Source organism: Apium graveolens, chromosome 7 (genome assembly GCF_009905375.1).
Source record: "Apium graveolens cultivar Ventura chromosome 7, ASM990537v1, whole genome shotgun sequence".
Classification (NCBI taxonomy): domain Eukaryota; kingdom Viridiplantae; phylum Streptophyta; class Magnoliopsida; order Apiales; family Apiaceae; genus Apium; species Apium graveolens.
This window is the reverse complement of record NC_133653.1, coordinates 228,711,242-228,783,330: the sequence shown is the minus strand read 5'-3', so window position 1 is coordinate 228,783,330 and position 72,089 is coordinate 228,711,242. Positions and strand designations below refer to the sequence as shown.

The 72,089-nt window shown below is 35.0% G+C and overlaps 2 protein-coding genes and 1 non-coding gene across 5 annotated transcripts; 2 read left to right on the top strand and 1 right to left on the bottom strand.

Moving 5' to 3' along the window:
• The first annotated feature begins 9,955 nt into the window (after window positions 1-9,955).
• On the top strand, window positions 9,956-10,062 carry LOC141676313 (small nucleolar RNA R71). Its single transcript, XR_012556911.1, has one exon. It is a non-coding gene; the product is annotated as a small nucleolar RNA R71 (small nucleolar RNA).
• A 30,865-nt stretch (window positions 10,063-40,927) lies between these two features.
• Window positions 40,928-47,008, bottom strand: LOC141671979 (uncharacterized). Of its 3 annotated transcripts, none has more exons than XM_074478451.1 (9): window positions 46,871-47,008; window positions 45,774-46,072; window positions 45,429-45,683; window positions 45,223-45,278; window positions 45,007-45,078; window positions 44,779-44,878; window positions 44,615-44,686; window positions 44,420-44,530; window positions 40,928-41,759 (listed from the first exon to the last, which is right to left on the bottom strand). In XM_074478451.1, exons 2-9 carry the CDS (start codon window positions 46,026-46,028, stop codon window positions 41,268-41,270), a joined length of 1,413 nt encoding a protein of 470 aa, XP_074334552.1. In that variant the 5' UTR covers window positions 46,029-46,072; window positions 46,871-47,008; the 3' UTR covers window positions 40,928-41,267. The 3 variants fall into 3 exon arrangements, with proteins under 3 accessions (XP_074334552.1, XP_074334551.1, XP_074334553.1); XM_074478450.1 differs by having other exon boundaries at window positions 45,774-46,057; XM_074478452.1 differs by lacking the exon at window positions 46,871-47,008 and adding an exon at window positions 46,778-46,857 and having other exon boundaries at window positions 45,774-46,057.
• Window positions 47,009-49,449: 2,441 nt separating this feature from the next.
• LOC141674530 (protein FAR1-RELATED SEQUENCE 5-like) lies at window positions 49,450-50,907 on the top strand. The gene has a single exon (XM_074481236.1). It carries the CDS (start codon window positions 49,450-49,452, stop codon window positions 50,905-50,907), a length of 1,458 nt encoding a protein of 485 aa, XP_074337337.1.
• Window positions 50,908-72,089: the final 21,182 nt, after the last annotated feature.

Below are 72,089 nucleotides of genomic sequence, written 5' to 3'. Positions count from 1 at the left end.
TTGATTCATAAGTCTCAGTGACTTTCAGAAGATTGTCAGAAGAATGGATGCTGCTCAGCGTTAGTATTAATTCTCTATTAATTAATTAAGTCATATAATTTAATTAAGAAAATAAATTATATCTGCAAAGATTAATTTATTGATTAATTGAATTAAATTGATTAATTAATTTAGAATTAATATTAAGGATTTACAAGATTTTAATTGGTTTAAAATCTGCTTAAATTCAGCAAGACAATTCATTTGAACTAGTATGACAATCGGTATGACAATTGCTAGTCATACCGAAAGTCATGCCAATACATTTAATTGTCTTATTAGAATTTCTGTTTAGATTAAAATCTGTTATTAATTCAGCAAGACAATTTATTTGAACTAATATGACAATCGGTATGACAATCAATAGTCATACCGAAAGTCTTGCTAGCTCATTTTAATTGTCTTGCTAGTTGTAAATTTTGTCATACCGAAAGTCTTGCTGGCCAAAGAAGATTGTCATGCCAGTACATTTTTACATTCGGCTGTTTGATAAAAAGGAGCAGAAGTCTGTTATTTCATTATCAATAAAACAGAACAAAAACTCAAGAACAAAAGAAAAAGGAGCAGAAAAATATTTCATCTCATCTGCAACTTCAAGATCAATTTCTAGATTGTAAAGTTAAATCCAATCAACTAGAAATACTTATCTTGTTCTTGTGTATCAATCTAGCGGATTAAAATCCCTAGAACTTAATCTCAAATCGCATTTAGCATTTGATCTTTTAATTACAAAAATAGAAAAAGTTCATGTCGAATTTATTCTAGATTTGTAATAATTGATTTGAGATTAATCCCTTGTAACCGATACCGTAGTTGTAACACCTTTCAAGTTTAATAAAAGTTTTATTTAACTTGAATTTTGTTTCACAATTTTATTCCGCATTTTATTCGATTAAACGGTATTGTTTGCATTCAACCCCCCCTTCTACAAACAAATTGGGACCTAACACTCTTGAAGAAGATGAGGTGATTCTACTTATGGGAAATGGAGCAAGGGTTGCCGCCATATCTGTAGGGTCATTTAGTTTACATATGCCTATGGGCAAGACTATTATTATGAATAATTGTTATTACGTTCCCTCTATTATGAGGAATATTGTTTCTATTCCTATGTTGGATTTGGATGGTTTTTCATTTATTATTAAGAATAATGAATGTTCTATTCTTAGAGATAATGTTCTTTATGGATGTGGTACTTTAAATAATGGTTTGTATGTATGCGACTTAGGAAATGATTTACTTCAGATTGAACAAACTAATAAAAGAAAATGAGATGATGAAAATCTGACCTATTTATGGCACTGTAGGCTAGGTCATATTAGTGAGAAAAGATTACGCTCATTACACCAGGATGGGTTTCTTGAATCATTTGATTTTGAATCATATCAGGCATGTGAATCTTATCTCATGGGTAAGATGACCAAATCTCCATTTACTGGACATGGAGAGAGAGCTGCAGATGTGTTAGGCTTGGTACATACAGATGTATGTGGACCAATGTCAACATAAGCTATGGGAGGATTTTCATACTTCATTACTTTTACGGATGATAAATCCAGGTTTGGATATGTGTATTTAATGAAACACAAGTCTGAAGCTTTTGAAAAATTCAAAGAGTACATATATGAAGTAGAGAAACAAACCAAAATAAGTATTAAAGTTCTTCGATCAGATCGAGGAGGTGAATACTTAAGTGGGGAGTTTCTAAATCATCTCAAAGAAAACAGTATACTATCACAATGGACACCTCCTGCAACTCCATAGTTGAACGGAGTTTCTGAAAGGAGGAACCGGACTTTGTTGGACATGGTTCGGTCCATGATGAGATATACAGATCATTCAGTATCCCTTTGGGGTTATGCCTTAGAAACTTCAGCATATTTACTGAACAAGGTACCTTCTAAATCTGTTCCGAAGACTCCATATGAGATATGGAAAAGAAGGAAGCCAAGTCTTAAACACATTAAGGTTTGGGGATGTCCAGCTTTTGTCAAGAAAGTTGAACCTGAAAAGCTGGAATCAAGATCCGTAAAATATAGGTTTGTGGGATATCCAAAAGAGACTTTATGATATTACTCTTACACCGAACAAAGGGTGTTTATTTCCAGACACGCGACCTTCTTGGAGAAACAGTTTATCCTTGAAGGGAACAGTGGGAGCAAGGTTGAACTTAATGAAGTTCAAGAAGCATAACCTACAATGGTTCAAGAGGAAGTACCTATTCAGAAAGTACAACCTTCTGTAGAACAACCTGTACGTAGGTCAAATAGGGTGTCTCGTCAACCTGAGAGGTATTATGGCCTTGTCATTGAGAATGACAATGACTTGTCACTTATTGATGGAGAAGACCCTATGACCTATGATGAGGCTATGAGTTGTGATGACTCAGAGAAATGGTAGAGTGCCATGAAATCCAAAATGGACTCCATGTATGCCAGCCAAGTGTGGACTCTGGTTGAGGCGCCTGAAGGTGTTAAGTCTATTGGGTGCAAGTGGGTATATAAGAGAAAGATTGGAGTAGATGGCCAGGTGGAGAACTATAAGGCTAGGCTAGTGGCAAAATGATTTAAATAAAGACAAGGGATTGACATTGATGAAACCTATTCGCCGGTAGCCTTGCTTAAATCCATTCGTATTTTGCCTGCGATTGCGGCTTACTATGACTATGAGATCTAGCAAATGGACATGAAAACAGCCTTCCTCAATGGAAAACTTGAAGAGGATGGGTATATGACACAACCAGAAGGATTTGTTTCTAAAGGAAATGAACATCTAGTTTGTAAGCTGAATCGATCCATATACGGACTGAGGAAAGCTTCTCGCACATGGAACGCCCGTTTTGATGAGACAATCAAAGATTTTGATTTCATCAAAAATAAGGATGAACCATGCATCTACAAGAAGGTTAGTGGGAGCGCGGTATCATTCATAATATTGTATGTGGATGACATATTCTCGTTGGGAATGATATACCGATGCTTCAATTAGTCAAAGTGTGGCTATCTAAGAACTTCACGATGAAGGACTTGGGAGAGGCATCTTACATTCTTGGAATGAAGATCTATAGAGATAGATCAAAGAGAATGTTAGGCTTGACCCAGAGTACATACATCAAAAAAGTGCTAAAGAGATATAGCATAGAAAACTCCAAGAGAGGACTCATTCTCATGAGCCATGGAGTTTCTCTTTCCAAGAAAATGTCTCCAAAAACATCTGAGGAGAGAGATCGTATGAGTAGGATTCCTTATGCTTCTACAATAGGATCTATCATGTACGCAATATTATGTACTCGGCTTGATGTTGCTCACTCACTTAGTGTGACAAGCAGATTTCAGTCCGATCCAGGTGAAGAACACTGAAAAGCGGTGAAAAACATCCTGAAGTACTTGAGAAGGACTAAGGAATTTTTTCTTGTTTATGGTGGTTCTGAGTTGAAAATAGAGGGGTATACAGACTCTAGTTTTCAGTCAGAAATAGATGATAGTAAATCCATATCAGGTTATGTGTTTACCCTAAATGATGGGGCAGTTAGTTGGAAGAGTTCCAAACAGTCAACGACGGCTGACTCCATAGCGGAAGCAGAGTATATAGCTGCAAAAGAAGCTGTTTGGATAAAGAAATTTGTTTCTGAGTTGGGAGTTGTTCCTAGCATAGAAGAGCCAATAGTGTTGTATTGTGACAACAATGCAGCAATAGCACAAGCTAAGGAACCAAGATCTCATAAGAATTCCAAGCATGTCCTGCGGCGCTTTCATCTAATTAGGGAGATTGTTGAAAGAGGAGATGTCAACTTCAAGAGAGTTGACACATAACAACATAGCAGACCCTTTAACAAAGCCACTTACTCAAAGTCACTTTGATTGTCATAAAGATAAGATGGGTATTAGATACCAGAGTGATTGGCTTTAGTACAAGTGGGAGATTGAAAGAGATTTGTCCTAAGTCCAATCATGTATGATAATTTAGGAATAACTTTTATGTTATTTGTTTGATTTCCATTATATTAATAAAAGACTTTTTTTATTTTTATTACGGGCTTTATCTATTTAAGTGTTTAAATAAGATATACCATAGTTTAGAGTAAAGCTTTTTATGGATTATGATGAGATCATAATAATGAGACCTAAAAGATGGTAACTCTGAACTTAAATAGTTCCTGGTCATAGGATTACTAATTGGTAATTAGTAATCCGCAAAGATCGGTACATACTATGTTTGCTTCATTATGAAGGATGTCTGTTCTCATAGACATTTGTGTGGTGACACTATAGCTAGTATGTAGGTGCTTATTATAGAATAAGTTCACTGAACATGACTCGCATAGCTGAACAACTGATGGAGTTCACTTACGTGTCAGCAGTTGTTCACATAGTGATAGTTGTACAAGTGTCCTTAGACTTGAGGTCATTATAGTCATCTTGTGTACACCGAACTATACGTTGGTTTAGTTCTTAGTCTCCAGGGACAATAATAAGGGCTCTTCTGGGTGTAGGAATTTGTACACGAAGATAGTGAATGATCAATAAAGGATCTACCCCTTCCAGTGAAGGAAGAGAATTTTCTATGATGATCCACTTATGCTAGTTCAGGAATCTCTGGCAAGAGTGAATGGAATTAGAAAGGAGTTTCTAGTTCACATTAATTAGAACTAAGCATAGTGAATGGGAATGCATATGATTAAATTAGATAGGCTTGACACGAGTTCCATGCCTTGTATTTAATCGGGACATTGCAGGGTAGAAGGAATTGGTTGTACGGTAACTCTTCACTGAATAGGTTCTTGGTATTCTAAGCAGTGAATTTGTATTATCCGGATAATCGCGATATGCTGAGAAGTATCCCTCACGATGTAGAATAAATATGATTAATTTATTAATTAATCATATTTAATAAATTATAGAATTTATATAAATAATGATAAAAATAGTTTTATTATTATTTATTTCTACTTCCGGCTTAATATTGAACCTACAGGGTCACACCATAAAAAAGTATGATTTAATGGTGGTGGAATTAATTAATAATGGATGGTAATTATTTATTTGTGAAATAAATAATTAATTAGCGAATTTAATAATTGATTAAATGAGATTTAATTAATTATAAATTAATTAAGAAAAATTCTTAATATTATTAATTAAGAATTTAACTTTTGGAAATTAAATCAAGTGAGAGAATTGTTTTAAAGTGTTTAGAAAAAGGGATTAATGATTAAAAGGTATTTTAATTATAAGTTAATTGATTAATGAGAATAATCAATTAAAGGGTTATTAATATTAATATTTTATGGAAAATTTTCAGCTGAAATTTTTTGCCTATAAATATACTATTATAAACCCTATTTTCCTCAACTCTAAAAACATAATTTTGAAGAAGAAAAGAAAAGGAGGCAACCCTAATTCTCTCAACCTCTTCCTCCCTCCATTACTTCGATCTCGTGGTGGATACCGGTGGAGTGCTTCACACTTGAGGAGCAGCTGCTAGGGATCTCCGTTCATCATTCTTGGATCGCTTTTAAAGGTTAGTAATCGATCCCTCGATTTATTCACGATTTTTATGCGATTATATGGGTTTTATACATTTTAATTGTAATCCACGCTTCCGTGTATGCATAAATCCTAACAACACCAACTGAAACGGCGACATTCCCGATGGAGTCTTATATGCTGTTCTATACGCCCAAACAGCTTCATCAAGCTTCAAAGACCAATCCTTCCTTGATGGACATACGACTTTCTCTAAAATGTGCTTGATCTCTCTGTTTGATACCTCAGCTTGACCATTTGTCTGAGAATGATAAGCTGTAGTGATGCGATGATTCACATTATACCTTTTCATCATAGCAGTGAACTTGCGATTATAAAAATGCGACCCCTCATTACTGATTATGAATCTTAGAGTTCTAAACCTTATGAATATCTGCTTGTGCAGAAAATTAAGCACCACTTTCGCATCGTTTGTTGGCAACGCCTTAACTTCAACCCATTTCGATACATAATCAACTGCCAACAAGATATACTGATTGTTACAAGACGAGACAAATGGCCCCATGAAGTCAATTCCCCAAACATCGAAGACCTCAACCTCGAGAAGCACATTAAGAGGCATCTCATCCCTTTTAGACATATTACCCACATATTGACATCGATCACATTTTAAAACGAACTGATGAGCATCTTTAAACAATGTTGGCCAAAAGAAACCTGCTTGAAGAACACGAGTTACTGTCTTTCCTCCACCATAATGTCTTCCATAAGCCGTTGAGTGGAAATCTCGCAAGATCCCCCCTGTTTTGATGTAAGGAATACATCTCCTGATGATTTGGTCAGCTCCTTGGCGAAAAAGAAACGGCTCATCCCACATATACCACTTCACCTCATGAAGAAACTTCTTCCTTTAAGCATAAGATAAGTCGGGAGGCATGATATTACTCACAAGATAGTTCATAATGTCTACAAACCACGGTTCTTCTTCTTGCACTCCAAACAACTGCTCGTCGGGAAAAGACTCATTTATCAATGTCTTGTCCAATGTAGTAGCATTAGGATTCTCTAAACGCGAGAGATGATCAACAACTTGATTTTCAGTTCCTTTTCTGTCCATGATCTCAAGTTCAAATTCTTGGAGCAAAAGAACCCATTGAATCAATCTAGGCTTCGATTCCTTCTTTGAGACGAGATATCGAATGGCGGCGTGATCAGTGAAAACTGTCACCTTAGTCCCAAGTAGATAAGATCGAAATTTCTCAAAACCGTAGACAATAGCCAAAAGTTCTTTCTCTGTAGTAGAATAATTCAGTTGAGCACCATTTAGAGTCTTACTAGCGTAGTAGACCACATGAAATATATTGTTCTTTCTCTGCCCAAGAACTGCTCCAACTGCATAGTCACTTGCATCACACATCATCTCAAAAGGCTCATTCCAATCAGGTGTAGTTATGACAGGTGCCGTAATTAGACTCTTCTTCAATGTCTTAAAAGCTGCAAGGCACTCGTCATCGAATTTAAAAGGAACATCTTTCTCTAACAGACTGCACAAAGGCTTTGAAATTTTTAAGAAATCTTTGATGAAACGCCTGTATAAACCTGCATGACCAAGAAAACTGTGAATTACCTTAACAAAAATTAGTGGAGGAAGATTCTCAATGACCCCTACCTTGGCCTTGTCCACCTCTAGGCCTTTATTAGAAACCTTGTGCCCAAGAATAATGCCGTGACGCACCATAAAATGACATTTCTCCCAACTGAGAACCAAATTGGTCTCAACACACCTCTTGAGAACGTGTCCGAGATTCTGCAAGCATTCATCAAAAGAATCGCCAAAGACTGAGAAGTCATCCATGAACACCTCCACATTCTGGCCAATCATATCAGAAAAGATGGCCATCATACATCTCTGAAATGTGGCTAGTGCACCACACAGACCAAAAGAAACTCGTCTGAAGGCGAAAGTACCAAATGGACAAGTGAAGATAGTCTTCTCCTGATCTTCTCAAAGTGATACAAATCTGATTGTAACCTGAATAGCAATCCAGAAGACAGTAATACTCATGATCGTCCAACGTGTCAAGCATCTGATCAATGAAGGGCAATGGAAAGTGATCCTTCCTAGTGGCTTTGTTCAGCTTCCGATAGTCCATGCAGACTCTCCACCCTTTGACTGTTATGGTAGGGATAAGCTCATTCTTTTCATTTACTACTATAGTAATTCCACCTTTCTTTGGTACACATTGAACCGGGCTTACCCATGAACTGTCAGAGATAGGATAAATGATCCCTGCATCTAGCCACTTCAGAATTCCCTTCTTCACTACTTCCTTCATGATAGGATTAAGTCTTTTTGCTGCTTGACTATAAGCTTGCTACCTTCTTCTAGCAGAATTTTATGCATACAGTAAGAAGGTCTGATCCCCATGATATCTGCTATAGTCCATCCAATTTCCGACTTGAACTCTCTCATAATCCTCAAAAACTTTTCGTCATCACTACCTGAAAGGTCCGATACAATAATAACAGGCAGAGTAGATGCATCACCTAAAAATGCATACCTCAAATGCTCAGGTAAAGGATTAAGCTCAAGAGAGGGGGCTTCCTCAATAGAAGGCTTGATGCGTTTAGGAGCTTTGTTCAATTCCTCTATTCCAAGAGATTCAAAAGGCATATCAATCTTCCTCTTCCAGGGAGAAGCATTCAAATATTGCAATTGCTCTTCACCTTCGTCATCTTCACTGTCTGAATTTCCCAATAAGGCATTTTCTAAGGCATCAGACCTTAGCAATTGATCAAGTTCCGATATGACCACCGAATCGACCAACTCCACTTTTAAGCACCCCTCATTATCAGTAGGAAATTTCATAGCATTGAACACATTAAAGGTAACATCCTGATCCAGTACTCGCATTGTAAGCTAACCCTTCTGCACATCGATCAAGGTTCGGCCAGTTTCCAAGAAAGGTCTTCCCAAGATTATGGGAATCTTCTTATCCTCTTCAAAATCAAGAATAACAAAATCAGCAGGAAAGATGAGTTTATCAACCTTGACCAAGACATCCTCCACAATACCTCGTGGATATGTAATAGAACGGTCGGCCAACTGCAAAGTCATATACGTCGGTTTAGGATCAGGTAGATCCAACTGCTTGAAGATTAAAAAAGGCATCAGATTGATGCTAGCTCCCAAGTCACATAAGCATCTGTCAAAAGACACTTTTCCAATAGTACATGGAATAGTAAAGCTTCCTGGATCTTTAAGCTTTGGAGGCAACTTCCTCTGCAGCACATCACTGCATTCCTCCGTGAGAGCGACAGTCTCTAAATCATCTAGCTTCACTTTCCGAGAGAGAATACCTTTCATAAACTTTGCATAACTAGGCATCTTCTCGAGAGCCTCATCGAAAAGTATGTTGATATGAAGTTTCTTGAATACCTCCAGAAACTTCTCAAACTGCTTGTCCAGCTTTTTCTTTTGCAGCCTCTTAGGAAAAGCGGTGGAGGATAGATCTGTTTCTCCCCTGTATTACCCTCAGGAGGAGTGTACTCAACAGTAGTCTTCCTTGGTTCCACTTCTTCATCCTACTGCTTTGCTTCTTTCTCAGCCCCAGCTTCTTCAGTCAACTCTTGAGTTTATCCGGGATTCGCAACCTTCCTAGACCTCAAAGTGATTTCCTTTACCGGATCCTTAGCTTCCTTCTTTCCTGGCACTTCAGTGTCACTAGGCAATGTACCCGGTTGTTGATTTAGCAAGGCATTGGCAATTTGCCCAATCTGATTTTCCAAGGTCTTGATAGAAACAGCTTGACTCTTGCACATAAGCTTCAACTCCTTTAATTCAGATTTTTCATTAGCTTGTTACAGCTGGAGTTGTTGTCTTGGTGCATACTGCGGTTGCTGAAAACCAGGGGGTTGTACTGCTTAGATGGATACTGCTGATAAGGCTGTTGAACCGTATTCTGAGCGTTGCTCCAACTGAAATTAGAATGATTACGGTTATTAGGATGATAGATGGCTTGCACAGGTTGCTGCAATCGCTGGAAGTTGCTCACGAACTGAGCTGATTCACTAAAAATTGCTCACTAGAAATTGCACACTGATCAGTCTCATGGGCACCATCACAAAGCTCACAGACACTAGTGATTTGATTAACTTCATAATTAGCCAAAGTGTCCACCTTCATTGTCAAAGCCTTAAGTTGGGCAACGATAGCAATTGCTACGTCCAACTCCAGAATTCCTGCTACTTTTCCCTGAGTCAGTCTCTGGGAAGGATTCTGGTACTCATTTGCAGCCATCAGTTCAATAAGTTCATAAGCTTCATCGTAGCTCTTTGCCCACAAGGCCCCTCCTGATGCTGCATCAAGCATGGGTCTAGAAGTAGCACCAAATCCATTATAGAAATAATTGATAATCATCCAATCAGGCATGTCATGGTGTGGGCACTTCCTTAACATCTCCTTATATTGATCCCAAGTCTCATACAGAGATTCTCCAGTTTGTTGAGCAAACTGAGTAAGAGCATTCCTGATTGCTGCAGTCTTCGCCATAGGGAAGAATTTAGTGAGAAACTTTTGAGCAAGATATTCTCAAGTGGTGATAGACCATGCTGGTAGAGAATGTAACCAGCACTTAGCTTTATCCCTTAGAGAGAATGGGAAGAGTCGTAGCTTAATAGCATCCTCTGTCACATCGTTGAATTTGAAAGTGTCGCAGATCTCGATGAAATCCCTGATGTGCATGTTGGGGTCTTCAGTAGGAGAACCTCCAAACTGAACTGAGTTCTGTATCATCTGAATCGTGCTCAACTTAATCTCAAAAGTGTTAGCCCTGATGGCTGGTCTGATGATGCTAGACTGAATTTCATTAATCTTAGGCTTAGAATAGTCCATCAAAGCCTTCGAAATTTCTACTTGATCACCCATAGCTACTACAATTGGCTCTTCAACTTTCTCTTCTTTCTCTAACTTCTTTTCTTCCTCAGAAACTTCCCTACGAACTACCACAAGTTCTTTCTCGGCTTTATCCAGTGTTCTCTTCCGAGTACGCGAACGCGTATGCATACACCCTCGCTAGATTACCTGAAACCAGACAAGGAACAAATAAGTAACAATGTCTGAGTCAATGAACTTTAACGACCACTGATGGAAAGCACATAAACGATAAATTAACACTGCAGTCCCCGGCAGCGGTGCCAAAAACTTATTAGTCGCTAAACACGCGCTAATAATACACGCAAGTATACAAGTTCGCGAGTAGTATAGAATCTTTTCTAGTTCATTTCCACAGAGACTATATTGGTTAACTATGTAATTTATGCACCTAAACAACAATGTATGATTATTATCCAATGCTAAGACTATAAAAAAATGAGATTTTTTATAACTAAGAATTACGCTAACAATTATAACTACGAGAATAAGATTGACTGACTTGATATATATGACAAACATGGGATTCTAACTTCATTAAATACTTCATTCAATAGCTTTATTATTCTTAACCTTAACATGCAATAGTGATGACACTAATCAGATAACACGAAACTGATAAACGCCAACTTTCGTTACACGAGTACCATTCTACCAGACATCCACAAAAGAGATAGAAGCTGAATAGGCACCAATTATATTGAGACCCTATATATCTATAGAATTTGACAATATAACGGTTCAAGCATAAGTTATCTATCTTGATTACATAGGGCAAGTAAGATGGTTAAAATTACCTATGAATCATGCATGACAAATACATGAACCTATGCTAGCATGGCAAGTTTTAAATCCTTAAATTCACTTTCGCTTCATTAAGAATTAACACACTATCTTATAAGTTCGCGACGCTCATAAGACGAATACGCACAACCAATACTAGGATATCATACAATCACCACATACTAAGGCATCAAACAATTTAACTAAAGAAATCCATATATAAATCCGCTAGAACCCCACGATAACGATTAGCCCATAATCGGACTCATCATCAACGTGGGTTTCGATGAAAATATGATATAACAAACATAATCTTTATACGAATAAATAAAACCAAGTACAAACAAGAGTATATGTTCAGAAAAATAAGAAAAAAGCATCCAAATTACAACTCAAAACAAAGATTCACAAGAATAAACTAGATCGTCTTCACCTTTATTGAATTGTGATAAAGGTCTCTTGCCGTCTTCTCCTTGCACTCTTGTCCGTCTCTGACTTCATATCTATTAAAAATGACCTAATATGAATATATATAGTAGCCCTCAACAATCTGGAAGCCTTCCCTTTTAGAATTGTAGTAGAAATAGGATTCTGAAATTAGGCCTCGGCGCGGGCGCGCTGTATTTCTGGAACCCCGGCGTGGCCGCGCGCTATCACAGCGCGGGCGCGCCGTCCTTCTGGGAAAAACTAAGATTTCTTCTTAAATCTTACTTCTTCGAGCCGGCTTTCCACGAGCTTTTATTCCAACACCACCTAGACACCAAATTAGCACCAAAATAATGCTAATTCACCTGATTACCTGAATAGTGCCTGAAATGCAAAAACACTAGAAAACACATTAAAACACTTAACAACTTGAGTACAAATACACCAATTCAAAGCTTATTAGAGCATAATAAAGTGTCATAAATGCCACTCAACAGACGACCAATGATATCATTTTTTCCTATAATCCTTTCAAATCTCGGGTAAAGTGTGAACTTCTTTCATGATCAGCTCTATAAGGTGATTGTTAAACCCTTTTAAATCACCCCTCCTGCAAAATATTATTTTCTGATTGGGACAAGCAGTGTTATGGTGTGACTCTTTATCGAAATGACAAAGAGTCTAGTGGGACGTCACCTAATCATGTGTTGTGTGCCATATAGTATGAAAGACTGGCCATCTTAAGTACAAATATGGTTGTCTCATTCCTATTTAAATCATTATTCATTCTTTCTTCTTCAGTCATGATTTGTTGATTCATGAATCCTTCCAATTGTTTCCTTGTACTTTTATCCCTTACAAAAAGTTTCCAATCAGAATCATATACACAAATTCCTCCTTGTGTAAGATCTATTCTTTGAATATCTTAAAAGGAAGTGAAATGAACCTGTGTAGCAGATGGAGTTATATGATGAGTACGGATAATTGCAAGCCAATAAATGGTGGACATATACGTGCAGAGAAGAACCATTAGGCCAATAACGTGGTTATTACGAGGACATCAATTCCGAGGCGGAAATTTGTATACATGATACATTTCAAGTATGCTATTTTGGCGTGAATTGGAGTAGTTAGCGAACCGTATGAAGTAAATTAACTAGAGGAATAAGAAAGTAAAGCTGCGTATATAGGATAAGGCAAATGATTGATTGGATAACGGAAGCGAATGAAGAAATACTTAATAATACCCAGATACTCGATTAATACATTGTGAAGATGAAGCATACCTCAATCAGGTGGGAGATATTTGTCATGAAGATTTAAGATCGAATAAATGCTAGTTACGAAGAAACTTTAAGTGTGTTCATCAAGGGATGGTTGGGCTTTCCCACTCAAGTAAATGAGTTGTGGTAAAATTGATGCTTATAGTTGGGTCAATAAAGAAGGTTCAATATGGAAAGATATAAGGGGAGATATAGGTATGGTGGTTTGACTGCAACAATTTTTAAGATATGATGCTTTAATACCAAATGAATTCATTCGCAAGATTATAATAGTGTTGGTTAAGACCACGTGTGGGTTATCAGAAATTGAACAAGTTGACTAATAAGAATAATTGTATGTTTTCAAGGATGGCTAAACTGATACTTAGAAAGCTTGAATTTAAACATGAACTAGAAGAATTCTAGAATAAGTTGTAATGGTACTCATTAGCAATATTCTGTTATAATCAGAAGATATAAAAAAAGTATGGTATAATAAGAATTGTTCACTATAATCTTAAGTTGAACTAAAGAAATGAGTTATACTGATTAGTATTATGTATGGTGGTGAAATGGTAAGTTTAGAAGGTGGAAGTTTATTGGTCTACTTCTGGGTTGATTGTTGGTTGTTTGATTGATTGTTGGTATCGGCTTGAGTCCGACTGGTAGTCAATAATATAAAGGAGATGCTGCCCAAATTTTTGAAAGATACCCTACTCTTAAAGATAGATAATATACTTCTGTGTGTTATTGATATTCATGTCAATACTCCAAATGATTGTGATCTCGGTTCTTGAAAGAGGTTGTTACAGCCAATCCGACTATATATAATTAGTATTTGATTTCATTTAGCTAGTCATCACTTGGTGTAATTGATCAATTAAGTAAGATAATTGGTTAATTTTACCAATTAATGGTCAGTTAGATGGAAATCGATTCCAATTAGATTAAGTCAAAGTTTGATGTGACCTCCAAATCCGAAATCAAAGCAATGAGGAATTTGGAGAAGGTATGGACACCAGTAGAATTCAGAAGTTGCTGCAAGTGCATGAGGCTTTACTTGGATGAATATGCCTTTGTAATAGACAAAAAAAATAAAAAGTTATTTGTATGGACAAGTGAGAATTTTTTTTCAAGAACTAAATATTGAAGATAGAGCAAAGAGAAGGAAGGAAAGGAAGAAGGAAGGTGGAATAAAGAAGAGATTAACAACTACACCAATAGGATTTTATTAGACAATCAAAGAGATTTTTATCATCTGCAATAAAGTTTTATTGAAGACATCGTGTTTCTAAATTGTTTTGATAATCATACAATAAATGATTTACCAAGTATTCCTGTTTTGGATAAAAGATGAGATACAATTTTAATTCAGTTTTTGATCGATGCTGATACTTAGGTTATTGTTAAATATCGAAAGTGGTATTAATATAGATAATTGATGTTTACTTCCAAATGGGATGTTGTGAGCATCAAAGTTCGTATTGATATCTAATTTGATATGACAGCAAAATGAGTATTAATGTCAAGAGTTCGGTTTTGAATGAGCTATGAGAATGAAGAACGGAGAAGAGAAATAAAAAAAAGTGATAAATAAACTTTATAAGATGCCAGGATATAGGTAAGATGTGGGTGTTATGTGGGACTGGAGTAAAGTGAGGAGTTTGAGGAAAAATTTGTAAATTGAGATATAAAATGCATCTCAGAAATATGATTGAGTACCGAGGGCTGAAAGAAAATATCTAGTGACTAGACATAAAGAGAAAATGGGGGGGGGAACGTATATAAATGTTGTACCTACCCAAGAATTGGGACGGAGCATCAGAGGCTAGATAAAATTATTATAACCGTTGACTTTCAAAAATAAAGATAGATATATTTCGTCAGGAGATGTCATAATGAAGTCACCTAGGAACCAAAAGGAGGAAAGCGTGAATTGTATCATTATTGATAGGTTATTACAAACCTAATCATTTTCTTTAATTAATAAACATTCATCCAATAACTGGGTTAGTTGTTGCTTGAAGAAATGATGGCACGTCATCAGATCCGGAAATTTATTGTAAATGATCAATATTGTTTGATGTGATATTTGACAGGAGTATTCAGAATACGATGAATTATGTTAAACCAGAATAGTATATACCACTCCTAGATGAACGGGAATTAAGTAAGACGGAACTAAAAGATAGGAATTTGGCTACGATAGCTCAAGAGATTCAAGCTACTTCGAAAATATGATACAAGACCTAGATGGCAAATAAGACTTTCTGATAGTATGGCATAAAGAAAGAATAAACGCTATATATGACTAGATGTCAAGGGAAAGCAGTACAGTCAGTTTCGTATGAGAACTTCTGGGAACCAAAATAAATAATAATATGGGTTAGAATATACCGGTGATGCCTCCAGGCTAGTGTATTTCCTTCAAAGTAGTAAGAGCTTTTCTCTCAGCAAATATACTCGATTGTGATTCAAAGAAAATAAGATATGGTGATAAGTTTGTACGTCAATCATATCCAGTCAAGATTTTCTAGTTGATTCTTAATTCTAAAGTAATATCGAGAACGTCAGAAATCGAATACGACATGGTTTCAGTATACCATTCGCAGATTGACGAGAAGATTAAGAGAACGATAATGGAGCCTCGAATGCGATTGGAAGCGATTATAAACTAGGTTAATTGAACAAAGAAACATGTGGGAATGAAGTTCAACAACCAGTAACTATTAGAAACGCTCATGAGCACGAATTACTAGAAATAAAGAGAGAAGAGAATTAATATACGTTATGCTGGTCCTTTTCAGACAGTAAAAGAAGCAGGATAAGTGTAAGTGAATTGGCTTCACCGCCAACCGTATAGCTGGTTCATAGGATGTTTATATGTATATATTCAGGAAAAGCGATTAAGCTCCATTATATATAAAATGGAGACTTGAGTTGAGTTATTTGAGCACTAAAAGAATTTGATGTTAGCAAGAGGCTGTTAAGTTGTGAGTGATGCTGCGAGTAAACGTTTATGAAAAGTTGTAAGGTTGAGGGATCAACCTGAGGAAATGGGAGTGAGATACTTGAATATATCTTTACCTGATCCTTAGTGTGATTCTGAGGATAGAATCCTTTTAAGGGGGGAAGGATGTAATATCCGGCATATTGCGTGTAATTATTTTTATCAATAAATAATTTTTATGTGATTATTATGTGTTTTTTGGTGAATTATCGGATGATTGGTGCTTATATGTGGTAAAGTATAAGTATGTTAATTTTATTATGACCAGAATAAAATATAGATAAGTGTGGTATTTTTCTGGTGATTTTTGGAGTGTTATTTGATTTTATATCAATTTATGAATTTATTAATTATTTTCTGAATAATTACAATATTATTTTATAAAACCGGGAATCATCCAACCTCAACCGTTTTTACGTTTTACAACCCGAAACTCTTCCGAAAACTCCTTCCTAACCTAATCTGGTAATTCGGGACATTTTCCGTATTTTGACTTTTTCAATCCGGATTACGGTTTGACCCGTGCGCGGCCCGACGCAAGATTTTCGATACGATAATCATTTCGGTGAATCAACAAAACATGTATTCTCGAAAGACGGGATATTATTACATTATTTTCGTATAAAGTGTTTTATAAAAAAAGGCCCGATTTGGATAATTATCCAATGCGAGTACCAAATCGGATCGTTTTTGCAGTTACTTAGCGGCTAAGCAACTACTTTATCGATCCAAAATGATCCAACACAGTCCAATATTTCATAAATATATATAGCCCTTTTATTATTTCATTTTATTCTTATAATCATAATCATTCAGTAAAAACCCATAAAATAGAGATAAAACATCGAATTAATACCGTGTTCTGGAAAATCAATCGTACAAACGGAGACGTTATCGAACTCCGATTCGGTCGTGCAATATATCAAAACAAAGCTCTCGAAAACCTCTTTTTGAATCCACCATCTATTTTGATGCAGAAATCAAGATATTTTACTTACTGAATTATTTTATTTTGAATTTATTAAAGATTAAATTATGAAAATTTGTTCTTGATGTTGTTGATATGATTTGATGATTCCATCTTGTAGATAATATTTTTCTGGTCAATTTTGGTATATTATATGTCAAAAAATGAGTTCAATAACATATAGAAATTGATATTTGATTCTCGGATTTTAAAATTAGGGTTCTTGAAATGAATGTTCTTAATCGAAATTAGGTGTTTCTTTGTTAGGGGTTATTAGATGAAATAGATTGCATGATTGTGTAGATCGTGGAAAAACCAATCGAATGATGTATAGCTAGCTAACAGACGGTTCCTGAGTTGTCCTAATCGAGTCTTGCCGGAAAATACAGAACGACGGTGTCGGGAACTTTGACTGAATTTTCTGGATGATTTAACAACATTTTGATAGAATAACCTGTATGAATGAGTTGTTGGGAACAAGGGTAACAAAACCCTGTTGATTTGGTGTAAAACTGGGTAGAAACAGGTCGCCGGAAAAACTTCAGGTCGGCGACCATGGCGTCTCCGGCAACCGGGGAAGATAACTGTATAAATTACAGTTTAGTACCCCAGGTTTTGCAAGCCTTGCATTTTCGATACTTCTGTTTTAAAAACTATTAAAAAATTGATTTAAATTTTAAAAATATTCAAAAATCGGATTTCTGTTTTATAATTTTCAGAAAATATATTTTCTTTTTAAAATTATTTTCAGAAATTGTTTATAGTTATTTAAAATTCAAAAAAATGTATTATTTAATTTCCGAAAATTATTTTTAATTTAAAAATAAATCTGAATTATTTAATTAATTAATTTTATTTGATATTAATTATTTATTTAGTAAATTAATTTAAAAATTAATTGATTAATTAATTTAATTAGTTTTTAATTAATTTTAATTGATTTAATAATTAGATTTAATTATTTAAAATTGATTTAAAAATCCTGAAAAATAGTTCAAGCTTCAAAATATTATTTTAAATTATTTTCAAGACTCGATAATTATTATAATATTATTTTAAAGTCAGATTCGGGTGTTTGAACCCTATTATTTAATTATAAAATGATTCGGAGTCCCATTTTAATTCCGAAAAATGTTCAAAAAATCATAATAAATACCTGAAAAATCATTTTGACCCCGAATCTTCTTTGAAAAATTATTTTAATCCGTAAATCGGATTTGGGTGAAACGAAGGGTAGATAAAAGCTTCTAACGTCTATCTGACGATTAGAATAATATGGGATTGAGTATTGATAGATACTTGTGATTCCTAGCAGAGTAATCGAGGTATAGAAAAGAAAGCCAGTTATCAGTAAATAGGACTGAAGTGTAGAAAAAAAAGAAATTGATCGATGAATAGAAGCAAGACATAGAAAAAGAAGGAAAGTGATGGAAAAGTAAAACTGTTAGATGGGTACAAGTAAAGTTGGAAATCATCGGTGATAAGGCAAGTACTTCTGAACCTTCCTCAATATATATTGCAAATATTTTTGAACTTTCTCATAACATGTTGCTATTATTCAAAATAACTCATGTTTTTATATGCTTTAAACTATTCAACCTTGAACCCTGATTCTTATTGATCTTGAGCCATAAGCCTTATTCTTCAGAAACCATTGATTGTTGAATTCTCAGATATGAGCCAGACACATACGATACTACTCCAAAAATACATATCTACCACATATAGATTTCTGATATTGAATTGCTTGACATACCAACCCCTATTCCTTGTTTAACAGAAGACCAATTCCTGGAACCCTTGAACCCTTGGTCTTCTACTTTTTGATTATTTCATTGATTGAAAGCCAATCTTTTTGAATTCCTTGTTATACCTTCATGGTATTGTGAATCACCCTATGCTTCAAGATAAATGTAGTTTATGATTCAGCTTATTGATTTAACTTGGTTATCATTTTGAATTATTTTAGAATTGGATGGTTTTATAAATGTGGACCAGATTCATGGTCGGACTAGATTCGTGGTCATAGTAGGCCAATGCGTGCCTTGGATCCAGTATATAGAGCAAAGCTGGGAGCCTTGCTCGGGGTTAGTGCGTGACTGATCAGCTGCCTAACCTTGGTTTTCGAAAATGATAAGTGAATATCCAATTCTAATCATTGCTTATTTAGAAACTTGATTCTTCTGAATCATTTCAATTGATTATTGTTTAACCTCAGTTGTTTTTATTATGACTTGCTGAGCTAGTTAGTTCACTCTTGCAAACCTTTTTATGTTTTTAACAGTTGAAAAGGAGAATTGTTGGTAACGAGGATTCCCAGTCCAATGTGCGAGCTAGGATTCCCGGTTAAGTTGGATCGAGCTAGCATGAGCTTTATATTGTAGATGAGTTATGCAAGTTTGTAAGAACGATATCATTATCAATTGTAAGTTAAACTAGTTGGGATTTGGTACGATGTAATAAAAGTTAAGGTTGTATCTTGTTTTCATACTTTAACCTGTTGCGATCCGTGGTTGTGTAAAGAAGGGACAATGCATATAATATTTTATATACAGGTTTATATATTGTGGTATATGTGTTGTGAGCCCCAAACTTCTGACCTGGGTTTGGAGGGCGTCACATATTGCACACTTAAATTTCAAGGTGTATCAAATGGATGTAAAAAATGTATTTTTTAATGGTGAACTAGAAGAAGAAGTCTATGTGCAATAACCTCTTGGCTTTGAAGATCCAGAATTTCCAGATTTTGTGTATAGACTGTTTAAAGCTCTCTATGGACTGAAGCAAATACCTTGTCCGAATTTCTATTCAAAAATAGATTCACTAGAGGCATAGTTGACAAAATTCTATTCTACAAGCAACATGGTGATGACATTATCCTAGTTCAAATCTATGTGGATGATTCATCTTTCGTTCTACTAATGAGAAGCTGTGTCAAAGATTCTTTAAACTCATACAAAGTGAATATGAGATGAACATGATGGGAGAACTAAGTTACTTTCTTGATCTTCAAGTTAGTAAAAGAAGTGATGGAATTTTCATTAGTCAAACTAAGTATGTTAAAGATCTTCTAAAGAAATTTGGAATGGTGGATTATTTACCTGCATCTAATCATATATCTACAGCTACTAAATTGGATGAGGATAATAAAGGTAAAAGTGTAGACATTTCAAGCTATAGGGGAATGATTGGATCTTTACTTTATTTTGACTGCGAGTAGACCAGACATCATGTTTGCTACATGTCTGTATGCAAGATTTCAAGAAAATCCTAAATAATCACATCTAATGGCTGTCAAGAGGATTTTCAGATATTTGAAAGGAACACCAAACTTGGGACTTTGGTATCCTAAGGGAACTGGTTTTGAAGCTGTTGGATACACAGATGCAGATTTTGCTGGATGCAGGGTAGACTGAAAGAGTACTAGTAGAAGATGTCAATTTCTTGGTCAAAGACTTGTATCATGGTATAGTAATAAATAACAATTTGTGTCAACTTCTATAGCTGAGGCTGAATACATAGCTGCTAGAAATTGTTGTGCTCAAGTGCTTTGGATTAGAAACTAATTAATGGACTATGGCCTAGTGTTACAAAAGATTCCTATCATATGTGACAATACTAGTGCAATATCTAACGTAGTTAATCCAGTTAATCATTACAGAACTAAACACATTGATGTCAGGTGCCATTTTATTAGAGAACATGTTGTAAATGGTACTACTGGGCTAATTTTTATTCCAACAGAAAAATAGTCAGCTGACATTTTTACTAAACCTTTGGATGAAACAACTTTCACAAGGCTTGTAAGTGAAATTGGTATGCTAAATTCTCCATCCTGAGGCAAGAACTCAGCTAACATGTTGCAGTAGATTAATTCCTAATAAATCAAGATTAATTCAATTTAATTAAGAATTAACTGGAATATGATTTATAAATATTTTAGAATTCTTTGTATATTTATTTCTCAAAAATATATATAACTTGGAATTTTTCTAATTCCAAGAAAACTGTCCAAATATTGGTCCACATTATTGATATGTGAAATTGATTTAAGACAGACTCTAGTAAGAATAAAAGTATGTAGAGAACTGAGTTCAAGATAAGTCTAAATGACTTGTCGATAAGTCTCTAAATGACTATTCGATAGAGTTCTCGATAAGTCTTTTCATGACTTCTTGACAAGTAATGTAGAGATCTCGATATACTTATCAATATGGAGTTCTCTACAATTCAAATTTTAGACTTCTCAATAACTTAGAACTGGAATAATATAATTAAATAATTATTTTAGTAAAATACTTTTGATATAAAATCAATTTTAATTTTATGTTAAATTTTCAATATAAGTTAGAATGAATTAGTCCAAAAGAGCAAATTGAGTATTTGTACAACATATCGATATTTCACCATCTAGTTCTCGATAAGAGTTAAGATAATGATATCTCGACATGAGTTCTCTATAAGCCACGTGACTTTTCCACATATTTTTTAAACCGTTCATTACTCTTTTATCGATAAGTCATATAATATCCCGTATTTTCAAAAAGTATAATTTATAATTATTTGAGTATTTTATGTTATTTTCAATATTAAAGGAATAAAATTGTGAATATTTTATTCCAGTTTTATGAGTTTGTGTCATTAAATGGACCAATATGCTAATCGTTAGTTGTATCGATTTTTGTCAATACTGTCAAAGTAGTTGTTTACTTTTGCTATTCTCAAAATTTATTTAAAAAGTCGATCGTTTAATCAAAATCGGTAAATTTAGTTTGGTTTACAAATTTACGGATTGAGTGGATATGTTATCCGTGTTAAATATTTTGTTTGGGTTTTACTCGGAAACACCCAAATAGCGGGTGAGTTGCAAAAATATTCAAAAGTAGTATTTTACAGCTATTTTGTTACATGTTAAATGAATTATTATATTTTTATTATTACTTAAAAAATTGTCGACCATGATCTAATATGCGGTAGATTTTTGTGTGGTCCCGTAAGGACCAGAGTATTTTTCGAATATTTGTTATGTGTTTAAAAATGCATTTAGATGAAATTATACGCAATTTGGACGTGTGTCAGAGTGCGTTTATTACGTTATATGTGTTATATCTCATTTTCCGTGCATTTGTGTATTTTATATGTGTTTTCAGGGTTTACCGTCAATTTAGAAAATAGTTTGATTTCTTAATAATGATCAGACTGGGACCCTACAAGGACATCAACGCCGACAAAATTCATTTTTTCATTTTTATAAAATCATGCGTATATCAAAGATCGATTATTTTTGCATTTTTGAAACATACATAATGTTTGGGGAATTTTGACATTAATATTGTATTTATTTGAAAATATTGTTTTTAAAATTGTTCCCGTTAGATATAATTGATGATATCTAGACAGAAACTATTAGAAGTTCTTATCAGGATTTATATCAGTATTTACTGAAGAGTGACGTCATCAGTACTTATATCAGTACTTGATGATCAATAAATGATGTCATCGGGATTTGTCACCTCAGTAGATATTCAAGGAGGAAAAGGAAAGTAGGAATGCAAGGCAGTGAAGGACCTTATCTCAGAAGCAATCATACATGGATAGGTTTCCTTATTGTAATAGAATAGTATTCCTTATTTGATTGTGTAGCTATGCTCTATATAAAGCACATATTAGGTTCATGATATAAGCATTGCGAACATTGTTATATCATTCGCATAACCTAGCAGCTCTCAAGGATATTTGTTCATCCTTTTGAGATAGTACTTTTGTAATCAGTTTTTATCTATTAATATAAAAACTGTTGATTGTTTAAACTATCAGAAGTTCTTATCAGTACTTATATCAGTACTTGATGATCAGCAAATGATATCATCAGAATTTGTCACCTCAGTAGATATTCAAGGAAGAAAAGGAAAGCAGAAATTCAAGGCAGTGAAGGACTTTATCTCAGAAGCAATCATACATGGATAGATTTCCTTATCGTAATAGAATAGGATTCCTTTTTTGATTGTGTAGTTGTGCTCTATATAAAGCACTGATTAGGTTCATGCTATAAGTATTTTGAACATTGTTATATCATTCGCATAACCTAGCAGCTCTCAAGGATATTGTTTATCCTTCTGAGAGGGTATGTTTATAATCAGTTTTTATCTGTTAATATAAAAATTATTGATTTTATTGAAGCTTTGTTGAATTGATTGCATAAACTATATTCACGCCCCCTCTACAGTTAATTACGGACCTAACAATTGGTATCAGAGCTTGTTGTTTACATACAAACAACTTAAGATCTAAAAATCAATATTTAATGGTAGACAAAGAAGTACCACAGAATCCACAACCGCCGCCCCCAACCACATCACAGATTAGTAGCAACATGAGTAGGTATGAAGCCATCAAGGTGCCAATCCTGAAGATACATGAATATCCAATCTGGAAAGTCAGGATGGCCATGTGCTTGGAAGCCACAAATCCTGAATATCTAAGCAGGATTTATGATGGTCGTCATAAACCAATGAAGGTAGTTGTTTTTGTTGCAGGAGAACCAGAAAAGATGGTTGACAAAGAAAGGAAGGACTACTCTCCTGAAGATATTTCATCTATTATGAAGGATACAAATGTCAGACACATCTTACACAACAGTCTTGATAGTGTTATGTCCAATAGGGTTATTGGATGTAAGACAGCAAAAAAGGTACGGGATGCTTTAGAAGTAAAGTTCAAGGCACAATTGCTATCAAGAAGAACAGGAGGACAGTACTTACTCAAGAATATGAGCACTTTGACTCAAGAGATAATGAGTCCTTAACTGTGATCTATGACAGATTTCAGACTTGTCTCTTGTCGACAAGGAGCATGATTTAGAGGACTCAAACTTGAAGTTCCTACTTGCTCTCCCTGAAAAGTGGGACTTTAAGGTCATATCAACAAGGGATAAATATCAACTTAATGACATACCTCTAGATGAGATCTATGGAATACTAAAGACTCATGAACTAGAGATGGAGCAAAGAAGCAAGAGGAAAGGATCCAAGTCTAGACCAGTAGTACTCAAAGTTGAAGAGAATCCAAAGGAGAAAGCTAGGAGAAAAGGTTACTCCAAAGGAAAAGCTATGATTGTGAAGTCGGATACTGAATCATCAAACTCTGATGATGACTCAAATACTGATATTAAATCAGATACTGATAGTGATCATGACAACAATGAAGACATGAAGCAAATGGTTGCTCTATTGGTAAAAGGCTTCAAGAAGATGGTCTACAAGAACTTCAAGAAAGGAAGAAGATTTTCCAGAAAAGGTTCCAGTTCCTCAAACTCTGATAAGAGGAATAACAGAAGAAGTACTGATTGTAAGTAATTAAAATCTGGAAAACTTGATAAGTCAAAGGAAAGATGCTACAACTGTGATGGAATTGGACACTTTGCAGCTGAATACAGAAAACCCAAAACTGAGAAGAAACAAGCCTTGATCTCAAAGAAGAGAAACTGGGATGATTCATCATATTCAGATGATGGGATCAATCTGCTCTCATGAAAAATTCTAATATTGAGGCTGACAGTGCTGAATTAAAGGTACCTCAGACTACTCTTACTTTTGATACTGATGATATATGTGAATTAAGATTGTTTCTTAAATCTCTGCATGTTAGTTATAGGGATCAAACTTTAGAGAATAATAGAATCAGTAGTCAAAACTCTGAGTTAAAGAAAAGGAATGATCACCTAGAAATTGAGTTGCTTTCCATGCTAGAATTTTAAAAAGAAAGAGATAATGTTGTTTATGTTAAAGAAAAATTATTTGAAAAGCATGCGTATCTGGAAAAGGAGTTAGTTAAAGAACGAGAGTTCATTAAACTTTGGACTAACTCAGGAAAAATAACTCAGGAAATTTTAGAGAATGGTTGTTGGGGATCAGGATTAGGATATGCTATTAGATCTAATCCTGATAAGAAAACTGAAAAAGAAACTGAGAAAAATAAACCAGTACATACTGATACCAAGGTCAAACTGAACAAGGTTCAGTTAAAGACCAATAATTTTAATCCAAGTGTTGATGTTAAATCAGTTAATGAGGTAGGTTCAACCTCAGCACCTAGATCAAACTTAATTACTGAAAAGAGTGAACAAGTTCACACAAAATCAGTAAATGTTGGATTAATGACTCAGAATCAGTTTAAGCAAAAGTTGAAGGATTTATACATGAAAGAAAAGGAGAAAAGGCCTAGGAAAAATAGAAATGGCTAGGTAGGTGTTAATAAGAATGACAATTATGTAACTCCTCCTAATGCACCCAGAATGGCATGTTTGAACTGTGGTAGTACTAATCATCTTGCTAATTCTTGCAGGAAGAATAACGAAAAAAATATTGTTCCTTTTAAATCAGAGTTTAGGAATAGAATATTTAGATATAAACCACAGAGTCCTTGTTTTCATTATGGTAGTTTTTGGCACTCTATTTATACATGTAAAGAGTATCACAGTTTGTATTATGATTATTGTGACCTAAAACCCTCGTTAAATAAAGCAAAATTTGTGTATGCATGTGTAAATACTAATAGTAAGGATGTTAACATTAACACTGATAAAAAATCTTCTGCTTCATATATTAACAAACTTAAAAAGGTCAAGGGATCCAAGCAAGTCTGGGTCCTTAAAAATACTAACTGATTTCAAATACTGGTTGCAGGGTAACAGGAGGAATACTTAAGTCTTGGATAGTGGATGCTCAGGACACATGACTGGTTATAAATCCCTGCTATCAGAATTTGAGGAGAAAGCTGGCCCAAGTGTTTCTTATGGAGATGGAAACTTAAAAAAATCTTGGGATATGGCAAAATCAAAATTGGAAATGTCATCATTAAAAATGTAGCTTTGGTTGCAGGACTCAAGCATAATCTGATCAGTGTGATTCAAATCTGTGATAGAGGTTTCCATGTGAACTTCTATGAGGAGCATTGTGAAATTGTCAGTAAGACTGATGGAAAGATTGAAATGATTGGTGTAAGACATGGTAGTTTATATGAAGCCAGGGTCTCCACAAGCATATTGATGAATCAGAAGTTTGTCTACTTAGTAGAGCATCTGTGGAAGACAGATAGAACTAGCATAAAAGACTTTCTCATCTTAATTTCAACAATATCAATGAACTTGTGAGAAAAGATCTTGTGAGAGGATTGCCCAATGCAGTGTTTACTCCTGGTGGCTTATGTGACTCATGCCAGAAAGTCAAGCAAAGAAAAACATCTCTCAAGAGTAAAACTGAATCCTTCATTCTTGAACCATATCATCTACTATATATTGATCTCTTTGGTCTAGTAAATATTAAGTCAATTTCCAAGAAGATGTATGCACTCGTAATTGTTGACGAATATACAAGATATACATGGGTGTATTTTCTGCACACCACGGATGAATCTCCATCCATTCCTCTTGATCGTATAAGAGAGCTGGAAAAATGATCAACATACAAACTGAAGTTCATCAGAATTGATAATGGGACTGAATTCAAGAATAATTCTATGGAAGAGCTTTGCAAACTCAAGGGGATAAAACAAGAGTTTTTTGCTCCTGGAACTCCACAACAAAATGGAGTTATTGAAAGAAAGAATAGAACTCTGATAGAAGCTACAAGATCCATGCTAGAGGAAGCAAGATTGCCTACCTACTTCTGGGCTAAGGCTGTGCAAACTACTTGTTTTACACAAAATGCAACTTTAATTAACATGCATGGAAAAATTCCATTTGAGATGGTGAAGGGAAAGAAGCCAAATTTGAAGTACTTTTACATTTTTGGTTGTAAGTGTTTTGTTCTCAGAACTCATCCGGAGCAGCTGACCAAATTTGATTTAAAAGTTGATGAAGGAATTTTTATGGGATATCCATTGTGTACAAAAGCCTTCAGAGTCTACAACCTGAGAACAAGGACAATCATGGAATCTAACATGTGTCTTTTAATGACAAGAAGATTACAGGTCTAGAAGAGGCAAATGACCATAACAAATTAAGATTTGAAAATAAAGTACCATATGCTGAACTCTTAAATCCTTATCCTGATACATTAAATCCTGATATCACACAAAGCTCTGATAATCCATATGACAGTGGAAATACTTCTAACACTGAAGCACATGTTGAGGGGGAGCAACATCATTCAAATCCAGAGACTTCTGCAAGTGATTTAACTCGAGGAACATCAGTAGACAAGTCATCAGACTCTCATTCCTCAAATTTTGATGAGTCAAATACTGATAACAATGGGAACACCAATTCAAGGGGAGCATCAGGACATGATAGTGGTACTAGTCAAAAAACTAATAGAGAGTTCATGGATCAAGGGGGGTTCTTCTTCAAGGAGTCAACTTCCATCTGCAAGAAAATGGTCCAAGTCACACACACCTGACTTAATCATTGGAAACCCTAATAGTGGTGTAAGAATGAGAAAAGCCACTCAAAATGAATGTCTCTACCATTCTTTTCTATCTCAAACTGAACCCAATAAGGTGAAAGAAGCTCTTCAAGATGCTGACTGGGTTACAACAATGCAAGAAGAGCTCAATGAATTCGAAAGGAACAAAGTCTAGACTCTTGTGCCAAGACCAAAGAACATATCAGTAGTTGGTACAAAGTGGGTGTTTAGAAACAAAACTGACAGTGAGGGCATTGTTACAAGAAACAAAACAAGACTAGTTGCAAAAGCTATTCACAGCAAGAAGGCATTGATTATGATGAGACTTTTACTTCAGTTGCAAGGCTTGAGGTGATATGAATTTTTCTAGCCTATGTTTCTCACAAGAAGTTTAAGATGTTCCAAATGGATATGAAGAGTGCATTTCTAAATGGAGAACTTGAAGAGGAAGTTTATGTTGAACAGCCTCCAGGGTTCATTGATTTAAAGTATCCAGATCATGTTTACTTACTGGATAAAGCACTTTATAGACTGAAGCAAGCTCCAAGGGCCTGGTATGAAACACTAGCTCTATTTCTATTAGACAGCGGCTTCACAAGAGGTACAATTGATAAAACTCTCTGTTATAAATACCATGGCAAGGACTTGTTATAGTACATATATATATTGATGATATCATTTTTGGATCTACTAGGTTTCAAATGAGTATGATGGGAGAATTTAGTTATTTTCTGGGGTTACAAGTAAAATAGACCGATGAAGGAATCTTCATAAATCAATCCAAATACACCAGGAATTTGCTCAAAAGATTTGGAATGCAAGACTGCTCAACTGCATCAACTCTCATGGCCGCTGTAACCAAGTTAGATTTAAATACTGGTTCTTCAGTAAATATAACTAACTATAGAGGTATGATTGGCTCACTCCTATATTTGACTGCTAGTAGACCTGTTATCATGTATGCTACTTGTCTCTGTGCAAGGTTCCAAGCTGATCCAAGGGAATCTCATATGTTAGCTGTGAAAAGAATTTTTAAATATCTCAAAGGCACAATGAATCTAGGATTAGGGTATCCTAGAGATTCAGACTTTAAGCTAACTGGATATTCGGATGTTGATTTTGGAGGACACAAAATAGATAGAAAAAGCACTTCTGAAAGCTACCAATTTCTTGGTGGCAGATTGGTTTCTTGGTATAGAAAGAAACAAAAGTCAATTTCCACATCAACTACAGAAGCTGAATATGTTGCTGCAGAAAGTTGTTGTGCTCAGATTCTATGGATGAAGAATCAGACACTAGATTATGGGTTAGACAATTATGATAACCTATATATTATGATAATCAAAGTGCTATTACAATGACAGGAAATTCAGTGCAGCATTCAATGACTAAACACATCAGCATCAGGTACCATTTCATAAGGGAACATATGGAAGAAGGTACAGTGGAATTGGTCTTTGTTCCAACTGATCAGCAATTAGCAGATATATTCACCAAACCTCTATGTGAAGCTACTTTCACAAGATTGGTGAATGAATTGGGAATGGTATTAGGACATTTCTCAAACTCTGATTATTAAATAACTACTGATAGTTGAAGCATGGTATCTTATTATGTGTCAGTTTTTGTTAGATACCGATTATTGTGTTAAATTCTGATACCATGATAACATGCGATTAACTTTTATGAATTCTAGCTGAAAGCTACATGTTAAACTACTGATTATGTGTATATGCTCTGATATTAGTTAAACTTTCTTTGACTAATAGATCCTGACAGTAGTTGTTAAATTCTGATATTGGTCAAACTAGTATTGACTGATAAATCCTGATAGGAGTGATTAAATAGTGATAATGGTCAAACTTTGATTGGCTATTTAAGATATTCAAATATTGCTTTATTCAGTATTGTAATTACAGGGTTGAAGTTAGCCACAAGTGGGTAATTTTTCATGGTTATAGATGTTTACACGTTGAAGTGAGGATATGAAACACGTTCGTTTAATACAAAACTTTATTCATGGGAACTGTGCATGCAGTAACACACGTTTACATGATTACTTTTACAGTCAATCGTATATTGCCACGTGCCCCATAAAACTGAATTGCGTCTTAACTAGTAGAGTGATGTGTTATATAAAATCAATTTTTGATTTCAGATAATACTTTACTTATCTCTATTATTTTCTCTCTGCTACTTTACCATTCTCAAGCCGTAAACTCTGAAACCCTAAATTCTGTTTGGAAACTTTTTCTTGAAAATTAACCATAACTTCACCTGCTGCTTCTGAGTCATTTGATTATGGTGGTACAAAGTTTGTGACTAACAAATATTATGTTATCTTGAATAACAACAGTGTGAATGTTGATTTTCATATTTTTCAGGACTTTCTTAGATCCAGTGAGATTGAGTATGCTCTCACAGCTCCACCCATAATCTCTGGTGACCAGGTGCTTGCTATCTGGAGGACTGGAATCTATGATGATGGAGGAGCTAATGGATCTCCAAACCTTGTATTTGAATTTGATAATAAGACAAGGACTGTAACTCCTCAAACTGTAAGGGACGTATTACAGTTGCCTACTCATACCTCCTATAGTAGATGAATTTAGCAAGGTTACCATTAGTTACTAGGAACTTGCTTTTAGCAAGGCCCCCTGAGATTTATGGTTTACTTAATAGCCAAAGTGTTAAGCTGCAGGAAATTACCATTGGAAACCCCCTGTAGCTCAACCCAGCACAACAACCCATACACAAACCCAAACAAAAACTCAACCATCACAAAAATCTCAAATAGAAGCCACCTCAGGTGTCTCTCAACAGACACTTGTTGTAAAAAGAAAGAAAGAATTGGCTAAGAGGGCTACAAATCATGTTGTAGCTAAGTCAAAAGATGAAGCAGCTCAAGTTCCTCTTTTTTTCTAAACCTTCAGAATTTGTCGAAAGGAAACTTGTACTTGCTGGATTAGAATCAGATTCAGATGAGGAAAATGCTACCTTATCTTCCAGATTTCCAAACCTTTCATCCGGTTCTTCTCCAAGACCAATTGTACTACCAATTGAAGAAGCACGGATGTTAATGCTGGCACAAACCCCAGGCCAAAGAAAAGATGATTGGTCAAATCTTATTACAATCAGCACCTGCTCAAGATTAAACAGGAAATTGGTGAGGAGACATGGAGTGCATCTAATCCAAATCCTGAGTTCCAGAAAATTGCTGAGGCACCTGTAGAACTGTCTGATTCTCCAATAAAGCAATATAACAAGAGAGCAAGAGAAGTCTATCATGAGCAAGTTTAAGCTAGTGTCAAGAGGCTGTAAGGGAAAGGTCTTTTACCTGGATCAAGCACATAAGAACCTGTATCTCAAAGGGGTACAGCAGCTGCAACTCCTGATCCAATCCCACAAGAACCCGCACCTCAAAGTGGTGCAGCTGATATTGAAGAATAAGAGCCTCTGACTGAAAAGCCCATTCAACAATGGAATGATAAAGAGCCTTCTCATAAGTCTATTAATGTGACTATAGAGAAGAGTACACAAGAACTTGGTTGTCAAAGTCATCTAGAAACTCCTGATTCTACAGCTACACAAGAACCATTTCATCAAAGTTACAATGAAGGCTTTACTCTTGCTGCAGTTACTCTAATTATAGATGTTGCAGGCAAAATTCATCCATCTCTACTGTCTACTGATGTTTTATCAGTACACCACTGAATGTCTGCAATGAAGCTGCATCTTCAGATTCACAAGGTATAAATTCTTTTTTTTTACTTTATCAGCATTTATATTAAATCTGATTTGGTAATTTCGGCATTTATTATGCATGTTATAAATCCTGTTGGTATGATTATTTCTAGACCTTATTTAAGAACTACCTCTAGTTGTATGTGAAGGGTTTTAGCACATAAACGCAACGAAAAACGTAAATTTAAATCTTCAAAAATCGAAACCCTCCGCAGGATCCATGCAAAAAACAATATTTAATTTGTAGTTCAGTATGTTTACCTTAAGAAGCTTTACGTTAATGGAAAGATGGAGGTCTTGAATGATCACCACGTAGCCCGTCGCTGGAACGATCTACGCCTTGAAGGTATCCACATGAATGATCGCCCGGAGGATGGGTGTGTAGTAGCACGTTCTTGAGGCCGCCTTCTTGCTCTCTCTATCTCTCTTCAAGCTGCTAGGGTTTATGTTTTATCAAATAAAACGTGTAACCCTAATTCTATTAGGAAAAGATATTATATAGGCAAGAGCTAATGGGCCTCCAACCCTAAACTGAATTTTTGAGTTATTATTATTATTAAATTCGAAATTTTAATTATTGTATTATTAAGTCTCACTTAATCATCCAATAACTTAATTTCGGATTTAATATTTAATTCGAATTTTCTATTTATTTAATTAATTAAGTCACACTTAATTAATAACAAATAATTTGAATTACTTACATTTAATTTAAATCTGAATTTAAATTAAATAATCCTCCAATCATTCTTGTGCGACCCTTTAGGTTATTATTATGTTGGCAACAATTTTAAATCTAATTTAAAATCATAAACAATGAGCGGCATCTAGTAATACATCATCGTAACCCAAGTAATAATAATTAAATCGGTGATCAGTTAAACCTTTCGTGAATAATGTACAATATAATATAATCTCTTTAGCCTTATATTATAGATCAAACTCGAGGCATGCATTGTGTCATCCTCTGTTAACGTTCAATCCTTCTTTCCTTGATCAATGAGTAAATTATTAAACAAATCAGTATTTGAGCATGGTCATGCATTTATAGTCTTACTCAATCAAGAGGCCGATAATATCACTCCTTTAATAAAGGAGGGCTAAATCCCATCTAGATCATTCATATTTCTCATACGATTCATAATGTACCCAATGTCTACTTTTATTATTACCCGGTCAAGGATAACTTTTAATAGTATCAAAGTATATTAATTCTCGTATAAAAATATAATGATTTCAGGTCAAAGGACCAATACATCATTATCACTGTGAGATTAACTTATGACACTATAAATATGTAGTATCTCACAACGGGTCAATCCAGTACCATGTATTTAATACATGTACATGTGTTTTGACTTTAGTATCACTATACATATGATCAATGAGATATGATCGTCAGCCAACAAATACACTAGTCTCAATGTATTTATTATCGTCCCTTAACAATAATACTTGACTAGGGAACTTTAGGAATATCAATACTATTCTCATAATCTCATTTCTAAGTCACGTACTTAGAGATATAGATTTACATATCATATTCCAAGGACATTTATTAATCTAACATCTTATCACTGAAAATAAAGATATAATAAATTACTAAAGAATAATCCATATAATCATAATTAATAATCCAAATGTTTCATAATATAAACATAATAGTGTTGTCTCTAGGGCACAAACACTAACAGTATGACCACAGATCACCCTTCTTTAGCCACCTCTTATTTTTGTAGAACAAATTATCTGAGCTTTTTTGTGAGTTGTGTGAAAAGATTTAGAAAAAAACAGAATTAAAGAGAGACAGGATCCTTCCTGGAAAAAGAAGAGGTAGATGAGAGATAAGATTTAGTAATCCTTGTGAGGAAACTCTGACTATTAAAAGTCCTGAGCTGTGTGGTGTGAGGAGTAGTGAGACTACTTTAAAAGAATAGAGAGATTAAGTGTTACTTGTTATATTTTGTAGGTGCACAGAGTACACATGAAACAGTTGTTGAACAACAGTCTGTTGACACTTTGATAAACTCTGGTGTACCAAGTGAAACTAATCTCCCTGCAGGTCTAAGTACTGATACTTTCTTGCAGTCAATTCAATCCACTATTCCACCACATGTAGTAATCCCTGTTTTTACTGAAAAACAGTCATTCACTCTACTATTCCACCACCTGAAATAATCCCTGTTGTTGTTGAAGATGTAGTAGAACAACAGTCCATTCATAAAGTTTCATCCATTACAGGGTCACCACAGCATTCTACAGAAACTGAGGTTCTGGAATCTAATGATGGTGAAGAAGTTTATATTTCTAATGTTCTTATAGATAATGAGGATGATCTTTTCTTTCCTGAAGATATGCCTACTCATGTGAGGCGACAGAAGCTGAATGAGTCAGATAACAAGAAGAAGCAGGATTATTTTGATGACATCTGGAATGCTAAATGGAAAGATGATACATATCCTATTTCCAGAACAAATGTTGTTGCATATTTAGAAACAACTAAAAAAAGAATTTAAAATCCTGATATGCTGACTCATTTGAAAGCATCTACTCTGGTTATCAGATCCTTACATACAGCTCAAGAAGCAACTACTTCTCAAATCAATCAGATCAAAGAATCATTGGTTGCTTCAAGGCTGACTACTCATCAAGAAATCCAGAAACAAATTGCACCAATTGTTGCCAGACAAACTATAATTGAATCCAATTAAACTAGATTGGAAGCTAAACAAGTTCAAATGTCTGATCAACTTACAGAGGTACAAAATTCAATGAAGCTGATTCTTTCTCTACTTCTTGGTGATGATGCCAAAAAAGGGGGAGAAAATTGTTAAATCTAAATGCAAACAGATGACATTGACAAATACTGATGATGAAAATCTTGATGGAGGTAATAAGGGGGGACGGAAGGATAGTGCAAGGAAAAGAGGTGAAGAGCTAGTTGGAATTAATGGTTCATCAAAAGCAATCACTAGATCTCAATCTAGACAAGGTGGAGAAAGTGAAAAAAGAGAAAGAAGAGTTAGAGAATTGACTGTGACTACAACATCTCAACAAACTTTACAAGTCACAACTGTTGATGAAGACCAAGGTATTCTGGAGACAGAAGCGGGTGCACAAGCAAGTCAATATCTTCAAACTCTGAAAGTAAAAGGAAGAAAGACAACTCTATTATACAAGGATCCAAATATTCAAGTATTTGACTCTGAGGTGAGTAGAAGAATCTTTGAAAGAGAAAAACCTGGATTTGATCTAAAACAACCAAGGCAAATGGAGGAAGACTTCAAGAAATCCATGAAGACGGTAAATACTGGTACTACTGTTATCTCTCAAGCTCTTTATGAAGATGATCTTTCTAACAGACCAACCAAAGGTATAGTCATAAGGGAGGTAAGTCAAGCAGAGGGTGAAAGATATTTCAGATCTCAAGCTATTTTAACTGATTACAGGAAGCATAAAGGAAAATAGAAGATATGAAATAAGTCAAAGCTTTCAAAGCCTAAAGCCAAAGCTGTTGAAAATAAGAAAACCGTATCTAAGGCAACTAAATCATAAATACTGATAGATCCAATCTATACAGTTGCTAAATCTTTTGATACTGATAAAATTACTGAAGAAGAAGAAATCAGCCAAGCTCACAAAAGAAGGAAGATTCATGGAGCTGACCGGGCTGAAAAACTGAAATTAACCTCGGACATTGCTCAAGTTAATAAAGAAGAAGCTGTTATTTAACCAGTCACAACCTCTGACATTGCTCAAGTTAATAAAGAAGAAGTTGTTATTCAACCAGTCACAACCCCTGACATTGCTCAAGTTAATAAAGAAGTGGTTGTTATTCAACCAATCACTACCTCTGATTCTACTCATGTTGTTGATTTCCAATTCAAGATAATTTATCAGATCCTGATTCTGAAGACATAGTCTCTGATAAGCCAAAACTTACTTTTGAAGAAAAGAAGAAGCTACTCTGGAAAAGCAAGAAACCAGCACCTAGAAGAGATTCTTCTGAAACATTAAAGAAGATTGACAGTGGAAGTTCTCATTCTAAAAGACCTGGAATCACAAGTTGTCTTGGAAGATTAAATGTTAATCCTTTTGTAGAAGATGTTTTGATTTTATGGAAGCATGCTAATTTTACATAAATTGGAGACAATGTGATGCTTAAAGACTTACAGAAGATCATATCAGTGCAAATTGTTATTGATCTTGTTGAAGAGAAAATGATTTATTTTCTGCAGTCTGGGAGAAATTTAAGGTTGATACAAGAACAGTTAAGAGACAAACCATGGAAGGAATTGGAAATTATTGTTACAGTTCTCAAGATAACTAATTCTGTAACTGCCATGTGGTCTGCATTCATAAAGAACCTGGCATACTTAAAGGAGAGATGAATGTCTTACAAGTCAAACTACATTCCAAAGTACATTAATCAATCTGAATATGTTGTTGATAATCCTATTGGAGGAGCCAAGGCAGAAAAGAGTCTAGGGACTCAAGTTTTAACATTTAATCCCGATGGAAAGAAAATTGGATTTCTGAAGCTGGATGATCTATCTCTTGGAAATTCAAAGTTACATAATCTCAGGGCTGCCATCTATCAGAATGATGAATCAACAGATGAACTGAAAGAACATAAACAGATGATGCAATGGTATTTGGATGTAATGGAAGAAAATTTGCTAAGAAAGTTTCTTGAAGATTTTTCAGACTGTGTTAGAGTTCAGAATAAAGCGTAAAGTCTGATATTCACTGAAGTAATAAAGAATATGCTTACTTGATTTTTGTATTTAGATAGTTTTGACATCATCAATTGGAACTTGTACATATTGCCATAATACACAAGTTAGGGGAGATTGTTAGATATAACTGATGATATCTAGACAAAAACTATCAGAAGTTCTTATCGGGACTTATTTCAGTATTTACTGAAGAGTGACGTCATCAGTACTTATATCAGTACTTGATGATCAGCAAATGATGTCATCAGGATTTGTCACCTCCGTAGATATTCAAGGAGGAAAATGAAAGCGGGAATTCAAGGCGGTGAAGGACTTTATCTCAGAAGCAATCATACATGGATAGGTTTCCTTATTGTAATAGAATAGGATTCCTTATTTAATTGTGTAGCTATGCTCTATATAAAGCACAGATTAGGTACATGTTATAAGCATTGCGAACATTGTTATCTCATTCGCATAACCTAGCGGCTCTCAAGGATATTTGTTCATCCATTTGAGAGAGTACGTTTGTGATCAGTTTTTATCTGTTAATATAAAACCTTTTGATTCCGTTGAAGTTTTGTCGAATTGATTGCATAAACTGTATTCACCCCCCTCTACAGTTAATTACGGAACTAATAATTGGTATTAGAGCTTGTTGTTGACATACAAACAGTTTAAGATCTGAAAATCAATCTTTAATGGCAGACAAAGAAGCACCACATAATTCACAACCACCACCCCCATCCACATCACATATTAGTACCAACATGAGTAGGTATGAAGCCATCAAGGTGCCAATCTTAAACTGTTTGTATGTCAACAGCAAGCTCTGAATTAATTGAATTGAATTAATTGATTTTGTGGTGCTTCATACCATAATAAATTGAATATTTCGTATTTATTCGTAATAAATAGACTATTTCTCCATTTAATGTGAAACGAACGCGTCTAGACTAAGAAAAATATTATGCTTCTATTAAAAATACTTTCGAGACATAAATTCTTTCGTTTCGAAAGGTCGCTCATTTTGTAAATGATTCTGAGTAGCGTATTGACTGAAAAGTCATATTTTGACCCGATTTCGATTTTAAAAATATTGAGTCATGTGTTATATGAATTATGTGATACGTGAATGATGTGTTTACATGCTATGTGAATTACGTGCCGATGTGGTTCAAGGATCTTGTTTTTGACTTTTTTCTTTATGTGCGGGCTATCGTATGGGTAGACGATAAATTGTGAGACACGCAGGTCGTCGAGTAATTATCGTGTAGACAATTAAAGATGTATCTTTTAATTATAGATGCGGGTCGTTCGAGACGATCAGGACTAGACGGAATGGATCAGGAGTACAGTTGGACAATAATGCATATCAGACTTGTGGCACATGCAAGAGTGACATATCAAATGATTATTGGGATAAAGGTTATGATGTCATTGAACAGAGAATGACAGAATAATTGTATTGTTGCGAGTGTGACTAACTGCTAAAAATGAAAGGCGAGTATTCCTATACTATTCTAATTCCAGAATAGTTTAATGTTTCACATATCAAACTACTTAGTTATGATTAAGCAAGTATTCATGCATTATTCTAAATTTGGGACAGTTAAATGCTTTATATATCAAAATATTTATTTTCGATTATGCAAGTACTCTTCTGTTATTCTAAGTTCAGAATAGTTTAGAATTACTCCCGACCATTTGAAATGGGGGAATTAAATTATTAAGGATGTCGTTTGATTCGGCTTCTTTCATAAATTATTTTAAGATTTGATGGTTATTGGTTACAGCGTAAGTAGCCGAGACATCGGTCCAGCGCGAGCTATTATATGAAAGTGTAATATCTTGCAAGGCAAATATATACCTTTTGGGATGCCCTATAATTACGGTATTGCTGAGGGATTCCGGTGTTGTTTCGGGACTGATCATCAGGAACATCATAGTGTATAATTGGTTTCAATCTAAATTGCTCAATTGTTTTTTATAATCATATAATAATTAATTTATCAAGTATTTCTGTTTTGTATAAAATGAAATGCAGTTTTGATTCAGTTTTTGATTGATATTGATATTTAATTTGTTATAAATATAAAAAATTGGTATTGAAATTGTTATGGGTAAGGAATTAAGGTGTATTTATTGTTAGGGTTCGTGAGTTTCGAGACTCGATTTGTTAGTCCTAAAAGTAGTAATTAAAAGCTGCTCATATGTGATTTGTGTAACAAAGCAAGTGTTGTTTGGGGTAGGGTTCTTCCTTCTGATATGAGTCATGTTGTATTAGCTGATTCACCGGTCCTTAGTAATTTTATCTTTTTGTTGGAATAGAATTGTGGGTTTTTAAAAAAAAAACTTATTTAGAGTTTATACTGTAAATCATGGTTCTAAAAATAGAAAATAAATTAAATCGTCCATCAACTATTGCAGTTTTAGTGTTTGGATCCCTGAATTAAAAATTTCGTATTTTGGATTATTTAACTTTCAATTTTTCCGGTTCAAGTCCTTCCGTTAGTTATCAGTAACGAGCGTTACTTTTTACTGACAAGACACATGTCTTTTTCTGAATTCTTGAACTGTTCTTAGAATTGAAGGCATGGTTAAATGTGTCAATGAACTCCAAATCAAAAGTTTTAATAACCAAACTGAATTTCAAATCAAGTTCTTCCTATTTCTAATCTCAGATTTTACAATTGGTCTAATTTCAAAATTTTGGTGGTCGGACTGTATTGTTCGCCAAAGTGTTGACCGGAAAATTTTAATCGAGGCCAATTTTTGATTTCGTTAATGCATATGTATAGATTTGGTAGTTGTCCGCCTAATGGTTTATAAATTTGATTTTTTAGGTGTTTCTAGTTTTCTCAGTTTTTTTCCGGTTAAAATTTTTCGGTGACCGGATTTTTCTCAGCAAGATTCGGACGGCCGTTAGAATCTTTTTAACGAGAGGATTTAATCGGGAAAAATTGAAAGTTAAATAATCTAAAATACAGAAACTTTAGTTATGGGACCCGAACAATAAAAACTAGGGTTGCACAAAGGTCAAAAACCAGAACGACCCGGACCGGGCCGGACCGGGCCGGACCGACCCGGACCAGACCGAAGACCAGATTTTTCAGAATTAAGGACCGAGGACCGGACCGGCTCTATCTGGTCTTGAGACCGGACATGACCGGAAAAACCCGGACCGGACCGGAACCGGACCGGTTTGGACCAGTTTAATTAATATTTACATAAAAAAATTATTTATATAATTTTATTTTAACTTTTATTTCAAATTTATATACATTAAAAATTTTGTTACTTGGTACGTCAATAAAAATTTAAAAATAAGTACATATTTTATTATTTAAAAGTAAATATATAATCTTAAGAGTATGAGTATCAATATGTTATTACATGAATCACGAAATCTAGTAATTTAAAGTGTAGTATCGATTTATTTTATATATGAATTTATTATCTATTAAATTGGATAAATAAAATATGATATTGGTGAATATTTAATATTTATATATGATCTTATAAGACATAAATTAAAGATAAAATAATTATATATGTGAATTCAGGTCCATTCAGGTCTGGACCGGATCTTTTCAGGTATTGGACCAGATCGGATCGGACCGAAGACCGGATTTTTTCAATTATAAGGACCGGAGACCGGACCGGATATGTCTGGTTCAGGTCTTGGACCGGTAGACCCGGTCCGGTCCGGTCCGGGTTTCAGGTCCAGACCGGAATACTGTGCCGCCCTAATAAAAACAACAATAGTCCAGGAACTATCCAATTTATTTTACCTTCTACAAATCACTAATTGTCAGGTGATCAACCGATTCGATTTTAAAATCCAATTAATTAGTGCCTATTTTTTAAATGAATATATAAAGCTTAAGAAATTATATATTTTTAAATATATTTGATTAGTTATCCGATTTATAATTCGGATTATTACCAATTATTAGATTAATTATCATAAATTATCTTTACCGAGTAATGCCGATTCCATATTCTAGAAAAGCGCTGTAAAGCCTCCTGCTACAGCATTCATCCGACAACATTATTTCGCATAGATTTAAATATTTTGGTAAGGAGACATTAACATGTGAATCAACTGTCATTCGGTAATAACACTGAATAATTGATAGCTGATGCTCAACTCTGCGTGTAACCTTCAACATGAAACCACAAATATATTTATGAAATGTTAAATATTCTGTACTAAAGTCTATTTTGTAAAAACCACAAATGAACACACAACAGAAACATGCATTTAAAATTTTTTGTTCCCAATCTTGAAGCCGAACTTGTTCGTTGGAGGTTTTCCAGAAGCCGAAAGAGAATTTGTAGGCGAAGATGGTTTAGTTGTTACTGGTGTCGAATAACTTCGTGAATAAACACAAGGTGCAATACCATCCTCGCCTTCGATATTATTATTCACTATCATCCCGGTGCCTCCTATACTATAACAATGCCTTAGTTCTGGGTTACCTGATCCCGCATTTCCTCCATCTCTTCCAAGAAGTTGATCGATTTCTTCGGGTAATAACTTGTCATCCCACACGACACCTGAGGATCCTTGCCTTCTGAACGACTTTGTAGACCTTTGTAAACCAGCCATGTTAGTTATGAAACAACACAATGTATGTAAAAGTATAGATTTATTATTCTCACCGGTGCTGGTTTGTTGAGAATTCGCTTGTTGCATGTTTTATATATAGAAATTGAGCAAGGAAAAAAGGACAGAAGATGGCATTTTAAGTGTATAGTTGTGAAATATGAAACAAAGTTCCAAGTGAAGACATGAGGCAGAAAGAATATGCCCTATGCAAGCAATCATAGTCAAGGGAACAGCACTCTCTTAAAATAAAATCTTAAGGACTCCAGTTTTGTCCCAGCAACCCATTTTTCTTTATCAATTTTCATTTGTTTTTTTTTTTATAAAAGAGGTATTACAATAAAGTTACGCTCCTCTGGATACTTTAATGTATTCTATATCTAATATCTCTATCTATCTATCTATCTATCTATCTATCTATCTATATTGACATGTTTTATACAAACTGTAGCCCTGTTTGTCATCCGTGACACTGATAAATGAGCGAGCAAAGAGGTTGGTCTAGAACGTATCAATTAAACACGAAAAAAACTGTAGAATTAAATTTGTAAAGCAGATGATTGACTATACTAGAACTAGAAAGCATATCAATACCAAAACTGTTGCAGACCAACAAACTTAGAGAGATTTTGTTTTCATAGTAGCCACAAGAGCATTAAAGCTGTCTTAGCAGCCAAAACAAAAATCCCAGACAGCACTAGCAATCTTTTAAAGCACCACATTAAACAACAATCTTGCTGCTAAATATTAAAGAGACATCATATGAATCATAAACTACAAAATTCATGTGGTCTTATGAATTCAGGTCTTTCCCATGCTCCTCTTCCCACAAGATTATTGTAATGCAAGCTCTTAAAATGCAAATATCACCTGTGCTTGGAAAATTAGTCCTTGGTTGCAACAGATTCCTCTACAGAGATTATCTGTGTCTGGTCTTCAACTTCAGGTGCATATTCGGGTAATTGTTGACTTCGACTTGGCTCGGTATTTGCAACTACCTCATGATTGGCACAAGATGCATTCTCATCACAATTATTTGATAAGACTATTTCTGGAGAGATTGACTTGTCCTTCTCACTGGTTAAGGGAGAGACCGACTTGTCCTTTTCACTGGTGGAGGCAGCTTTACGAGATCCAACCTTGGTTCTTTCACTTGATATGATGGTCCTTTCTGAAGGCAGTTTTGGAAGAGACTTGCGTGTTGGCTTTTTTACAGGGACAGGAGAATGTCCTTTAACAGAATTACTATGGGAAACTTTCGCATCTATACTTTGCCGACTAGATGGCAAACTGCGTCTAATGTTTTTCTCAGAATCTTTGCTAGGAAAATCCTTCTTCCGAGCAAATTTTGGAGATTTTGCTCTTGTTGTTGGTATCTACATTATTCAATGCAAAAAAACATCAAGTCAGCCATTTTTTCAACATCAATGATTTAATACGTGTATGATTTTACTGAAGATAACATTTCATGCAATACCTGGTGTAATCACCTAACTATAGATTATCATCATCAAATAATCTCTGGACTATTTATCTATCTACAAAATTTCACTCTATTTTATCCTTTACTTACCCCAAGGACTAAACCTCAGTCAGTTTTAACTTCATTTCCATGGGATTAATAATACCGATAGAGGGTGGGATTCAATAGTCCCTAAAATGAACAAAAAAAGTGACAACTAGTTCAGAAGATTGATTTAGAGGATTCGTATGTTCACAAAATGAGTAGGAACTACAAATTCTCCGAAGATTATAGTCCTTGCAAAGAAACATAGCCTAAATGTCTAATATTAATTCAATTTTATTCTTTTTAAACTTGACCAATATCCATGCCAGAGCTCCATCGCATGGGCAAATTGTGTAGTGGCAAAATGCTACCAAAGTAACAAACTGGAGGATTATACTTTGTTGCACAGAGGGCCTATAAAAAGGTCCAACAATGCCGGTATTGAACACATAGTCTATGCTCCTAGAATTGGCACCTTACTTTATCCAGAGCTCCTAGGTGCTCACACAGTCACACCATTTACGGCTTCATAAAAAGCACATACATGTTAGTTACAAACTTCTAAATTTATTTAACCTAGGCATTCCTTTCAAAAATTGCACATTTTTAGCATCAAATATTTAATACACGTAAATAATTAAAAATTATAATATTTTATGTACTTAGTTCCTTAATATATACATGCCATGTAATTTTGATTATTACACTCCAAACTGATGCTTGGTAACTGTAATATTAAAATTGTGTCTCTATATAAAACTTGAGTTCTAGACAAAATATAATTTCTATTACCTAAACCTGATATCCAATACAACAGCCTCAACCTTCTTGACCATTTATATAACAGGTCTCTGGTCCCTTTGACCCCATCTTAACTAGTGTCACTCACATTTTTTTTCATTTCATTTTATTATGGGGTTTTGGGGCACATTTCTAAGCAAGTGACACGAAAGAAGTCTTATTTTCAAACAAAACCTCATTTGACTTTACGAGAGTGACAGAGTACTGCTAACTCGATTTCCTTCTAAAGAACTGAAGGGTCAAAAGTGCCTACATTAAGTAAAGGCTCTTCTTTTTATCGACGGGGAATCTTGATTGACCAACACTAAAAACCAATTCAAATAGATGACATTGTTCTATGAATATTAAGTTAAAGGTATCCGGGTTGACTAAGTTAGTTTTATCACCGGTTAGTAGGATTCCCATCAAGCACAAAAGCAGAGTTCTGAAAAGCACCCTCCCCTTGTTGGAAAGCATACATAAAACTTTACAAAGAGTACACAATTAATTTGCAGTAACATGGACTAACTAATTGTACAGTTGGAGACTTGCAGTGGGTTTTACAAAAAAAAAGGGGGCACTAATTACGCCATTGTGGTTTTACGGTCTGTAATGCACCCCACTAAGGGGACCAGTCCAACTAAGCTTTCTTACATTTGCCAGGCACAGGAGGGTGCACAAAGAAAGGAAGTTCATTAGCCAGTGGAATGAAAGTATGGCTATTATATTATATTATGAGGGGAAAGGGTAGAAAAGAAATTAAAATTAAATTATTAAATAAAGAGTAAAAGAAAGGTTAGGCATGGATATACTCTGTCGAGAATTTTCTTTAGTAAGAATAGGGAGAGTCTGGCCTCCCGAAGGACCAGTTAGTCTGTAATTTGTTTGGCTTTAACAGTACCTGCACTCTGTAATTTCAATTTGTCATTGTCCTTCGTTTAATCCATCGAGATCCATAACAGGCTGCAATGATGCAAGATTGGTAACTCAAAATATGACGGGTATGTTTAGACAGGGGGTAGGAAGGAAAGGGTTGAAATATCAAAATCTTTGTTTGAGAAGAAAAAGATTTTGGAAAGTTAATGAAGGCTAAGAAAAAAGTAGGCTCTTAACTAATATTTGTGGATTTTCAAACACCCTGGTCTGGAGTTTTTGAAAGGGTTCCTCCTTCCTATTATAAGACCTACTGACAATGATTCACGTTGCGCAGTCTGGGACCCAAATGATAAGTAAAAAAGGTTGAATTAATGATTAAAAACAAGCATGAATTAATTATCAATACATATACATCGATAATAGTGTGATCCACTTTTTGATTAATGGATTATATAACTTACAAACTATTTAATTATTTGAATCCTCCCTTATCTAATCGTTTCATTCAACCATTGCATCCAAACAACAAAAGGGTAACCCTTTTCATCCCTTCTCTCTCCAACCCTTTCCAAAACCCAGTACACCCGACAAGTTTCTATGTCCATTTTTAGATATGTGCACTGTTAGATGAATTACCAAAGAATATACATTCAGTTCTTAACATCAAAACAGTGTAACCTTCTTGATATTTTTTTTTTTTTTTTTGCCAGGAAAAACCTTCTTGATATTAAGTACTACAGAATCATGAAGTTGATACAATTAATCACAGTGATTTCAATTAGGATATGCAACAAAATAAAGTAATTCACATTATGCAAATGCTACTTTATATCTACTTCAGAAGGTTCCTTTCGTGTAAAAACTATGAATTACCTTCTTCAACTCAGCTTTAGGAGGTGGAGGTTCTTGATAAAAGCTTGGCAAGGGCGTAGCTTTAAATTTCAAGCTCTTCCTTAGGTTCTTAATTTCAGCTTCTTGATTTTCCTGTTTAAAAAATAAAAACAAAATCAAAACTGGCACGTACTGCAGTCCAGAAACACTGAGATTTAAGAATTTGTTCAACAGTACCTTGGTTCTAGCTTGGAGGGTGTTCTCCTCTTGTTCCTTGGCCTGGATTTTCTCTTCAAGTCTGGAATAGTACTATTGACCAAAAAAAATGCAACTGTAAGTCAAATTTAATTTAAATTAACTATCCGCAATGAAATTGACTAATGTGACCAGGTAACACTAACCTCTCTTCTTTTCTCAGCTCTTTCATTACACTTAAAACTGAAACCATATGTTGGTAAACTTCCCAGTCTTTTTGTTTTACCATCTCCTGTCCCCGAGCTTCTATGTAACATTAAGGATACACTGATAACTAAATCAACATGACATCAGAATTCCATAATGGTGTGCAGAAACCAACATATTCCCAAAGGATGAAAAAATTATGTATATATATTGCAAAAATAGGATACGAAGAGGAATGAGTGCTTCCTTCTGCTTTATCTGGACCAACTGTTTTCTGTGCCTCCCGTTTAGGCTTTTCCCTGCAGGCCAAAATTAGAATCGAAAATTACAAGGCATTTGCAACTTTTGTGCCCAATTACACAAAAGCTAAATATGGTTAAAGGAAAAGACACAGTTTGTATGTAAATTAAATTCAACCACAACTACAACTGCGAGGTACATACATAAGGCCTTCTGATAAGTTTGACCTTGATGATGGTGCACTAGACTTTTCAGAGTGCTGCAGAAAAACAACCATGTGTCACAACAGTAATAGAAAATTAGACATCCTAGCCACGTTCAAAATCAGAACAGTTTTTTTACGTTAAATCCAAACAATAGCTTTTGTTTACAGCAAATAAGGGAAAATAATAATCATTGGCTTTCATACCTTGGTTACACGAGCCTTGATTTGTGTAGGTGCAGGCTTTGCCTTGCTGTCAGCAATATGCTTGTCATTAATTTGTGTATTCTTTGTCCTAAGAGCAAATGGTTGTTTTCGTTGTGAATCAACAGTATTTTCAACTTTTTTCTCGCATTTTTCTGCAGCAGTTTTTTGGTTTAAAGGCTTCCCATTCTCAACATTGCTTACATCCCTCCGCAATGCAGTATCTTCTGACCTCTTTCTTTCTTCCATTTCGAGTTCCTGGAACCATAATGGAAATTGATTTACAAAGTATCAAATTAAAGTAGGACAACATTATTAGACCAGATTGTATTCAGAAAACCTTAATACCTTAGGTTCAACGAAGGCATCAATATCTTCACGCACCATTGTTTCCTCCTTGTCGTGAGCAAATGACCTGGCATTTAACTTCAACGAACCTTCAAAACTCCTATTAATTTGTTCAGTGTCTGAGTCATCGCCCAGGATATTGTTTCCATTCTCCAAATATACATCTTCATCGAACTTAGCCAAATGTTTTTCATAGTCTTCAGTTTCACCACTTACAACATTCCTGGACACAACTATAACATTATCGGCATCCATCAGCTGCTGCAAGGTCTAAAACTTCCCACCTGAAAAATCACAAACTGCTTTTAAAATTAAAATCCATGTAGATATACAAAGCAGTTTATAAACCATTCTCCTAAAATCAACTCAAAGCTGGATTAAAACATATAACCAATATCAAATTGTTTCACATTTTCTTCAAAAAGGGATGTGAGCTCCTTTTTTTTTCTTTAATATGATTAATTGATTATTATCATTATAGCATTAACTATTACTAATAAAAGTGTAATTTCTGCGGATGCTATTTTTTAGTAATGCAGCATTTTGTCACATTGCCTCGTAACAAACAACCTTAACATATACAGGAAGTGAAAAAAATGTTAGAAATAACAAAAAAAGAAAAATAAAAGCTACTACTAAACCCACTGGCATTTTAAAAGAAACTGAAACATCCAGAAAATGTATTTTTAATCTACTCTTGATAAAACTTAAAAGTGTTTGTAGCAATTTGAGGTCCCAATTCTTACATGTGCTAGACTTTCCTTCAGAGAGGTGGGGGGGAGAGAGGGAGAGGGGGGGGCGAGAGAGAGAGAGAGGGAGGGAGAGGGAGAGGGAGAGGGAGAGAGAGAGATAGAGAGAGAGAGAGAGGGTGAGTGAGAGTGAGAGTGTACTAGATCTTCAAAAGCAGCAAAGGATCCAATATGAAAACTACCCAGATTCAACTTAAAAACAAAAAGGGATTGTTTTGCATAGTGTGAATAATCTACACCACATTACAAACCAACCTAATAGATCTGTTGAAATGCAGAGTTTACAATGCTGCAGATTATAATCAGATACATCTATATACACAATATGTATATAAAAATACAACTCACCCAAGTTGAAAGCCCTTAAAAAGATTTGAATTGTGGGCGGAGGAAAGGTGTCTGCGTCGATGCCGGTCTGAGTTAAGAAAGAGAGAGAGTACTAGAGTCTAGAAGGGTCTCACTCAATCACTACAACCTTGGACTGCGACAAAATTTGTCACTATTTTCCTTTCTATAAATAAAAATATGGGTAAAATTCCACGGCCATGGTTGGCTCACGTGTTGGGAGCCAACAGAAAAAGACTTCCGCAATGTTTCAAGGTGGAAGACTTCCGCAATAAAATAATACGGAATATTTCCGCAATGTTTCAAGGCGGAAGACTTCCGCAATGAAACAATGCGGAAGAATTTTGTTTTTTTTAATTATTTAATAATATGTGCTTTAAATGTGTTTCTGATTTAAATATATTTATAATTTAAAACAAAAATAATATTTATATTTTAAAATAATTATATTATTTTTTAAAAATAAAGTACTTAATAAAATTTAAGAAATAGATTTATATTGAATTAAACATTGAATAAAATTTAAAATAAAAAAAAAAGAACAATTTCCCTTACTTACCATCATATTAGTTCGAGGGACGTATACCTCGAACTAATATGATGGTAAGTAAGGGAAATGGTTCTTTTTTTATTTTAAATTTTATTCAATGTTTAATTCAATATAAATTTATTTCTTAAATTTTATTAAGTACTTTATTTTTAAAAAATATAAAAATCAAACATAAAACTATAAATTCAAATTTATTTATCATTAAATTTAATAATGGAGATTTAAATGTTGAAGATAACATGAAACATTCAATATTAGAAATTTCAAATGAAATGATATAACTTACTAATAGACATTGTACTCCATTAATACTTATCAAGTGCTTAATATATGTTCTCAACAAAATAATTTATTTATTCACATACCTATATATTATAAAAAATAAATTAAAATTAAGTATTATATGTTTAGACAATTTTTTTAAATATTTAATGTATTATTTTCAAAAAATAAGGCAAAATATACAATAATAATCAAAAAATAATAATTTTTGATATAAAAAATTTATGTAATATTGACAAGTAACATGAATGTTATTATGAATTTTAAAATTTTTTTACTAATTATTTTCTTCACCAAAAAAAAACAAAAAAATAAACAATTATCAAAACTGCTTCCGCAATTAATCATAGCGTAAGCTTTTGCTTCCGCAATAAATCATTGCGGAAGGAACTAATGTTTTGACAATTTCTGCGCGTTTTAGCGCGTGGGTTGGCTGAAGCATTAAATACACCTTCCGCATTGAATCATTGCGGAAGTGTGCATTAAATTTACCTTACCAGCTTCGTTTTTTGCTTTATAAACCCAATTTCACCATTTTTCTCTACCATTTTTCAATTTGGAGCCAAAAAGAGGTAAGTTTTTTTTACTATGGCATCTCATTTATTTAATTATTCAAGTTCATCTAGTGAGCATGACGATTTTGATTATTTTACACCCGTTGGGAAAAATCCGGTTTATCGTAAACTTATTGTAGATGATGTTAATGAATCGATAGATGTTGATAATTATAAATGTAAAAAAAAATTGGATATGGATGATGATGATATTGAGTATATGGAAAAAAAGAATATGGATGATGATGATATTGAGTATATGGAAAAAGAGAAATATCATAAAAAAGAAGAGGGAGATTTTAAGGGAAACGGAAAAATGAATGATGATGATTTTTGTAGAGAAGAGAAAATGAATATAAGTGATGATGATGTTGATGATGATGATGAAAATGATGATATGAGTTTTGACAAAAAAAGGATACAGTTTTTCAAAATCAAATATGAATAGTGTTGTGCCTTGCGTTGGTATGTTTTTTAACACTTTGGATGAAGCCGAAATTTTTTATAGAGATTATGGTAGAAGTGTTGGATTTGAGATTATTATTAGGAGTACTCATAGACATTCACGGGATAATGGTATCTCCTCTCGTTTGTATATTTGTCGTAAGGGTGGAAGACTAGGTTCTAGTACGAAATTGGATGTTGATGATGAAAGAAAGGAAAAAAGAAGGATTAGAGATGTAATTCCGAGAACAAATTGTAGTGCTCGAATGTGTGTCACTCATAGAGTTAAAAATGATAAATGGGAAGTAACTTTGGTTAAATTAGAGCATGATCATGATATGGTAACCTCGGATAAAGTACAATTCATGCAAAGGTCCAAAAATATAGATCCGGTTACCCGAGCATTGCTTGAGTTATTTGATAAATCGGACATTGAAACCGCTAAAGCGATGAGATTTCTTGGTGAAACATGGGGTGGTGTGGAAAAACTTGGATTTTCTAATCAAGATGTTCGTAACGTAATTCGTGATATTCGACGACGGGTGTTCGATTCCGGTGATGCGGGGAGTGGGATGGCATTGCTACGATAATTGAAAGAAAAAAGTTTTGGAAACTTTTTCTATCGAGTTGATTTGGATGAAGAAAATAGAGTTAGAGGTTTGGTTTGGGTTGATCATCGATCATTGAACGCATACACGAATTTCGGAGATGTTGTTTCATTTGACTCCACATATATGACCAATAGGTATTGTATGCCGTTTATACCAATAACCGGGGTCAATCACCATTACCAAAATATCTTGTTCGGGTTTGCACTCATGCGAGATGAGACGGAGATTTCATATAAATGGGTTTTGAAGACATGGTTGGAAGCCGTCGGAAACAAACCTCCCCTCACTATTATTACGGATCAAGATATAGCATTGGGAAATTCTATTGCCGAGATTTTGCCGGATACCAAACACATATTATGTTCGTGGCACATAAGTAATAAATTTCCCAAAAAATTGTCGGCTTTGTACACACAATATCCGGAATTTAAAGGGGATTTTAATGATTGTTTGTACAAGTCGTTGTCACCCACGGAGTTTGTTGGTAAGTGGAAGGTTTTGGTTGATAAGTATGGACTCGAGGATCATGTTTGGCTAAACGATATGTATGCCATAAAAGATAAATGGATTCGTGCTTACACAAAACAACATTTCTCTGCCAGTATGACCACCACCTCAAGAAGCGAGTCCATGAATTCATTTTTTGACGAGTATGTGAAAGCTTCAACCGGGTTGAAAGAATTCATTGAGAATTCACAAAAGGCTTTGGAAACACAAATTCTTAATGAGGTTAAAGCCGACTACGAGACCGAGTATAAGGAAAGAAGATTGATATTTAATTCCCCCTTGGAAAATCATGTTTCTTCTATTTACACAAAAGAAATGTTTAGGCAATTTCAAAATGAGCTTAGAAAAAGCACATCTTATGTGGTAAATAGTTGCAAAGATGGTTCCAATTACATGTGGAAGTTGTATTTAGTTGAGAAGTATAATGTGCCGGAGAATCTTAGAAGAAGGTATCGGGTAATGATTTCTTTGGAAGGAAATATTGATTTTGAATGTAAAAAATTTGAACATTCCGGGATGCTTTGCAAACATATCCTACGCTATCTTGACAAGAAACAAAAAACTATGATACCAACAATTTTTATCAAATCAAGATGGACGGCGAGCGCAAATAAAATTGATAGTTTTTCGCCTTATAATCCTCCCATTCTTGTTGATGTTGGTGATTCAACAACGGCAAGGTATAGTGCTTTGTGTAAATCTTTTCAAGGTTTGGGTGCTCTTGGAAGTTGTTCAAAACCACGATACAATTACGTCATGGATTTGATTGAGAAAGGAAAATGTTACGTGATTGAAAAGTTTCATGAAGAAGAAAATAATTCAAGAATGGAGGAGGAGTTCCAAGTTTACGATGAACATGATCCAATATTCAATCCTCCAATGTCACAAACAAAGAGAAGAAAGAAGGATTCGGCAAGGTATAAAAGTGGCATTGAGACGTCAACAGCAAAGAAAAATTCAGGAAGGTCTAAAAGTGGTATTGAGACGTCAGTTTTTGTGGTGTGGTCGGACATGATAGGGGGCGTTGTCTTAAAAATCCAAATAGAAATTTTAAATGATTTAATTCTATTTGAATGTAGAAATTTAAATTAATGGAATGTAATATTTGAATTTGGAATGTCATATTTGAATTTGGCTTTTAAATATTATTTGGTATGTATTGGAGCTATAATTTACTTTTTTTATAAATACAAATTTTAAAAAATTAATAGCTGAAAAAACAGGGGAGTAATGCCTACTTCCGCAATGATTCATTGCGGAATGCCTTTCCTTCCGCAATGATTCATTGCGGAAGGTCCCCTGTTTTCCCCTGTTTTTCCTTAGCTTCGAATTTTTAAGGAATTAATTCAATCTTAAATTTTAGCTTTGAATTTTAAATCCTTCGAATTTTTAAGGAATCCTTAGCTTCGAATTTTAAATCCAAACTGTTAGATATATTTGATAATGTCATGGCTAATATGTTTTATGTTTAGATTTCAGATCTTATTTGAACAGAACAAATCAGTACTTAACTGATCAGTACTTATACTGGAAGTCAGAACTTAAGGGATATCAGTACTTATGTTATCAGGAGATAGATATCAGAACTTAAGTGCTGAAGGATGATCAGATAAGGACAGTAGCTGATTAAAGTTAAGAAGATCAAGATAAACATAAGAAGAGATATGCATGAAGAAGGAATTCCGTGAAGAATGGAATACTTGGAATAGAAGATATCTGATTGATATATTTTAGGAAGCAGAGTTATATTCCATATCAATTAGCGATTATCTTGTAACTGTGTAGTATATAAACACAGACATAGGGTTTACACTATAAGTGTTATCATTATCGAGAATATTATTTAATATAACCCTAGCAGCTCTCGTGATATTTTGTTCATCACTGAGAGATAACAGTTCCAGATTGTAACAGAGTTTATTGATTAAATAAAGTTTGTTTTCTGTTACATAAGTTCTTGAAGTTTGATTTGATTGTAATAAACACTGTATTCACCCCCTCTACAGTGAAAGTGTGACCTAACAAGTGGTATCAGAGCCTTCTGTTAACACACATACAGTTAAAGATCCGAAAACAATCATGTCTGACACAGAAACTCCAACTAAGCCTACCAAAACTGAGGAATCATCAAAGACATCAACTCAGAGTCGATATGAGACTATCAGAGTTCCCATATTGAGACCATCTGAATATCCCATATGGAAGGTAAGGATGACCATGTTTCTGGAAGCAACAGATCCAGAATACCTTGATAGAATCAAGGAAGGCCCTCACAAACCTACCAAGCTCGCTGTTGTAGTTGCAGGTGAAGCAGCAATGACCGTACCAAAGGAAAAGAGTGATTACACTGCTGAAGATATAGCATCTATTGCTAAGGATGCCAAGGTACGACACTTATTGCATAGTGCCATTGATAATGTAATGTCAAACAGGGTAATCAACTGCAAGACTGCTAAGGAGATATGGGATGCACTGGAGACAAGGTGTCAAGGAACTGAAACAGTTAAGAAGAACAGGAAGACAATACTCACTCAAGAGTATGAACACTTTGACTCTAGGACTAATGAGTCATTGACTGATGTATATGATAGATTTGTCAAACTCTTGAATGACTTGTTATTAGTAAATAAGGAGTATGATCTTGAAGATACAAACCTTAAATTCCTGTTAGCTCTTCCTGAATGTTGGGATTTGAAGGCAACAACAATAAGAGACAACTACAATCTTGATGAAACAACTCTTGATGAAATCTATGGAATGCTCAAGACTCATGAAATTGAGATGGAACAAAGAAGCAAGAGGAAAGGAGGAAAGTCAAGGACAGTTGCTCTCAAGGCTGAAGAGGAATCCCCCAAACCACCTTCCTCAAAGAAAGACAAGGGTAAAGCTCTTATCATAAAGTCTGATACTGAGTCATCAAGTTCTGAGAGTGATGATGACTCAGATTCTGAAAGCTTGCCTGAAACTGATGCTGATGAGGAGATGATGAAGCTGTGTGCTCTTATGGTGAAAGGAATCACAAAGATTGCATACAGGAAGTTCAGGAAGGGAAAGAAGTTTTCCAGAAAAGGCATAAGTTCTGATAAGAAGAATTTCAGAAGATCTGAAGGAAGAGTAGGAAAGTCTGACAGAGGAGATTACGCTAATGTTAAATGTTATAATTGTGGTGAGAAAGGCCACATATCTCCTGATTGCAAGAAGACCAAGAGTGACAAAGGCAAAGCTCTTGTCACAAAGCAGAAAAGCTGGACAGACTCCTCAGACTCTGAAAGTGAGGAGAACTATGCATTGATGGCAAATGCTGATAAATCAAGTTCTGAGAGCAGTTCTGAAGCTGCTGAAACAAAGGTACCTCAGACTACTTATGCTTTTCATACTGATGATATTAATGAGTTGAGAAGATATCTTAAAACCATGTTTGTTAGTTATAGAGATCAAACTTTAACATGTGAAAGATTAACTTCTGAAAATCTTGCTTTTAGGAAAAGAAATGATTTCTTAGAAAAAGAGTTAGTCATGTCCCATCAAACTCAGCAGGATAGAGATGATGCTTTTTATGTTAGGGATGAAGTGCTAAAAATGAATGAATCTCTAAAAACTGAGTTAGAAAAGGAGAGAGAGATTATAAGAACTTGGACTAACTCTGGCAAAACAACTCAAAATTTGCTAAGCAGTGGAAACTGGAAAGAGGGCTTAGGCTATGGAGAAAATAAAAATGAAAAAGGAACTGTAAAAATTAAGCCTGTTGATAAGTAAAAGCCGAAGTTAAAACCTGTTAAGTTTGTAACTGAAAAATCTGAAAATGAGAAATCAGAAGTTAAAAAGGAATTAGCTTCTGACAAACTAAAACAGGAAAAGACAGCTGAAGTTAACATAGGCTTAATGACAAAGAAGCAGCTTAAGCATAAGCTGAAAGATGTTAAGAATGCAAACAAGGTAAAATCACCTAGGAAAAACAGGAATGGAAAGGAAGGTGTGAATAAAAGCAATAACTATAAATCTGTTCCTGATGCTCCTAGGAAAGCATGTCATAACTGTGGAAGTTCTAACCATCTGGCTTCTTTTTGCAGGAAGAATAAGAATATTAACTCCTTATCTACAAAGTCAGGAGTTAAGAGTCTGTCTGTTAGATACAAACCACAAAATCCTTGTTTTCATTGTGGTAGTTTATGGCATTCCATTTATACTTGTAAGGAATATCATAGTTTGTACTATGATTATTATCAAATAAAACCTTCTTTAAAGAAAGTTTCTGTTGTTCCTTCTAGTGTAAGTTCTGATTCAAAGTCTGGTAGTATAAGTTCTGATAAGAAAACTGTTAACATAAAATCTGATGCTAAATCCGCTGCAAATATTAACAAACCTAAAAAGGCCAAAGGATCCAAGCAAGTCTGGGTCCTTAAAACTAATAATTAGTGGTCTTTTTGATTGCAGGGCAACAGGAAAAATATTTTAGTTCTGGACAGTGGATGTTCAGGACATATGACTGGAAATAAGGCCCTGCTATCAGACTTTGTGGAGAAAGCTGGCCCAAGTGTTTCTTATGGAGATGGCAACATTGGAAAAACTTTGGGATATGGCAATATCAATCTTGGGAATGTCATCATTAAAGATGTAGCTCTGGTCTCAGGACTTAAACACAACTTACTGAGTATAAGTCAAATCTGTGACAGAGGTTATCATGTTGATTTCTTTGCAGAACATTGTGAAATAGTTAGTAAATCTAAAGAAAAAATTGTTCTGAAGGGATTCAGGCGTGGTAACATTTATGAAGCTAAGCTTTCAACAAGTTCTGATGGTTCTGCAATCTGTTTAGTGAGTAGAGCCTCAACTGAAGAAAGCTGGAATTGGCACAAGAAACTCTCTCATTTAAACTTCAACAAGATAAATGAACTGATCAAGAAAGATCTTGTGAGAGGACTGCCAAAATCAGTGTTTGTTCCTGATGGTCTTTGTGACTCATGTCAGAAGGCTAAACAAAGAAAATCTTCGTTCAAGAGCAAGACTGAATCATCAATTCTTGAGCCTTATTATCTGCTTCATGTTGATCTATTTGGTCCAGTGAATGTCATGTCTATTGCAAAGAAGAAATATGCGTTAGTCATAGTAGATGAGTTCACCAGATACACATGGGTGTATTTCTTGCACACAAAAAGTGAAACTGCATCTATCCTGATTGATCATGTCAAACATCTGGATAAATTGATCAAAGATTCTGTGAAAATTTTGAGGAGTGATAATGGCACTGAATTCAAGAATTTGATAATGGAAGAGTTCTGCAAAAATCATGGAATAAAGCAGGAATTTTCTGCTCCTGGAACTCCACAACAAAATGGAGTTGTTGAAAGGAAGAATAGAACTCTAATTGAAGCTGCACGAACAATGCTTGAAGAAGCAAAGCTTCCAACCTATTTCTAGGCTGAAGCTGTGCAGACTGCTTGTTTTACTCAAAATGCAACACTCATTAACAAGCATGGAAAAACACCATATGAGATGGTGAAGAACAAGAAGCCAAATCTCAAATACTTTCATGTATTTGGATGTAAGTGTTTTGTTCTCAAGACTCATCCTGAACAGCTATCCAAGTTTGATCTAAAAGCTGATGAGGGAATCTTTGTGGGATATCCACTTTCTACAAAAGCCTTCAGAGTCTATAATTTGAGAACAAAAGTGGTCATGGAATCTATCAATGTCTCTTATGATGACAAGAAGATCACTGGACTTGAAGATTGCATTGATCATGATCAGCTGAGTTTTGAAAATGAAGATTCATATTCTGATACCTCAAGTCCTGACAGTCTAAGTCCTGATACTGTAAATTCTGATGGATTAAACTCTGATGTTATTGAAACTGTGGTGACTACGTCAAAGGAAGATGCACCAATGCAGGGGGAGCATACTCAAGATATTATCACATCTCAAGAAGCATCAGAACATACATCTGGCTCTTCAAATTCTGATTCGTCAAGTTCTGATAAGCCAAGTACTGACAGTACTGAAAATCTAAATACTGAAGGATCCAACTCAGAGAGCATAGTTTCAGGGGGAGCATCAGAAAATGAAACCGAAGACAGCATGAATCATGGGGGAGCATCCAGTTCTAGAGAAAATCTTCCATCTGCAAGGAAGTGGACAAAATCACATACACCTGATTTGATAATTGGAAATCCTGAGGCAGGTGTCAGAACTAGAACAGGTACTTCGAATGAATGTCTTTACAATTCTTTTCTCTCTCAGTCTGAGCCAAAGAAAGTGGAAGAAGCTCTTCAAGATGCTGATTGGGTGCAAGCAATGCAGGAAGAGTTGAATGAATTTGAAAGAAACAAAGTCTGGACCTTAGTGCCAAGACCTAAGAATAGATCGGTTGTTGGTACAAAGTGGGTATTCAGAAACAAAACTGACAGTGATGGCATAATTGTAAGGAACAAAGCAAGGCTGGTTGCAAAAGGATATTCTCAACAGGAGGGAATTGACTATGATGAAACATTTGCTCCAGTTGCTAGGTTAGAAGCCATAAGGATATTCATGGCTTATGCTGCTCACAAAAAGTTTACTGTCTTTCAAATGGATGTGAAAAGTGCTTTTCTCAATGGAGAATTGAAAGAGGAAGTATATGTTGAACAACCTCCAGGCTTTGTAGATTCCAAACATCCAGATTATGTCTACAGGCTTGATAAAGCACTTTATGGACTTAAGCAAGCTCCTAGAGCATGGTATGAGACTTTAGCTCAGTTTCTTCTGGAAAGTGGATTCAACAGAGGAACTATTGACAAAACACTGTTCTATCTCAACCATGGCAAGGACTTACTTTTGATCCAGATTTATGTTGATGATATTATTTTTGGGTCTCCAAATGACAAACTTTGCAAAAAGTTTGCCAACCTAATGCAGTCAAGATATCAGATGAGTATGATGGGAGAACTTAGTTATTTTCTGGGCCTTCAAGTCAAGCAGAGTGAAGAAGGAACTTTTATTTGTCAATCTAAGTACACCAGAAACTTGTTGAAGAAATTTGGAATGCAAGACTGTTCAAGTGCATCCACTCTCATGGCCACTGCAACAAAACTGGATAAGGATACTGGTAATTCAGTAGATATTACTGATTACAGAGGTATGATTGGCTCACTTCTCTATCTAACTGCTAGTAGACCAGATATCATGTTTGCTACCTGTCTTTGTGCAAGATTTCAAGCAGATCCAAGAGAACCTCACTTAACAGCTGTAAAAAGAATCTTTAAGTATCTTAAAGGAACAACTGATCTAGGATTATGGTATCCTAGAGAATCAGATTTTAAATTAATAGGTTACTCAGATGCAGATTTTGCAGGTTGCAAAATTGACAGGAAAAGCACAAGTGGTAGCTGCCAATTTCTTGGAGGCAGGTTGGTTTCTTGGTATAGCAAGAAACAAAAGTCAATTTCCACATCAACTGCAGAAGCAGAGTATATTGCTGCAGGAAGCTGCTGTGCACAGATTCTCTGGATGAAGAATCAATTACTGGATTATGGGTTAACGTATTTCAAAATCCCTATTTACTGTGATAATCAAAGTGCTATTGCTATGACAGGTAATCCAGTTCAACACTCTATGACAAAGCACATCAGCATCAGGTACCATTTCATCAGGGAACATGTGGATGAAGGTACAGTGGAATTGCATTTTGTTCCCACAGATCAACAAGTAGCAGATATCTTCACAAAACCACTGTGTGAAGCTACCTTTACAAAATTGGTAAATGAACTTGGAATGATTTCAGGTTCTTTCTCTAAATCTGCTTAAACTTGTTCTCTGTTATCAGACTTTATGATCAGTATTTACAGAATTAATCTCTTTGTATATTCTGTGCATTAATTGATAAATGTTTTTAAGTACTGATTGTTGTCTGATACATATTTCTAAACTCTGATAAGTGATATGTCTGTTTCAGTAACTATTCTACCCTATGAGGATAATTGTGCTAGATACTGACCTACTAGTCTTCAATAAACAAATGATCCCATGAAAGAAGTAATTATTTCTGTGGAAATCTTATGACACAAGCAAATTCTGATACTTGAGCTTAGTTTAGTTTACTTTATTCATCTTACTACTAAGTCCCAAATTAGAATAATGCTACTCATCTGTTTAAGTTCTGATTCTAGTAAAACTGCTGAATGTACTAAGTGCTGATAAACCTCACTTATCAAAAGAAAAAGAAAAAGAATCAAAGAATAATATCAGGTACTCCTTTGAGATCTAGAGTAAAAATGTGAATGGGACGACCCAAGTGCATTGCTGGTATTAAGTAAATATGCATTAGAAAAGCAAAATATTTTTTCTTGGTGACTTTTCACACTCTATGATTACTGGAGAAATACTCTGATAATAGCATAAATTCTGATAAGCAGTCGTGACTCACTTACACTGAGAAGCCTCTGTAAAATAGAATTTCAAAAGATGCATAAAATTAGCACAAAAACAGTTGAGGTGGACTCATGCATGAACACATTTATCAGTAGGTTTCAGGATAATGACAGTTCTTTAGCAAAATTTTAATTATGACTTATTTCTAAGATGTACTGAAGTAGATCAGACTTTACTCTTTGTCTGTTATTTAGCTTAATGCACACACACATCACTCCATATGAATGATGAAATTTCTGTGGTGGTCTATGTTATTTTAGATAAACAGTCATTGTGTCACTTTTGCACAAATTCTGAGGACAAGTTTTAGTTACACGTTCTGATGATTAAGTTCTGACGTTCATAACTAAGAACTTGGATGAGTATTTACTAAGATAGATATTCCTTGTTTGAGTTAAGACATTATGTTCTGATGACTGTTAAGTTCTGGTATAGGTCTAAGTTCTGATTTTTCAGTCTAACCCTTTACTTGACTTATCTGTGAGTAAAATTTGGTAACAGTCTCAGCTCAATTTCGAAATGTTGAAGTGGAAGATTAATAGTCTATGGTTAAAACATAATGGCACTCGTCCTTGAACAGTTCACTCTTGTTACATGTGCACATTCCTTTTCCAATGACTGTTATTCTTTTTCAAAGTCTAGGGAGACGAGGTAGAATTAATTCTACCTGTCAGCATTAAATATCTTTGCGTCTCTTGGCATTCTCTTGCCTATATACACAGCCACTTCACATTAGTCTTTCCATCACACACCCTTATCCTCCTTCTTCTGTCAAAAACACAATGGTTCGATACAACATGTTTTTGAACACACAAACCTTCACAATGGAGCTCAGTTGTGCCGAGTGGCAGCAGGAGTGGCATATAACAGCCATTCCTGAGGAGATCTGGGACTCTGTCCCACAGGAGGTGCTGGCTCACCTTCTATTCTTCGAGATGGATTACCATCACCATCTGGAGCGCCTAGAGGAGGAAAGGCGAGAAGCTATCCGTCAGCAAGAGCGAATCATACGACTCGCCATCTTGTTTGTCGAAGATAGGAAGAGGAAGATGACTTAATCTCGTCTTCTTCCTGTTCTTCTTCATCCTCAGCTTTGTCAGGCTTCTTAGCTAGGACTAAAGCTGTTGACGTTAGGATTAGAAGCTTAGGGAAAAATCTTGTACTGATGTAATTTCTATTTCATATATGTATTGACTTGATATATTAATGAAAACTGTTTTTACTTCAAGATTTTGTCTCTGAGTTATTTTATCTGTGTTGTTAAATCCTGCTTGATATTCTGATGACCATTTAAATTTTGTCTTTATTTAAGTTCTGATTCTTTGTCAGCACTTATTCATCGAAATTATCTCGGTCATTTTTAACATGATTCATTTTCAGAATATTAATGTTGCAGTGAAAAATAATTCAATCAGTGCTAACGGTTTTAATTTTGAATTAAAACTGTGTCTCTTGATAACTGAAATGGTTTTTCCTTGAAACAAGGCAACTGGGTAAGTAATCATTCCTGTTTTCTCGAGCCCAGTAACTATCCGTTATTACTGCATGTCTGACAGGTGTCCAACGGTAACATTTTTTTTTCAGAGTATAAGAACAACAGAGAGAAGATTTCTTTAATCTTTTATTTTCTTTATACTTTATCTCTCTTCTTACTTTTACTCTCTTTCTCATTCTTTCTCACGTTGGTTTTTCATACAGACATTATCTCAAACACCTAACAGGCATACTTGAATTTCAATATTTTTTTCACATGGCACCAAAGGATTTAATCATTGATGGAGCAAAGTTTGTTCCAAACAACTATGCTGCAATTCTTGATCATGCTGAAGCTCCATCTGAATTGCATTTTGTGCAAGATCTTCTTGCACATAGTGAGGTTGGGTCCGCCTTAACTCAGCCTGAATTATTTTCAAGTCAACAAGTTCTGCGGTTCTGGAGGACTGGAGTTTATGATGATGGTGGTAAACGAGGAACTCCCAGTATTATCTTCCAAGTGGGTGATTCTTCCTATGTAGTCACTCCTGGTACAGTACGAAGAGCATTACATCTTCCAGAAGATTGTACCTTCTCTATACCAGAGGAATCAGAACTTCGGGGGTTAATGACTGATTTGGGATATGAAAAGAGTTTGATGAAACTTGGACAGTTGAAACGGGCTAATATCAGAAGAGAATGGAGTTTCTTCTTCGATTGCATCACCAAGGCTTTTGGCAACAAGTGTTCAAATTTTGATGTCATCCCAATTCTGAGTCAGCACATCGGGTATGCTATTATCCATCAAACTCATTTTGATTTTGCAACTGGAATAATTGGTTTTATTGGGGATAGGATGACAGAGGATCGAGATGTTGTTTATTTTGCTAGATTCTGTCAACTTATTTATACGTATTGTACTGCTGAACCCCAGTTAGTCAGCACTCAAACCCCACCTTTTAAGGTTACAAAAAGGTACTTTAACGACCTGATAAATGCTGACACAAAGAAATCAATGGTGAGACAATTACAGATTCCTCAGTCTGTGAAACAGATTCTGGTAAATGTTGATCCTGCTACTTACAAATCTGTTTACTCAAATGTTCAACCAACTCACCATAACCAAAATCCATCAACCTCAGTCCCTACCTCTCATTCTACTCAACCTACCCTCAGAACTTATCTCAAATCCTATCTCTCCACTTCACAGACTGCTCAACCTTCTTCTTCAGCACCTACTGTGAAGCCTACATCCTCTAAGCCAAAGAGAACAAAGACTGTTCCTCAAACATCTCAGAAGAAGAGGAGGATTACTTTGAGAGATGACTCAGATTCTGAGGATCAGATTCCCTCTTCAGAACCTGTGGTATATGAAGCTGAGAAGGCAACTTCTCAGAAGGATTCTGCAATTGGGGGTTCTAGGCTTCTCAAGAGGCTTAGACGTATGACGGTTCCTGAAACTCCCAAGGAATCCAAATCAACAAGGAAGTACAAGAAACAAAGGGCACAGAGGCCAGTTTCAGATGATGAGGAGGAAGCAGCTAAGGAAGGGGATCAGGAATCTTTGATCTCACAAGACAAGGAATTTGCTACAGTCACTTCTTCTCCATCAACTCCATCTCAGGAACCTGTATCTGACAAGGCTAATTCACCTTCTATGTCTCTTGTTGATCCAGGCACAAGTGCTGAAATTGATATTCAGAACTTGGTTGTGCCTGAAATACTTTTCTTAGAAGCTCCAACAGCAAATAATCCTTCCACAACACCTGTTACTGATGCTGTTCAAACTCCTGAGTTATCACGAACACCTTCTCTGCATCAAGATGCTGATGATCAGATTTTAGGTGAGCATCAGGATATGGCTGTTGATCAGAACTTAGTATCAGATCAGCAATTAGAGGATGTTGAAGCCTCCATTACTACTCACACAGTTGTCTTATCAGAAGATACTGATTCTTTAAGTTCTGATGCTGCAAATGTTGGAGATACTGGTGAAGCTGCTATAACTGTAGATGCTGATGAAGCAGGTCCTTCAGGACATACTCCTCCACTGACTCTTCCTAAGTCTGAACTGCTAAAGGAGTTTGTTATCAGGGATGCACCAGTGCCTTGGAGTGAAACTCCTGCAGGTCAGGAGTGGACTAAGGAATGGAACTCAGTTTCATGTGTTCCAAATGCTTTACATCTTGCTGAGCACTTGACTAAAGCTGATGAAATGTTACATTCTGATGATTTTAAAATCCAGCTTAGAGTCACTGCATTGAGTACTAAACATCTACAAGGTCTTCATTCCAACACTCATGCAGAGCTACACAAGATTCAGGAGAACTTTATTAAACAGGAACAAGTTTGGAAACTTGATAAGAAAAAGTTCTTCCAACCTACCATTGACAGGGTTGCTTATATTGAGAAAACTCAAGAGAAGCAACAAGCTCAGATTGATCAAATTCTGACAAATCAAGCTTCTCAGCACTCGCAACTTACTGAAATCCAGACCTCAGTGGAACTACTTATCTCTCTTTTATTACCTGCTGATGCCAAAAAGGGGGAGAAGGTAATTAAGTCCAAATGCAAAACCAACAAGTCACTGCAAGGAAAGGATGATGGAAAAGATGACCAAGGAAACTCTGGAATGGGTGGTGGTCATAGTCAAGGTAGAAGGTTTACATCAAGACAAGCTAGTCACAGAACAAGTTCTGATACTGGGAAAAGAATAAGTTCTGCTGCTGGTAAAAGGATAAGTTCTGATGAACTTCTAGATCTTGATGAGGAAATGTCAAGACAGTTATTTCTTCAAGAAAATCCAGGAATGGACTTGGAAAGTTTAAAGGAAGAAGAAGCCAGACTTAAATCAGAGAAAGTCACATATAAATCTGAAGCTTCTGGTAAAAAGTTACTTCCAAAATCTAAAGGCATTGTGATCAAAGAAAGGATACATACTGAAGAAACTTTGGCTAGATCACAACCACAGATAGATCCAAGATCCAAGGGTAAAGAAAAGGTTGGTGAACCTATCAAGCCTTATGTACCTCCTGAGGAAGAAGAAATTACTGATGGAAAAGATAATCTTGCTCTGACTTCAAGAAAAGTTCTTAAAACAACCTCTGACATGGCTCAAGTTGTTCAGAGTCAAGAAACTGTAAGTTCTGATATTCAAAAGAAGCAAGTAACCTCTGACAGTGCTCAAGTTAACTTGATATCAGAAAATAAATCTAAAACACTCCTACCAGGATTCACTAAAGCAAAACAGACTCAATCTTTGAAGACTACTTCAAGTGGTTTTGAAGCAAGAGTAGTTACTGGAAAGGAAGCTAGAGATAAAACTGGATTGGGAAGTGCTGATGAAAGAAGAGTACACAACACTACCGATGATCCAACTTCCTTGAGTGAACCAGGTATTGGAGTAACTCCTGAGAGATTGAATCAACTAGAATCTGTACAGATGGTTTACCATACCTACTTGAAAGAATACATTATGTTGTATTTCATGACAGATGGTAGGGTTTATCATATAAGACAAAATGCTATTCCTTTGAAGTATTTTGAAGAATTGGAGCATGTACTTTTCTTACTTCAAGTGGATAACAGAATAACAGAGACTGCTGCAAACTACTTAAAAGAACAGATTCAGAGACAGAAAAGACTTTATTCTGTTAAGTCTGACAGCAGATATGTTCCAAAGTACAGAGATCACAATGGTGATATTGTTGATATGAAGCCTAATACTGCACAGATCAGAACATATCTTGGTATTAAGGGGCTTGAATTCAATCTAGAGTCTAACAAAGCTTATGTCATAAGACTAGATCGGGAGTTGAGAAAAGCAAAGATTAATGATCTCAGAGCTGCAATATTTCAAACTGGTGAAGATACTGCAGAGCTTAAAGATGTCAAACGGAGAATGATTGATGAACTCAGATATGCTGAGAAATGTTTGTTGAAGAATTATCTCAGAACAACTCCTGACATCAGAGAGATCAGAAAATGATGAAGCCAAGTCGAAGATCTACAACTGCTTAAATTCTGATATTTATACAGATTGAAGTTGTTATCAGAAGTTGAATTGGTAAAAACTTTAAGGACTGTAAGTTATAGTTATCTTGTCTATTTCTCATGCATTTGTACTTAATGTTTTTGACATCATCAAATATCTGTTAAACTTGTATATTTTGTTAATTTACAAGTTGGGGGAGATTGTTAGATATATTTGATAATGTCATGGCTAATATGTTTTATGTTTAGATTTCAGATCTTATTTGAACAGAACAAATCAGTACTTAACTGATCAGTACTTATACTGGAAGTCAGAACTTAAGGGATATCAGTACTTATGTTATCAGGAGATAGATATCAGAACTTAAGTGCTGAAGGATGATCAGATAAGGACAGTAGCTGATTAAAGTTAAGAAGATCAAGATAAACATAAGAAGAGATATGCATGAAGAAGGAATTCCGTGAAGAATGGAATACTTGGAATAGAAGATATCTGATTGATATATTTTAGGAAGCAGAGTTATATTCCATATCAATTAGCGATTATCTTGTAACTGTGTAGTATATAAACACAGATATAGGGTTTACACTATAAGTGTTATCATTATCGAGAATATTATTTAATATAACCCTAGCAGCTCTCGTGATATTTTGTTCACCACTGAGAGATAACAGTTCCAGATTGTAACAGAGTTTATTGATTAAATAAAGTTTGTTTTCTGTTACATAAGTTCTTGAAGTTTGATTTGATTGTAATAAACACTGTATTCACCCCCTCTACAGTGAAAGTGTGACCTAACACAAACCAAATCCAAATCAAAAATGCAACCCAAATCCATACGAACAATTTAACCATTCTAAATAAGTTCATACCAACATGAAAAATCGAAAAACTACTACAAGAACCAACATAAGTATACAAATACAAGTCTAATAAATCTTCTAAATTCAAGAAATAAATCATAAACCCAAATTTCTTTGGGTCAATCCCCATGCTGAAAGATGACGAGCACGCCCCCTACGCAATTCCCAAGTAATGCGATAACGAAATGTCTCTACATCATCATATGGATGCCAGACAGCGTGCTCCAATCTAATCCAATTAAGAATGGCATCCACATACTTGCATACATAGACGCCGCAGTCAACTCCAATATCTTGCTTCGGCCGAGCCGTAACTATAGCCATCTTCATGAATTTCTTTGTAAATCTCTGGGGGTCCAAGTAATTTAGCCAGCACGGGAGGACTTTCTCCTATAATTTCAAATAATTAGTAACAAATATGAAATAATTAAGCATGAATTCTTTTCTATAAGTCTTTATTATGCATTTTATCCTAAATATGCAAATAATAAATCAAATTAAGGTCTAAAAGACATGAATTCTTTTCTATAAGTCTTTATTATGCATTTTATCCTAAATATGCAAATAATAAATCAAATTAAGGTCTAAAAGACATGAATTCTTTTCTATAAGTCTTTATTATGCATTTTATCCTAAATATGCAAATAATAAATCAAATTAAGGTCTAAAAGACATGAATTCTTTTCTATAAGTCTTTATTATACATTTTATCCTAAATATGCAAATAATAAATAAAATTAAGGGCTAAAAGACATGAATTATTTTCTATAAGTCTTTATTATGCATTTTATCCTAAATATGCAAATAATAAATCAAATTAATGTCTAAAAGACATGAATTCTTTTCTATAAGTCTTTATTATGCATTTTATCCTAAATATGCAAATAATAAATCAAATTAAGGTCTAAAAGACTTGAATTCTTTTCTATAAGTCTTTATTATGCATTTTATCCTAAATATGCAAATAATAAATCAAATTAAGGCCTAAAAGACATGAATTCTTTTCTATAAGTCTTTATTATGCATTTTATAAGTCTAAATATGCAAAGATTAGAGGTTACCATGAAGTAATACTGGACGGAGTAAAGCATCTTGAAATTACAGAAGGGCCCATCCTCACGAAGTGGATCAACTAATAGAACTTTCATCTTGTTCAGGTCCACAATAAACAAGATCCAATGACCTCCAGTGCATGTAGGAAATAAAGCATAATCACATAACTGGATATCTAGCCCTTGAAATTGCCTATGGTAGGTCTTAAAGAAGTCAATCTGTTCAGCAAGCTCCTCTCATGTCTTCTTGTATGGATCCATCTGTAAAATAGACGTCAGTAACAACACAATTCAAGAAATAATAGACATTTATAATTAAAGAGAGGTAGGTATTAGATGTTAGTACATTCAGATTTGTGCTAACATGTTTTGTCTGGAACATGAGGAAACTAGGAGCAATGAAAAACCTCTTTGCCGGCGAATGTAGATCCCCATTTTGCCACATATACCTTTCTCGAAGCCTTACCAACTCCATATGAGCATTGACAACATCATCCTCCAATTCATTCCCGGGTGCCAGGGTCTGCACTTGCTTCTTACTGAGGAACATGGTAATATCTGTGTGCCTTTCAAAAACATATGGCAGATCACCAGCCTACCAATGTGTAAAAATCCAGTCGATCTTTCAGTTCTTAATTGGCCTAGTCAAATCACCCCGTCTGTCCTCACCACCGCGCCTCTCCTTATCTTTATAAAAGTCTTCACTTCTGTTGATCTGCAAATACATGTCAAAATAATGAACACATGTAACAGGAGTAACTAAATATGTCAAAATGCATTAATTCTTTTAAATTGTACCTCGAATATGGAGGCTAACTTAGCAGGAACACTTGTAACATTACCACGAAAATCAACAAATCCTCGTGTGACAGGAGTACCACTAGCAAGCTGCAATTAAATCAACAAACATCATGCAACCATTCAAGAGTAGTTATACATGATGAATTTTAACTCAACACTGAGAAATAAATGATACCTCCATATCAACAGGATGAAAAGCAATCGGGAGAGATGGTGTAGCAGAAGCAGGTGTAGCACTATCAATCTGCAGTAAATATGAATCAGCAAAACAATTTAGTCCCATATAAGAAATACTAACTAAGTGGTGGTTGTGATTAAATATACTGATTAGTACCTGAACGCCGGGAGGATGAGTGACAGGAGTGGTCAGCTGTGTCAGAGGAGTACCAGTCTCAACCTCCTAAAATAATAAAAAATAATAATCACACACAATGCACACAATGTAGTTTTAAAGAACCAAATTAATACACTACCTCAACACCGACTGGAACAGAGGTAGAAATGGGAGAGGATGTTGGAGGTGGAACAAATGTAGGAGGGGTAGCGGATGTAGGAGGTGGAACAGATGTGGGAGGGGGAGCCGATGTATGAGGGGTCTGCTGGGAGGGAGGAGGTGCTGTACTACCGACAGGATGGGTAGTATGAACATCAACAGTCTGACCCTACAATAACATGTTAATACATATCAATACATTATTTAAGAAGAGAGTACCATATCAATGCATTATTTAAAAAGTTTATCAAGGAGTACCTGGCGTAAGCATTTCTGGGAGACATGAAGTGGGTCCTCGGAAGACTGTGCATCACTAGTCTCAGCCTGCGGTAACATTTACAACATTTCAATACATTATCAATTGTAAACAAGTTTATTGTGAAATTTCTGACAAATAAATAATACTACCTCGCGTGCACATTTATGAGATACAGTGCCATGATCAGGTCTTTTAAAGGAGGGTCTATCAACCAAATGACCCCTCCACTCGGTCATGACTCAATCATATCGAGTCAAAAAATCAGGAACCGCCTCATAAAACCAGTCTCCAACATCATGACTGTGTACCCCCTGAGCCAACCTCATAGCACTCTCCAACTAAAATATAAAAAAATTATAAATAATTAGGCATTTTATTCCTAAAAATGCAAGATTTAATCAATCCAAGGGGTAAAATGTATTAATTCTTTTTTTAAGTCCTAAATATGAAATAATTAGGCATTTTATTCCTAAAAATGCAAGATTTAACCAATTCAAGGGGTAAAATGCATTAATTCTTTTTTTTAAGTCCTAAATATGAAATTATTAGGCATTTTATTCCTAAAAATGCAAGATTTAATCAATTTAAGGGGTAAAATTGCAAGACTTAAGGAAGAGTTATAAAATATACCGCATCAACCATATTATGCTGGTTATACCAATCACGAGGTCGTATCTTAGTGGCATGCTCAGCTACAAACGGTGCTATCTTCAATTTACTCACCCTCCTATACCAGTACATATACTCTGTCATCGGTACATAAGCCCCTTCTGTAACAATAGGCATACCCGTGTCAACAAAAGAATCCCACTCCAATATAAACTGTCTCAACAAAACAGTATGGTTATCTCGTTGCATACGGGACAACCTCTCCACACGTAGAAAACCGTGATCCACCGGCTCCTCAGGAATATGCTGCAGCATACCGAACTGTCTCAGAACCCTGTCCGGCATGACATACTCCACCATCTCAAAATGAATCATCGGTATGCGACCGAGTGCCATATGCAACATATCCATCATGTCAGTATCATAATCATCGGCACTATAATCAATCCTCCTATAAAACCTCCGATTTGGCTGCCATGTCAACCAACTCATCTGAAAGCTATCAAAATCTCCCCGATAACCTCCTGTGTGATGGTGAGGGTTACTCCTCCTGTTAGTTACCGGTCTAGCCCACGTTGTAGCCCTCGGCAACACAAACCTCGTACGGGGTGCAATCTCCGGACGGCCAGGCAATACCCTCTCCCAAGCCCACAACATCAACAACATAGCACACCCGTTCAGACTGCCTGAAGACTTATGCACAGCCTTCGACAAGCATCTATACAAGTAGCTCAGAACAGCAGCCCCCCAAGCATAATCGATAATATGATCAGTGTCCTGTATAAGCTGTAGATATCGGGGGTGCACCACATCCCGAGATGAGGTAGGAAATAATATACCTCCAATCAGAAACAGAAGATATGCCCGGGTGTAAACTATAGGATCCTGCTGAAGAAACTCTGGACTCTGCTCCCCTTCTAGCCTAGAACTATATCTCGTGCATAACTTGTGAAGAGTCACCCCGCCTCGACCATACATCTCAGCCCGCTCCTTCTCAGTCATCCTCAAATCCTCCCAGTTGGTCACCCAATACGATTTCAGATTATCAAGCTCCGTATGGGTAACAGCACGACCAGTAATAGGCAGCCCCAAGATCATGTAAACATCCTCCAATGTAATGGTCATCTCACCGAATGTGAAGTGAAATGAGTTAGTCTCTGGCCTCCACCTCTCCACCAGTGCAGTGATCAAGTGAATATCATTCTACGGAATAACCAAGGGGTTAACAAACACCCCGAAACCCCAGCCTGTAAGCAAATGTATATGCTCCTCATCCAATACCCAGTTACCCATGTTAGCAGTCAACTGTCTAACATCGAGCGTCTCCCTCTCACCCCCATGCCATATAAGAGTACTAATGTGATCATCCTGCATGGTCAGCAATGATCGATCCATAGGCCCGCATTCCATATTCATTTTATCTGCAATTTTCAAAACAAGAATTATTTCAGTTTGATATTATAATGCACAAATAAGGGCAGAATAACAAGCAACTAAACAAATAACTGCACAAGCGACAAGCGAAACCAATTTATGGGTTCCAATTTATATAGAAATTCAAAACTTCTTATCAGCAATCTATCTACTCATCACCATGGAAACATACAATTAAAACTAAAAAAGTGAAAAGACGACAAGCGAAACCAATATAGGTCGAGATTCACTATAAGCATTTCCATTTCCAGATTCCACATTAGACTGTGCAAACTAATATTAATTAAATGCACTACACTGCACAAGCTCAAATTATATGATCCAAAATGCAATTCTTATCAACGTACTTATAAGCACCAAAACATCCAACTAAAAATAAATTAACGAAAACACAATCACAACCTTAAATTTATTACTAAACCTTCCATTTTCAGGAACTACATTTCACCGCGCAATTCACTACAATTAACTAAACTTAAAAACTTTCCCCCTATATAAATCTAACCTAATTATTCGAATGAAATTCATAACTCAAAATTAAACCTAAACTAATTTCTCAACTAGTTTATTTGACCTAATTAATCCTAACCATAATTGTTATAAAATCCAAAATTCAACCCAAATTCGAATTAAATAACCACAAATAATGAAGAACATAAAATTCGAACTAAAAAGAATCAAATCAACATATAATTCGAACTAAAAAGCATAACATCAACATTTAATTCAAAATAATCCTAACCCTAATTGTTAAATAAACCTAAATTCGAATTAAATCACCAAAAAAATCAAGAACACAAAATTCGAACTAATAATCATCAAGTCAACATATAATTCGAAACAAATTTAAAAAAAATCAAGTACATCATGTGTGTGTATAATCAAGAACAATCTTGTGTGTGTATGTGTTTATAGTCGTATATATACATATATCTCGTGTGTGTATACAGTGTGTGTGTGTGTGTATACGGTGTGTGTATATACGGTGAGAAAAACAAACCTCAGAAAATCGAGGAGGGAGAAGAATAATCAATCGCCTGAAAATAACCTTGAAATCGCCTGAAATCGGTATGGCTGTGTGTGTTTTTAGTGTTTTAATCGAATGAAAACTGTTAACAGTCGCTGGTTGTGTTTATCAGTTAACGACTTCCGCAATGATTCATTACGGAAGTATTAAGGGCAAAAGGGTAATTTCGATTTATCCGCAATAATTCATTGCAGAAGCCTCTTACCTTCCGCAATGATTCATTGCGGAAGTCAGGAGCCCTTACGCAATGAATCATTGCGGAAATACGGGTTGGCTCCTAAATAGATCCCAACCAACCATGGTTGGGGAAGGGCACCCTAAAAATATTGTATTTAAATAACCAAATGTATAGGGTTAAAAATAAATTAATATTTATCTAGAGTTAAATCTCGATAAATTAAACTTGATATATTAATAATTTCCTTTTAGTCCCTACTCGATATCTTTAATATAAATTGATAATTTGTTAAATTTATAAAATAATATTTTTTGTTAAAAGATATAGGTCTTATATGATGTATTAATTACAATTTTATCTTATTTATTCTGAGATTTATTCTCAGTCTAGTGTAATTGATTTTTTAAAACAAATAATTTGTCAATGTGCTTCATTTTATATCCATTTTCTTAACAAGCATTTTATATCTTTCTTAATCTATTATAGAGTTCAAGTGGCAATATCATTGTTGCTTTAACGGAATGTAATATTTTACATCGATACTGATAAAAATAAGAGTTTTTCGGTCATAATAATAATTAATATGTATCAAATTACTAGATTTTTTGGGCTGACATGATGGGTTATTGGGTCCGGTCAGTTATGGACTTGATGTCTTATATGGTATCAGAGCTGACTCTCGAAAGTTTGATGTGTCAAGTAGGGACACGAATAATGGTGGTATTATCCCACAATGGATAGAGATTCGGAGGTTCACAAATAAAGTCAGACGGTATTATCTCACAATAGATATAAATGTATGATTTTAATCATATGGGCTGTCTGTTCGGACCAACAAGGACGTTAGAAATTTAATTGCCACAATGATAAAATTTGAGACTTCTATTATGTTCATAAGGCAAAATATCTCTATATATAATAGCCCATAATATTAGTGAGAAATTTTATTCTCGTGAAATGACAGATTTGACAACTTGTTCATTATCTTTTAAAAAATGTTGTTTACCAAAATATCTATAAACCACTACACCAAATTATACCTTATGTTTTTCACCAAACATATATATATATATAAGTGTCATTTAATACTGAGACATTTTATTTAACTATAAACATAAATATTATATTATTTGTGGGGTTAATTTTAATTAAATTGAATTTAAATATAAGTTTAAACATAATACATTAATAAATCATTATCTTATTAATAATTTTTATATTTAAAATATGTTTTAAACCTTTTTTATGTAAATTAAAATCTATAAATACTAAAATTTAAATCGCATATGTGTGTGTGACGACTATAAATAGTTGATGTACTTTGGTTGAATTCAAATCATAATTTGACCCAGTTTTTTTAAAAAATACTTAAAATACGTAAGTTTAATTTGAATTCAGAATTTGGCCCACTTTTTTGAAAAAAAAATCGTCATTCGGCAACTAGATGAGTGAAATCAACACCCGGATGTTCAGGGTAGAGAAAGGCTCTACCAGGAATGCTAAGCGTAAGGCACGCCGCCGTAAGCTCTCTCATCGTAATTGAAATGGAAAGGGCCCTCAAAAGTGGCTCATCCATGAGTTCAATGATGTGGCAAGTAAGACTGGGCATAAGAAAGAGGCATCGCTAGAGTTGGATGAGGTACCTCCAAGCCGGGTCAAGCGGGATAGCCATATCTCTGAGGGATCGG

Excerpts from the sequence above, each read along its gene's own strand:
- LOC141671979 (XM_074478451.1), bottom strand. The coding sequence starts at position 46,028 with ATGGATGCCGATAATGTTATAGTTGTGTCCAGGAATGTTGTAAGTGGT. Across the intron at positions 44,879-45,006 it reads GGAAGCACTCATTCCTCTTC|AAGCTCGGGGACAGGAGATG; the intron begins GTATCCTATTTT and ends AATGTTACATAG. Across the intron at positions 44,531-44,614 it reads CCCTCCAAGCTAGAACCAAG|GAAAATCAAGAAGCTGAAAT; the intron begins GTACTGTTGAAC and ends TTTTTTAAACAG.
- LOC141674530 (XM_074481236.1), top strand. The coding sequence starts at position 49,450 with ATGCCGTTTATACCAATAACCGGGGTCAATCACCATTACCAAAATATC.